The sequence below is a fragment of the Aptenodytes patagonicus genome, chromosome 2, assembly GCF_965638725.1.
Source record: "Aptenodytes patagonicus chromosome 2, bAptPat1.pri.cur, whole genome shotgun sequence".
NCBI classification, from domain to species: Eukaryota; Metazoa; Chordata; class Aves; order Sphenisciformes; family Spheniscidae; genus Aptenodytes; species Aptenodytes patagonicus.
In genome coordinates this window covers 19584402-19656490 of record NC_134950.1, presented here as the reverse complement: position 1 = coordinate 19656490, position 72089 = coordinate 19584402, and the positions used below count along the sequence as shown (strand labels likewise).

The 72089-nt window shown below is 41.3% G+C and overlaps 1 protein-coding gene across 2 annotated transcripts; it reads right to left on the bottom strand.

The window, feature by feature from the left end:
• Positions 1 to 13687: 13687 nt before the first annotated feature.
• Positions 13688 to 24710, bottom strand: KCNV1 (potassium voltage-gated channel modifier subfamily V member 1). 2 transcript variants are annotated; one of them, XM_076329215.1, is made up of 4 exons: positions 24652 to 24710; positions 23474 to 24178; positions 21184 to 21710; positions 13688 to 15603 (listed from the first exon to the last, which is right to left on the bottom strand). In XM_076329215.1, the coding sequence occupies exons 2-4, from the start codon at positions 23953 to 23955 to the stop codon at positions 15092 to 15094; spliced, it is 1521 nt and encodes a 506-aa protein (XP_076185330.1). In that variant the 5' UTR covers positions 23956 to 24178; positions 24652 to 24710; the 3' UTR covers positions 13688 to 15091. The 2 variants fall into 2 exon arrangements, with proteins under 2 accessions (XP_076185330.1, XP_076185331.1); XM_076329216.1 differs by lacking the exon at positions 24652 to 24710 and adding an exon at positions 24538 to 24598.
• Between the last annotated feature and the right edge of the window lie 47379 nt (positions 24711 to 72089).

The window sequence follows — 72089 nt, the reverse complement described above, 5'->3', positions numbered from 1 at the left end:
CAAGTACTTGAGAGAAATGTCTCTATTTTTCTTTCCACCTGCTTTGTATAGTCCTATTTAGAAAGCAATGTCATTTATCCCACCAGCTGCAGAGAGTCAGATTTACTACCTGAATTCGGGTTTATAAGGGAATAAGTAGGTCTCAAATCAATGTCTGACTCAGGACCAGAATTCTAGGTATAGCCATACGCACATGAGAATATTCAGTGTGTAAACAACTGCTATGCCATAGACATGTCCTGAACATTACTTATAAGATTTAATTCACTTTAAGTCAATTGAAAAACTCCATTAAGGAAGATGAAATAGATCCTTAGTAGCATGGCATAAAATGTGTAGGATAGGTACATTTTCAGTACCAGCCACCCACTTTCAGTGGTCTATTTTTTTTTTTTTTTAATAAGAAGAGACTTATTAAAGTTGCTTGAAGTTTTATAATGAAAATTGCCAGTACAGTTATACAGTCCTAAGGGGGGAGTTGGAGGTTGTGCTTTCCTTCTTTCAATTTATTTAAGAGAAGAACCAAGATTTCTCACTGTTTTGAGAGTCCATCTCCTTGTTCAACCTTCAGTATAGTGAGAAAATTATCCTTTGATCCTTTAGTGTTCTGGTCATTACGGGCAGCTTAATTTCTGAACAAAAATCCATACATGCTTAAGCAATATTGCAAATTTGAAAAAGTGATGAGGAAAATGCAACTTACAAAATAAAACCAAATATCATTATATCACAATTATTGGAAAGTAATAGCTCTTAGTTATTACTGGGCAGGTCCAGAGCATGGGAGCTCAGTCTTCTACTCACAGCTTTTCCGTTTTTACACAAACCATGATTGCAAGTTTCAGTGCTTACAGACCCATTTATTCATCTCTTAGTATTATTATTCACCTTGTATCAGAGCAAGATGTTATCTTAAAGCAAATTAGTTTTATTTTTGCTTTTTAGCTTGAATAGATATTCTGTGAATTCAATTTAGTTGGTCTTCAATGTCAAACATTAATAAGCTGAAATGAAATAGACAACTAGTTTTCTTGAAGACTCTTCAGGCTACCTTACAGTGAAGTAAGGAATTATGTTTCTGATGTGCCATTCAAAAGCAGAACAGACTCTATGGAGACTACAGTTCTTCTTTCCTATATGAGAGAAGTCCCTTTTGAAGGCAAATCTAAAGCGCGTTTTAGACAACTGGCTTACAACACAAATACAAAACCTCAATAAAACAAAGAAAAGCAGGATGGAAAATATAGATATTTTGAAATCTCAAAAATTGTTTTTGAGTGATGAGGTGCAGCTAACTGGAAGGAGTGGAGACACTTCTCATTTCTTCTTTGTCCCTTTCAACACATATATATATACGCATATATAAGCTATTCGTCAGATATAAGCTATTCGTCAGATTCTTGGCTCTTACAATGAAGTGAGTAGTCCAGAGACTGTATCAAGTGTTTTTCACTGTGTGATGCTTCATTAAGCTCCTGAGGCAAGCAATTTCTGTGCTCTGTTGAAAGGGGCTTTCCTAAAAGAAAGCATTCCATCAATTAGGACAGGGGATACATTGGAAGGTTTGGGAGGAAACTGCTGACTGTTGGGGCCCCTGAAAGAAGCACTCCTCTTCACACAGTGCGGGTGCTGATGGATCGATTTCGGGATTGTGTAGATTCCCAGAGCAGAGTGCTGGGACCTGTGTGTCAAGATCAGTATCCCCCTTAAATTTTAAACTTCAAGGTTTCACAACCTTTAGTTTTGTTCTGCATTGAAACATGAAAGAACTGGCTGAAAACCAGGGAGAGACACTCATCTACCCCCGACTATGATTTCCCTAGGACTTTGGTACCAAGAGTTGAAGTGCAGACTGCCAGACCAACGTCCTAGCTGTAAAGCTGCAGAGATCCTACCAGACAGGGGGGACTGAGCAGCATCACAGAGTGAAGGAGAAGTAATCCATAAGCTTTCTTGGTTTGCTAAGTTTGAAAGTGCTGGAGTCCTGATATAGGAAAAAACCCCACCTTTTTAGGTGGAACATCAGTGAAGGAGTCAAACAAGGGAAAAGGCTATGGTAATTGAGAGAGCCTGGTTTCTAAACTGACTGGCTTTAAGATAAGATCCTCCATGGAGTAGACTAATCAACTTACTGACTTAGAGGAGATGCCCCTAGCAAGGAATCATTTATTTAGTAAAGTCGCCATGGTATGGCATTTTGTGGAGAGTAATGACACACAATATCCTATATGAATGCTTCATACCGAGCACATAAAACCAAACAGCAGTTGACTGAAATGGTTAAAGTGTTCTGTGAAAAAAACCATTAAAAAATAAATCTGATCCATTGGAGCCTATTATAACACACATATCCTCACAGAACAGAACAGATTTGCACTCTCACTGCCATCTGGAATGGAATTATGATAGGAGTCGCTAAAAAAATACAAATTAACTATTTAATGCATTTCTATAGTGTAATCCTTCCTTTTTCTAGTCATGTCCCCTGTTCAGTTAAAAATGACAACTTAAAAGTCATTCTGTGAATGTTGCATTTGCTTACTGTTTGGATCAGAAAGACTAACAATATTTGTGGAACAGATACATGAAACATAAAAGATAATTTAGAAGGAGTCTTTCTCTGTCATTGAGTTGATGACCTTTAGTAAGATATAGCTGTAACAGATGCTGCTTAAACTTGCTAGATTATATATTCTTACAAGTAAAATGAACATCAGGTATGTATGATCAGTCTTTTACAGGTGTTTAAAATAACATGCTTAACATGCAAATCATGACAAAAAAAATCAGTTAAAATATAAGAATATCTTTTTTACTGCTGGAAGGGAGCCCACAGTAGATTCACGTGGTTGCTCAAATTAGTTATTACAATTAATGTTCTGTTTTAAAGCAGACCTGCATTTGATTTGCAATTAAAAAACTGAATTTTTCTCTTTCTCAACTATTTGTTATTCACAAGAAGTTGTGGAATAGTTTTGCATAAATAAGTTTTAGACTCAAGGCTGTTTGTGAAATGCTCACTTCCATGATTCAGTAATTGTGATTCATGTTTTGTAGCTGATCACTCAAAGCACATGGTATTGTTCCCCTTCTATGAGAGGAAGACATAAAATGGCAAATGTATAACTCACTTTCTGAATGGATGGAAGAAATAGAACTAAAATTTATGAAAACATCAACTTTCACAAACTTTTTAAAATTATCTGATGTGTGTTTATATAGTCACAGAAAACAAGCCAGACTGAAGAAATAAGATCATAAATATTTAATAATTAGTCCCCAAACAATCCAGAGGTGACATGTTTTGCTCTGGGTGGTCTCAAAGTTTGCAGTGTTGAATTCTTTTCATTCTTTAAGCCTTTCAGATTTTTATCTGGTTTATCCCATGAATGCCTCCATTTGGAGGACGTGAGCTACATGGAACCGGAGTTAACAAGATGTCCTGTAATGCATACAGAAGAATTATGCCCAGATTCATTCCACCAAAGCTTAGGCATTTCATTCTTGGATTTACTTGCACTAAGGGAGGGGAGCACTAAGAAAGCTGAAGTATTTTCGACTGATTCACTGAGCAAAAGAAGGAGAAAATAATTTTTATTATTATTTCCAATTCAATAATTCTTCCCAGAAAAGACCGTCACCCAAGTCGTGCATAGCTCTCCAGCTGCAGCCCAATTAGATTGATTCAAACCAGTCCTATCTGGATCCAGAGTGAAGAACTTTCCTGAAATCTGTGTGTTGAATTCTTAGACAATAAACTTGCTGGTGCCAAAAAGGGCTCAAGAGGAATGATTCATGTCTCCCAGATTTTGAGTTCTAAGATGTAAGTATCTAAACCGGAGCCAGTCACTCTAAAGGTCCCTTCAGCCAATGGAGAATAATAGACAATTCTATTTTAGACATCCGATTTTAGATGAAATGACTGCAAAGAGTCGTTAAGATGACCTGTTTCAGTGTAAGGTTTTCTACACTGTGCTTGTCTAGGGTTAGGTTAGATGACTCTCACTCCTGGTTGTAATATAGCTCATCCATACTGGGAGTTCTGCTGTGAGTTTTAAGGCAGCAGATTAGACCCTCAACTTTTTGAGGCTTTTTCATCAGTACTATGTAGCTGCCTCGGACATATCAATGCCCTGCAGGACACAATGCCAAAATAACTCTTTGTTCTAAGTCATTAAGCACAGATTGGGCGTATTATTCTGGATTTAGTAATCTTGCTCTACAAAGATCACCTCTTTAGATTTATTTAGTTTTTAGGGTGCAGGTGAGTTAAATATTTCTGTACAGCATTATATAACATGGGTTTTGCAGAATTCCCTAGATGCCTTTCATGAGGAACTCAAAAGACTGATCCCACTCTGTAGGTACCAGAATTAAGTGATAGTTTTGTCTTACTTCAGAAGGAACAGGACCCACGTGTGTTAATAAACGTGTTGTCATCATGCCGGCAGGTATGCATTGGTAACGCATGAGTAACATGTCACCTCATAACAATGAAATGTGAAGGAGAAGCAGCCCAGATGACCTGGTGGAGCACTGCAGCTTAACCTTCTTCTCAGATCTTATGTCAGACAAAGACTAATGCACTTATACTTCAGAGCAAAGCCCTTGAAATAGCATTTCCATCAGGAAGCCTGCAATGACAGGAAAGAAATACGGTCTGACAAGGGTTTTGTTTCTAATCGCTAAACCAAGTACTGATGTGTTATCCGTGACCACCAGTATTGTTTACAGGCTTGGTTGCTGTAGTGATAGCATCATATGAATACTGCAATTGAGACTGAATCCTTCCGGCAGCAGAATTGGTTTTCAAGTAGCTTTTAATTGCTTGTTTACAAAATCCTCTATACTTTTCTGAGCACACAGCCCAACAAAATAGGAATAGACCTATAGAAAGTCTCCAGCATTGCCTGTCTGTGTAGAGGAGAGGAACTGATTTCAAGTTACAGAATAAAAAAGAGAAGGAAAAAAAAAAGCCGGCTCAATCAGATGGTCACTGGCATGGCTGCTCCTTTCCTGTAGCCGCACAGGTGGAGCTGGAGAGTTGCCTCTCCACTGCTGGGCCCCGGAGCCGCCCTGAGATGCCATATGAGAGGGCCCCCTACAAGTCACAGACCTGCAGTTCCTCTTCATGAGCCAGAGTTTGGTGTGACTCCAGAAACCCCATAAAATAAGGATCAACCCATCAGCAATGATGATACCTTCTCCAGCATCCCAGCACTGACTCACTGTCTTCAGGTGTCGGTGTCAGCTCTGAAACCTCCCTGCAGCTACTGGAAGGGATATAATCCTTCCTGCTAGGCATCCTGCTAGTCAGTGCAATCCATTAATTTAGGCCACTTGCAGCAGTTAAGTACTGCTCCAAAGCCGTTTTGAGCACCAGTGCTGATCATTGCTAGCCTCCTCCTTGGAAGGACAGGAATCTGCCTGTCAATTTTTATATAGCTTGAATAAGCATGGGAGATGTATTTTGTATGCTACAATCCCTGCCCTTAGTTTGGTTGCTGGAGATGAGGAGTGGAACCAATGGAGAAAACTATTTGCCACTGTCTTATAGTTACCCTGTCCTTTCTGTCTGGATTGCATTGTTTTATGCTCAGGTCAGAAACAACCAGCTGGTTCACTAATATGATTATGTGTTTTCTTTTTCTCTCATCCCCTTATCATAATGCTGGGACTGTGCTGCAGATACTAACACTTCTCAGATGTCTGAAGCAAATGTACCATGTAGCCTTTGCCCTGATGTGAAATTTGTCCCAAGCGTGCAGCAAGAAACTTAAAATACTCTTTCTACAATGTCTCCAAGGTTTTTCAGGAGCCTTTCCCTGGAAAAGAGCCTGTTCTGTGTTTGCTGGGGTGGGAATGGGGGAGGTGAACCTGGCAGAGCATTAACCTGTTTCTGCAATGCTATGAGTGTTCAGCTGTTTTGCGTTTTAAACAAATGCTTCAGATCTTTTTATTCCAAAAAGGGAAAAAAAGATTTTTTAAAATGTGAAGGATTAATAACTATTCAGTTTCCAAAAGGAAAGTATACATCCAACTACAGTGCTTTTTCCCTCACTCAGGGACAGATCTTGTCCAGATCTATTACAAATTTTAAGTGTTTGAGTTTACAAAACTAACCTGGTAAGCCAGAATCCTACATGAGAAATTTCTAATCCTTGCCCAGAGTACAGGATGAGGTGCATTTCAAAACAGTAAGTAGTTTGCATGGGAGTTGCCATATGCTAGGTGGTTGGAAATATTTAGTATCTGAAACTGGATGTCATATTCTGGACTTGTCTTATCTGTTCTACAAGTTTCTGACTTTTCTGCCTTTCTTTGCCTAGGTTTAAACTGTAAATCAGTCTTTTAAGATTTTCTTTTTATTATTTTTACAATTAGCAAACTGTCATGTATTTTCAGCTTGCCTGCCTTACTTAGATTCCTAATTGTCTTTGCTAAAATCTTAATATAATCTTTAATTAGCAGATTATATTTTACCTTGCTAATTGCACACTTCTACGCAAGAAGGTTAGGTGAGGAAACAAAACTGTCTGGGAAAAAAAGCATATTGCGCTGGCTAGAATCGAATGTGCAAATAATGCTTTGTCACTCAACACATTCAATTTCTAGAATATTTGTTCCCTGGGTGAGTTCAGTGGCATTGAACACATCGTCCCAGGTGCAAGTGGCCTACTGGGGGCATTTCCACAGTTTTGGGAGGCTGGCTGGGAAAAATATGAGGAATAGGCAAGATGGAGAGGGAGCTGAGGATGTGCAGAACAGCTCCTTCTGCCTGCACACCTTGTGGGTCTGCACTTCACGGGGCTCATTTAATGACCACTTGGTTTTGCCTCACAGACTGGACTTGGGTTGCAGGGTGCCATGTAAAAAGCTGTGGCTTACTGCATCCCATATAGCATCTTCTGCTTCTGAAACAGGCACTTGTCTGACTTTCTGTCCTGTTACTGCATCTGTACTGTGTTCTTCTGCCTATTACTAGTGCCTGCACCACATACCACATCATTCTAGCATGAATCATCTAAAGGACCATGTCTTTCTGGCAAATGTAGCTCTGATCTGAGACTTACTTATGAAAAAATGCAGGCGAGAATAGCACACTTGGTCTTAAGAAACTGAAAAGATAATGTGAACAAAAGCATACCATGAATAAATGAAACTGTCTTGATCCACCAGCTGGAGATAGGTCTGCAGTTCGTGATGATGTGTGTGATAGGGAATGTAAACAATGATTATTGAAGTACTGAATTGTCATTGGAAAGTGACGTTCTTGATACAGAAAGATACTGCATAAATAACACCCGTCATTTTTGCACTGAATATTTTGCTTACTCTAGTGTTGAACTCTAAGAACATTAAATAATTGATAGCGAAATGCACTAGTTCTGAATCAGATTTAAATCCTGGTGATAGGTGAGGACAAGAGCTTTCCCTTTTAAATTTTTTTTTTTTTTTTGGCTTGTGTATTGTCACATCTGTTCTAACGAAGCCTCCTGCTGGACAGCTGACGGGAGCATTTGCAGCAAAATGCAGCCTCTGTATTATAATGATGGCCAGTGGCATTTTGTTAGCTCAGTCTGCCAGTATTCCCATTGTGATGTTTGGCACAAGCAAACTGGATTCATTTCCGTATGGAAGGAGGCAGTCTGCATAACAGAGGCCATAATTTGGATGTTGGTTTTGGTCACTTTTGTGGCCCAACCACATATCCAGCTTTCACACAACAAAGACTCTTATAGAGAGTGTTGGCTGGAAAGTGGGCCAAATTCATCCTGGTGTAATTCCATTACATCAGTAGATTTGTCATGGGGAACATGTCCCATTATTTCTACAACAAACCCATATGATGGCTTTTTGAACAAGCTTCACTCCTTTACACTATCAAATTGAATATAGGGTTTGGTTTGTCCTACACATTTGGATGGAAGGGTCTTTAGGACAGGGCTGTGTTTTGCTTTAGTGCAACACTTGCACAATGGGATCTTGCCTTTTGAGCATGTTTGCAGTACCAGTTATATTAACTCTCTAAACTCAGAAGACAGATATTTTCTCAGAATGTGTTCCTTCTTTATTTGCTACTGAAGTCTGGTTTCCTAGATATAAATAGATGTGTTACATGACAGGTCAGTTTTGACCAACTGTAAGCATATAGCTCCCAGTAATTTGGAAAACTGTGGTTCTGTTGGTTCCTAATCAATGCTGTCCTTGTAGCTGTGAGAGAAACACCACACTTGTTTCTTTTGACTTGGATTTTGTTTCTAATATAGGAAAACAGAACACAGGTTTGTGGGGTAGGTTTGTCTACATTTTGACACTGAAAGGCTGTGATTGGCAATTCTTCCATCTGTTATTCAGCAATTCCTGCCAGGAAGAGAAAATGGGAGGGTTAAATGAGGACTGGCAGCAGAAATAACAAATAGCAGGAACTGGAAATAGATTAAACCTGATCTTATTCCTTTAAGTTGAAGTTTACTTCTTGCAAAATTTTTTTTTGGTGTTGATCTGCAGAAGAACAATGCAAATATGAAGCCACATGCTTATGCGTGATTCAGGGCAGAGGTGTGTCTGATATACAGGGCTGATGGCTAGGGTGAGGTATGAATTATTAGTATGTGATCTAATTTGTGGTATGGACATATGATGCATGTCAGCTAATAAGCCAAAAAGAATTTCTTCCTCTGCACTGAACCATGTGTTCTTCATTTCTTATGAGAAGATATGAGGAGTAAAACACACAAGGTCGGTCACAAAAAGTCACTGGTAAATCTCAGCTGAAGAATGTCAGCTTCTTATTTTAAATTAAAATTAATTTAAATTTAAATTAATTTTCTCTTTCCTGTTCTACCTTCATTATTTTTCTTCTCATATACTCAGCATTAGTAATGGCTTAATCTGTCTGTTTAGGGTTTCAGTAGTAAAAGCTTTTATCACTGCAGCACCTAACACACATTGCAAAAGCTATGGAGGGATCCCACGGAGCCTGTAACTCTGGCAGTTTCTGATGTTGTGTTCTAAAGGCCAGAATGACATTGCTAGTTTAGGCCAAAAGGGCTATGAGTTTATGAATGTTGCTTCACTGGACAGCAGCTCTTAAGCAGAGACATGTTCATCTTGGAATATTTTTCCATAATTCAACATGGTTGGATTGCATAATATATTTCATACCTCAGGCTGAGAGTTGCAATTCAGAAATCTGTAATACAGGGCCAGCTGTAAAGAGTGACATCATTAGTTATCTTTTAACTATTTTCAAGCCAATTGCCTTTTTCAGTTGTGTTGAAAAAATGTGTTTAGGGCAAGTCAATTCACTATGCTTGTTTTTTATGGCAATTGCAAGAGGCCATTCTGAATTCTCTTCCAAGTTCTCCTGAGAAACTGGTTCATGCATTAGGCAGTGAAGAGTCATGCACTTCAGCCATTTCCCAGGATCTCTCTCTGCTGCACAGAGTTGGAAATAGAACTGCCTTTCTGAGTTAAGCTGTTGGAAATGAAGCCTGTGTATCGGCTTACAGGACTATACAATAACACTACATGATATACAAGCACTTTTAGTTTTATTAAAAGCTGTACAAAATTAGGTATAATCAGAGAAAATCTTACATCTGCAGGAGTCTTGCTTTGCTTAATAAGGAAGATGATTTCATTTTGAGAAGCTGTTACAAAGGCATGGGATTTTTACATCATAATAGGCATTTTACATAATTTTAATTAGGTGAACACAACTGTAGGCTTTTTAAAAGACCCAACATAACTTCAGGCTATTCTGGGTTCCTCACTCTTTGGTATAAGTCCATTTCACAGGCAACTTCTTGGGGGTCTGAGAAAGACTGGGAGCAACTGATGTTTACATTGGCTGGTGTTGGACCTGCTTTTGTGACATTAGGTGGGATCCCTTCCTCATACTCACCCCAGCTAAAGGGGTTGCTGGTGTCTGCAGAGCAGAAACTAAGCATAAGTAAAATGATAATAGTGCCCCAAATACCTTTAAATAGGCTTTGTTGTTAGTCTAGATTTTTTTTTGTCTCACATAGAAATCCTATAATAGGGCAGTCTGCAAGACCCACCTGCACCAAAATTCCCTCCTGTTTTTCTGTGAGAAGGGGTGTGTATGCTCACCCTTTTCAAGCACGCCTGTGAGAGGCACGTGCAAAATGGGCTGTTCTCTCCCTCCTGCTGACAGTGCCATCCTCTAGCAGAAGCACCAATCCTATACATCGGGGTCAAGGTTTTGTCAGAAAAGATAATACTTCATATATCAAAACCAACCACAAAATTAATTATAACTGAATTCTTCAGCTTAGTCTTTCATTAAAATCCATTTTCTGAAAGAATGGCTTTAGTTACTGACTGCTTGTACTGGTTTCAGCTGGGATAGAGTTAGTTTTCTTCCTAGTAGCTGGTACAGTGCTGTGTTTTGGATTTAGTGTGAGAATAATGTGATAACACACCGATGTTTTAGTTGTTGCTAAGCAGTGCTTTTACTAAGTCAAGGACTTTTCAGTTTCCCATGTTCTGCCAGTGAGGAGGTGCACAAGAAGCTGGAAGGGAGCACAGCCAGGACAGCTGACCCCAACTGGCCAAAGGGATATTCCATACCATATGACGTCATTCTCAGTATAAAATCTGGGGGAGTTGGCCGGGGGCGGCGACCGCTGCTCGGGGACTGGCTGGGCGTTGATCAGTGGGTGGTGAGCAATTGCATCATGCATCACTTGTTTGAATAGTGTATTCTTCTATTATTATTATTGTTGTTATTATTATTACTATTACTATTTTACTTTGTTTTATTTCAATTATTAAACTGTTTTAATCTCAACCCATGAGTTTTCTCATTTTTACTTTTCTGATTCTCTCCTCCAGCCCACTGGGGTGGGGAGAGTGAGCGAGTGGCTGCATGGTGCTCAGTTGCCGGCTGAGGTTCTGCTCATCAGGTCAAGCTCACTATTTACACCAAACTTAAATGCCTCATCAAACTGTTACGAACAGCGAGTGCATAGCAGCTCTGTCTGGAGATGTATGTGTTTTCTAGTATTTGCGTTTAAATAAAAGGCAAAGCTGTAATAATTACAGGACTCATTAAAATTCTCAAAACCCCTAACTGACAAGAGGTTATAATTGAAAAATGCCTATCAGTCCTAGAGACATTATTGACTCCAGCCCTCCTCCTTGCTGAATGATGTTTTCAAGAGCCCAGAGCCCTGGAGACCCCTTGTCTGCAATCAGAGGTGTGACTACAGCCTGCACTGCTCTACCCTTTCTGCAGTAAGGCTATATGATAAGAGCACAGACAACTAAGTACTGGAGGTGTCAGCAACAGCTGCTCTAGTGCAGTTTAGATGGTGGGCATCTCAAGAGAACATGTTCAGGTAGAGCTGTGTGTATGCATGTATATACCTCAATGGAGGTTTGAGAGGACAATACTGTAGAAAATGAGAAAAGCATGTCACTCATTATCAAAATAATTATAACAAGATGAGAATACTTTGTTATGTCAGAAAGCAAAAATAAATGGGCATTACCTTGTAAAACACTTCATAACTTTCTCCTTTCCTTTTTGCTCCTTTTTGTGCTCAACCATATTTGCCACATGGCAATCCCACAAGCTCAGAGTTGGCCAGCAAAACTCCTGTCCTGGGGGAAAATTGCTCAACTTCCATAGTTTATATCAAATCAAGATTGAAGTGGTTTATTGACTTATTAACACCACATAATTAAAGTGATCGGTGAACTATGCATTCAGGATCCATGTCAGTACAATACAACAGGTAAATCACAGTATTAGACACTTGTAAAATATTAGCAAACACGAGTTTCTAAATACCTTTCTAAAACTTACCCCCAGAAGTGATAAATCCCCCCACAGCTACCAGCACACCCACCTGTCCTGGACACGGGGGTTCTCCAACATGCTGGTCTCTGCAACCTGGCACTCCAATATTTTGCTGTACTATCTCCAGTATGTCCCTGTCTTTCTTGTACTGGGGAGCCCAGCACTGGACATGGCACCCAGATGTGTCTCACCAGGGCTGAGCAGAAGAGCAGGACCACCTCCCTTGACCTGCTGGCAATGCTCTGCCTGATGTGCCCCAGGAGGCTGTTGTCTTTCTTCAAAGTGAGGAAGACAAAGAACAATTTTAGTGATGTTTAAAAAGTTCTGGTGGGGTTGGACCACACTGTCCCCAACTAAAAGCTGCCCCTAAACATCTACAAACAAATATACAAGATTTTTCAGATTGTTAGTCTGCACTGTAGTCTATGCCAGTGCATTTTCACTATTATTGTTTCCTGTACTAGGGAACCAAGGTTAATGCAGGCTTGCTGTAAGTGCTGCAGCTACACCCTTTGATACCAGTTTTTGAAAATACTTGGTGTTTTAAGCTAAAATGCTGATTTTTCAGCCGATGTTATTGACGTTCTAACACATGATCCTTTCTGCCAAGTCTGCTGTGGGATGGAAGTGGCAGAACAGATGTGAGGACAAGAGGTAGTTTCTTATCTTCAGTGTGGTATTCTAAAGATAGCACAGTAACACCCTTACTTTGGTGCCTTAGTGGTGACTGAGCTATTTTCTGCGGTAGTATGTACATGGCATAGCTTCATGTTTTAGAGTTGTGATGTCCTGTACCATTTGTTGCTCAGGCCAAATGCTCTGGTCCTTCCGTCTGTAAGAGCTGAAAGCAGAACTGGCCTTCATCTGCAAAATGATTTGCTAGTCTCAGCCCATAATGTGATAGATAACCTTGCTGCATAAACAACATGATTGACAAACACTTCTTGGGAGACTTTGAATTTAAAATCAAGAGGTCTGAAAATAGAAGCCGAAGCAGCTACTGGATAAAGGCTCAGCCACATTTCCCCATGGGCATTTCTAGGAAACTTTATCTCCAGAGCTGGTGAAAGGAGTGAATCAACTGATACATCCCAGAACATTTCTCTTGTTCTTTTGAGTCCTTCATAAAAAAACACAGGATGAAATAAAAGCAGCCTTTCCCTAAAGAGAATCAATCAGCTAACTGCATTTCCTTTCTCAAACAGAGATCAGATGCTGTACAAGAAAGCACAAAAGACATTACAAAATAGGCTTCCCACAATGAAAGCTTCTTCCTAATTCTCTATAATTAGAATGACTTTTGAATGAGAAACAGCCTGTACAATTTGTGCAGCCTGAGAGACATCCTGATCCGAGGAGCTATGAAATAATAACCTAGAGTGGGCTGCATCCAACCTTCCCCTGCAGAATTAATTTTGTCTCCTGGACATCAACGGGAGTTTTGTGATGGATTCATAGAGTATTTGGGCAGAGGGGAACACTGTGATGACACACTTTGCTCTCTGTGTGACAGACCACGAGGCTGACCTACAAATTTTCACACCTAGACAATTTCTGGTAGAGCCATACACACTCTTTTGGTCTCCAGTGCTTTTCCTTGGCTTCCTTCTGACCCTGGTGACAGCTGCATGTGCTGCATTGGTCCCAAATCCAAATGCTGACTGATGCCAGATGACAAATCAGAAGTTGTTCCATGCTGAAATGCTACTCAGTTTGCATCAAGGTTGGCACCTTTGAAAATTTTGCTTGCTGTATTATGTTTACACCACCACTTGTAGGGAATTGGAGGAAAACACACTGTTGTTTCAAAACAAGTATTATTCAATGTTTATTAAAAGCAGGTTATTTCACCCATTCATATATCCTCAAAGGTAGTTTAAGCCTTCTAGATACATAAATACCTCATGCAATTAAATAATCCACAGTTAATAGATGTTTCTTTTTAGTATGTTGAATTAATGTCAAATGTAAATAATGATTGTACTCATATTGCCCAAAAGAAATGAGAAATGACAGAGGTTTGTGATGTTTTTATTTAACCTACTAGTTGAGTTATATGCATACTGTGGCAATGTCATAGTCTAGGACAGTGAAATTATACTAAAGAAAAGCTTTGTTCACTAAGAATGATATTGGGCCACTGGAGAGGTAAGTGGTGGGAAACTTGACCGAAAATACCTTTGATTATTTTAATTTTATATTTTGATTACTGCATTAGACTAAGCATCCGGTCCAACAAGTGCTCATTTTTCCTTTGGAAGAAAAGATTTTGATGAAGGATTTTTCTAATAATGGGTCAGTGAAGTTTATTAATTTTTTTAAAAATCTGGCCCACTTGGAATACCTACTGATTTTAATGGGAGATTGACAAATGAGTAGCTTGTTATCTTTTACCATTTCTGTTTCTTCTGATATCCACCAGTGACTTTACTTGAGCACAAAAACTGCTTAGCTACATAAATGTTATGGAATCAAAACACACAGAGAAGGTATAGTTCCAACTAAGTTTGTAAATGACTTCTATGCTGCAAAGGCTGTATTAGCTCCTGCAACTTCCAGAGCAACTGCAGAGGATGCTCTACATTATGGCACCGGTTTCATGACTATTTTATACTTTGCTGCAGATCTTGCATCTGCTTAATACTTTCACCTATCTCCTGATACCCACCACGTATCTGGTAGCCCTTTGCTTCTCTTCAAATGACGAAATTCCTCCTCCCAGGGTCTAGTAACCTCTTTTACATGCAAATGGAGTAGAAGATGGGAATAAGAAAGGGGGTCAAGATGAAGCTCAGTATAGGAATGCCATCATAAATTTATTGAACATTTCACTCCCTTAGACTTCCCTTTTCAGATTTTCTTCATGTCTTTAACTTTTGTTCTTCCAATGCAAATACAAATCTTACAGTTCTTTAAAATTCAAAACACCATGGCGATTTTGGCTAAGACTTTATTACTATACATTAGCAAGGACATAAGATTCATAGACAAGTGTTTGCATCACTGTTTTACTTTGATGGACCCATTATTTCCCCTTGCACCCACCACGATCCAGTTCTGGAAGCAGGTTTCAGAGCCCCTTGAGAGATTCCATATTATGAATCCTGCCTTCTCTATACAGTGGTTATCTCAGTCTGTCCAAGTAAAACTCCAGCTGGGAAAGCAAATACACTATGTGGTGAATAATAAAAAAAGAGATGCTTAATACCACATTTTTGAAGTAGTCTATTTGCTACACAAGACTAAATAACTTAAAAGTCAAAACCAAAAATCATCTGCTCCACTGCTCCTTGTACTTGCTCTCTCTCTGCTTTTTAACCGTAACATGTCCATGACACTGCGTGCATACATGTCTCGCAAATTAACATTGATATTAGAGTCGCTGGATGAGTTCTTCATGAGTTTCTTTAAAGCTTCACGCTGCCGAAGAGCAGCCTCTTTTATCTTCAGTGTAAAGTAACAGGCAGAAAAACGGTCATTTATTATAGCTATTGGCAAAGCCAAAACCAGTATTCCTGATAGTATACACATAAAGGCCACTACCTTACCAATGGTAGTGTCTGGTCTAATGTCACCATAACCAACAGTTGTCATGGAAGTTGTTGCCCACCACCAAGCACCAGGTACGCTTGAGAAAGTTGTGCCTGGCACGCCTTGCTCAACAAAGTACTCCACAGTGGAAAATATAGAGATTCCTACAGAGAGGAAAAGCAGCAGAAGGCCAACCTCCTCATAGCACTGTGCGATAGTCATCCCAAGAGACCGCAAGCCTGAAAGACAAGAAATGCTGTCAGTAGGCCGATTCATGTAGCTGCCATCATAACTTTGCAAAACATCTCTTATTTGAAAGCTGACTGCCTTACGTTTTTCTTTGACTGCTAGCGAACATGCCTTAAGAAAAAGGGGTGCTGCTCTCAACGCTACTGGGAAAACATGATTTAAAGAAATAGATTAAAATGTTAGACTGAACCACTGACATCGTCTCTGTTTCCCTAATACAGAGCACAGAAATTCGCCTCATTACTTATCGTTTGAACTACGTACGCATATGATTTAGAAAAACTAACCAATCTTGATTTAGTAGTTGGCTATAACAGAAGATCTAGCACAATTTTTAATATTATCTAAATAACCATTAAAAAAACACACTAAAACCACCTGCTCCCTACTTTCAGTCTGAATGTGCCAAGCTCCTATTTTCCAGCCACTGTCATATTTGTCTCTTGGACCAAGCAAGCCTTAGTTACCAAATTTATGTTCCCAGGTGGAACACTTCTATCTAAAGCAGTGTTTGCAAAATAGCTTATTGGAGCTCTGCCTCTGCTTGCAGACTTCATATGCTCATTAAGGTAACAAACAATTCGATTTGCTTTTCCTTCCTCAATCTCAAACTAAAAGATGTTAAAATTTCTTCTCGCTTTTGGCTCTTTCTTTTCCCCTTAAGGTCTAATGGGTTTTAAAGTTTTTGTTTATGTACAGCAAACAGTGGAAGTACACACTAGAGTTTGTAGGGAGTGTTTCCTTTTTCAATGTTTTCTTCTACGAACTCCAGTTAAGGACTTGCCCATATCCAGGTTTTATATTAATAGAACTATGATCTGTTGGTTAGAACGTTTATTACAATGATATAGTTTAAATCTGCAACACAAGGGGAATATGATGTATCAGTGTAATCTTTTCTTTGTTAATATGACTGCCTCCACATTTTGAAAATGCACTAAGATATGCAGTGTAAAAGTTGTGTGAGACAGTTGCAAAGATCCAGATCAAGCTCTCATCTTCCAAGGAAGTTACTATCATCAATTGCCCCGTAAAACCTCCTACTGAACAAGGTAGAAGAATAAGTCCTTTCAGGTGACCTAGGAAGAAGGTACTCCAATTTAAAATTACCTCTGTAGCACTTCTTTTCAAAGCATAAATGAGTACTGTAAAAGCCAGGGTCTGCCCCTTATGATGGATCCTGAGAATACTATAGCTAAAAAACAGTGCAACTCTTGCATAAACCAGGTCAAAATAAGGAGGAACAGGGCAGTGACTGCTAACTCTTCGTATCACATTATGACACCTTCGGTAAAATATTTTTCCTATGGTTAATTATTCTGACTGTTAAGGAGTCTGATTTTTTTTTTAGTATTTTTAGTTCTATTATCCTCATCTGAAACAAAGGTACTGAAAAACTGCAGAAGGTGCAGAAGAGTGTAACAGAAATGATTCAGTGTCTGGAAAAACAGAGCTCAAGCCGTCTCAGTTATCAAAAAGAAAAACAGGTATCGAAGAGTTATGTTGGTTATCATAAAGGAGAATAATAACTAAAGAACCCTTTACTTCGTTAAAGTCGAAGAAAAAAAACAAAAAAACAAACCAAAACACCCCCCACCCCACCCCCCCCAAACTACAACCATGCCTGGACCTTGAAATGAAAAAAAAAAATTTCAAATTAATTTGGTGAGGGTACATAATCACTAGAATGAATTATCAGTGAAACAATGGTTCTCCATCTCTTCATGTCTTCAGATGAAGTCCGAAGACATTTTTAGATGAATCTATGAATCAGACAACTTACTGGACTCCACAGTTCATTCCTAAGGGGGAATCGGTATATTCAAAATAATATATTCTGCTATATTATGTTGTAACTTTTAAAAATGTCTCTGAGCTCTAGAACACAGCCAAGCTAGGGCTGTCCCAGCAGAGACTCCTCAGCAAGTCTTATGACCTCCTATGAGAACTCCTTGCCAGGAGCTCTAACAGCTTGGTCACTTGTGCTCAAGGTGCTAAGGTGCTGCAGCAGAGCTGGCGTGGGGCAGGTGAGCAGCCCCAGCCCTGGGGCCAGCAGGATGAAGGGGAGGCATTTCTGCCATGCAGGTCAAGTTACATCTCTCTATTGCCCAAAGGGACTTGGCCATACAAGCTGATGTTTGGGAGCTTCAGTTTACACACAGCATTTAAATCATCCTAAATTTTTGGCACTAAAAGTGCTGAAGTGCTTCTTCATGTATCAAGAGACATCTCATCCTGACATACGCTACAGCCTTCTCTCAAACATATGCCTATTGCCATCAGAAGCAAGATGCTCACATCCTACTTCTCCTCAAGGAGTCAATCTGTAAGTGCTTCCCAGAGGACCAGCAAGGCTTCACACAAAATGTGGCCCCAGGAGGAAGCCAACAGCTGAGGAGCATCAGAGAATGTGAAAAATGCAGGTTCAGTTCTCACCTATTCTTGCAGCCACTCAAATCCATAATATTGGTATCTCAGAAGAGTGGTCTCACCTTCTAGCTATACATTTTCTGGGTAGAGGTACTACTGATTTCTCAGTTGCTCCTTGATGAAGTATAGCACTTTGCATAAGTAATTACACACTCACTCCAATCTAGCTCCAGTGTTTCTAGGCATCACATCCGTCCTATTAGCTGGGTTCAGCTTTCAAAGGAGCAGAAATGATTCTTCCATTTCTTTTTCTGTCCCTTCCCCACAAAAAGGGTTAATCTGTCATTTCTTTAAAAATAAAGTGAAAAAAAAAGAATTGATGTTATGTTTTTTCCTAACTCATTTCTGCCCTTGACAGCAGAGCCGGGCTGCTGTTGGGATCCCAGCTTTGCTATGGGTCCGCACAATGCTACAGAGATGCTCTCCTCGTGATTGTGATCACCCCTCCTTGGTGAAAGAGGAGTTGCTGTCTGCAGCCATGAATTTTCTCATCTCTTCTGATCTCGCACTCCTCTTGCCGCACAAAGCAGGTGAGGAGCGCATGAAGCTTTGTTTGGTCTGAGAGTGCAGAAGTCAGAGGGAAGCTTCACTGGGAGGTATCTTTAAGCTGCCAGATCCAGGGCAAGAAAGCGGAATTGTTGTGAGTGCCATCCCTAAACACTGAGATTTTTCAGGACTGCCTAGGTACGTGCAAGGAGGATGGTCTTTGTGTATGGTACTTATGGGGTTCATCTTGTATTAGCAGCTGTAGTTAAGGATGTGTTTAGAAGCATGTTAACAAAACTCTCTTCTGCTACATACCTCTAGCGGTCAGAAATACGGCTTCAGATCTGTGAGTGTATGTTTCTATTTTGATTTAATAGGGCTATGTTTTGTCTTAGTAGCAGCATCTCCTCTGACAGAAGATCAAAACAGTGACTTTCTACATTTAAATTATACAGATTTAATTTAATGTTCTGGGCCTAAGTGGGCAGCAACTCTGAACTACCAAAGAAGCAAACACAGTGATGGTAATGCTGCTCTGGATGGTTTAAGTAGATATGTATGTTGCTTCTTGTATTTTGAAACTGGTACTTTTGTTCTAGTAGAAAGATGATAGCTCACTTCCAGATTAGGAGACTAGATTTTGATATAATTAATTCACTTCTACCTAACACGGAATTACTAAACTCTATATCACAATATTGACTGCCATTAAAACTGTGGTAATATTTTAATGAATTTAAGAATAAATAGACACAAAAGTTTAGACCATCCCTGAAAGTTAATATACCTGAAGTTAACAGTTATTATACAACTGTCTGAAACATCTGGTTTGAAGTTGGTAGAAAGAGCCTTAGAACTGAATTTCATGGATTCATTCTGTAACAGTAAAATGTGATAAACGGGAAACTTTATAACTAGAATCAACATACTTTTGGATCACTATTTTGTTATTCAGCACAAAAGTGCATTGATGACTTCAAATCTTTTTCTTATTTTCAAAATACAATTAGAGAGGAATGAATTCACATTACAGCTACCATCAAAAGTGGGTAGCAGCCTTTCTTGCAAAAAATCCCCACCAAACCCTGCAAAAATTATAATGAAGCAAAACAAACTCATTGACAGTCTGAATCATTATAAGCTCCTTTCAACTGCTTTCTAAGGGACAGTTATGCATCAGTATATGCATAATCTAGGGTAGGCAAGTAAGATTAAGATACTTCTCAAACCACTATGATTATGCTCAGTAGCATTAAAGCTACTTCCTGCCATTGGCAGGCAGGTTCACTGCCCTTCAGTCAGAACAAAAATAAGGAGACACATTCTGCTGCTGCGAGCACACTATAATGCCTGCTGGAGTAGGGCCAGTTCACAAAGAGGGTGGAGATGGCTCTCTAAAAAAGAGAAGCATCAACCTGTTCCTGTTCCATGGCAGGAAATCCTGGAAAGGGTACGTTGAGTGCCATATAAGAAGGACCATCATCATCTTCAGAACAGGCTAATATTGCAGGACAGAGACCATGATTTACTATTAGGATCTGAGTTCTCAAAGCTTCAAGTGTTGGCTGAACATTTCTCCTGTCAAATTCAGTGCCATATTCAGCACTGATTTAAGTGGGAACATAATTAAATCACATTGAAAATGCCAAGCACTGGACAACATCATGGCATGGCGAGGCGAGAGTACAGCTTTTACTCTTTCATATATCCAGGCATGTACATGTCATGAAGTAGTAATAAAAATGGGGTAAACACAAGGGGAAACGCAACAACTTCCAATCATGTCCAGCTTCCTCTGATAAATTCCCACTGGAAAACATTACCTTTTATGCCTTCCCTTCACTACTCAGAAAAAGTGGAGAAAAATGTTCTCAGAAATGCATTTCACCTTCCACCCTACCCTTGCTTGCTGTTCATCCATCTGTCTGATGACCTGTCAGAAGTGCTTAGACACCAAGAGCCCCACACCGATGGGTGAATGCTGACTGAACCTGACACTGCTGCTCTGAGCTGCACCTAGGTCCATTCAGTAAACAGCCTCCAGCTGTGCTCCGCATATCACATAGATATCAGCATGTTCAACAGGGCCAGAGAGCCCCTCAACCCACTGCCTAGTACGATTCATATTTAACGGTTTTCTTGAAACATTCTCTATCGTGGTTGTTTTCAGGATCTACGATGTAGTCAAAATCATGATATATTTCTTTGCATATGGTTCTTAACAAAACAAATTGTGACAGGTAATTATAAGCTGTCATCAATGGGCTTTTGAAAATACAAAAAGCGTGGGTCAATGATCTCTGCTTCTTCTCTTGCTTCATCCCCAACCAAATCAACTCAAATATATGTTTGTAAATTTATGACATTGTGAATGACTGGTGGATGATTTACAGTATGCAGCTTTGGGGCCTGTTTTTGTAAACATTCTGTGCAAACAATATACACTGGCTTTATGAAGAACCAAAATTTCTTGGAGAAGGTCCCTGCCACTCAATTATCAATGTCCAAAAGTAAGATTTTCACAAGCCATTACTGCTAACATTAGATTGGGTAGAAAGGTTACGCAGGAATGTACACAAAATGGAGGACTGTGCCCATCAACAACTGTTGTAGGCAGCAAAACCGAGAAGTACTGCTGCCATGGCCGAAAGTACCTGTTGAATGCCTTCCCAGCTTCAGCATCCGCAGGGCTCTGAGCAGTCTCAGCACTTGGACAATGCGCCCCACATTCTCCAGTTCTTGGGAGCTCTCCCCACCACACAGGCTCTCCACCAGCAGGGTGATGTAGAAAGGTAAAATAGCAAGGAGGTCTATGATGTTTGCCACACTCCTTAGGAAGCGACACCGATCCCGTGCACACAGGAACCTCAGAACAAACTCCACAGTGAACCACGCAATGCACAGGTACTCTAGGGCATCCAGTAGCGGTGGTGCCAGCCAGCTCAGCTCTACCGAAATCAAAGCCATGTTGGCAATGGACACAACAACAAAAGCCATGGATAGAGTGCCGAAAGTCCTGGCTGCTGCAGAGGAGCCAGGCTTTTCCAAAACTTCCCAAAGTTTCTGTCTGATGCTGGGACAGAGACTACCAGAAAAGTCCTCTTCCTCATCTTGGGCATCCAGTTCTTCTGCATCTTTCTTGATGTCTAAGGCTTCACTCAGCTCCTTCCTCCTGAAATACCTGCCCAGAACCCCCCCCAAAGAGATTTTAATACCAATAAGCATGTTTTTCTTACCCTCTACCATGTGAGGCATAAGGATACACATTAAAGCATACCTTACGTGAGCTCAGAAAACGCTGATGTCAAGCATATGGTTGATAATTTTATTAATTGAGCAGCATGTTTCCATTGACCTGATATTTCTATTCCCTCATTTCACATCACTGAGTTTGTATGTGCAGAGTAATTTTATTCTGATATCATGTTATTTATATGGATCATGTTGACTACAGTAGGATCTGCTGCATGACTAACATGCATTCTTGTAAGCAATCTTCACACAACCAGACCCTCTGATTCTAAATTGTCCTCAATTTTATTAATTATATTGCATTTTTATTGCATTGGTGTGTATCTGCAATACTACAAAGGAAGGCATAATAAAAGCCATGCAGTTCCTGGATGAAGTTCTGATCAATACACACTAAGATGACAAATTATCTTACTTTCTTTAAATATATGGGTTCTCACGCAACAAAGTGCACAAGCATCTGTGCCAAGACAGATTGTAAATGCATAGTTGAGTGTTTTGTTAGAGCAAGAGTATATTTACAGAACAATTTCATGAAACAAAACCATTCCTAAAGTACACAAAAAAATCCTTTTCTTTCATATCTGTATTCCTTGACTGTTGCAAATCTCAAGCCTTAGACAAAGGGGCTATGCAATTTTGCCTTCATGTGATGCACAGTTACTCCTGCATATGCCAAAGAGGCCTGCAGCTGCTTGTACCACCAAAGAAGTAGGAACTTTCCCTTACAGCTACCAGGGAAGGAAGAAATGGATGAAAACTAGGATCCAACTCTCTCAGCTGCAGAACTGGACCATGCTAGGGTAGGATAACTCTAGTATCATTTTGGGGTGGGGTTGCTTCTTTGTTTCTTTCTAATAATTTTGCTTTAGATAAATAGCAGTTATACTCTTTAGAGAATTAATTTCTTCAATACTGACAAACAAACCAGTGGCAAAAAAATAAAATTAACTGCAAATAGAATTAACAGAAATGTCCTGGAGGTGGTTCAGTCGAAACCCACCTCGTTCCTAAGCTGCCTGTTACAATTTGTCTCCAGTGAGCCATGTTCCCGCTGTTGCTGCCACGTCTCTATAAGCTGCTATATCCATGTGCAATGCTTCCCATCACGGCTCCTCCTGGAGCCATGCCACCCACACTCAGCCTGGCAAGTGACCACCCCCCCTTCTGCCTCTCCAGCTTGGATCTGGAAATCCTCCAGAATGAAAAGTATGGGGTGGGGAGGCTCCAAACCCTCCTGGCGCCATGCCTGACTCCACATCCAATCTCTCTAACTAGGATAACCCCAAACTGGATGATTGAAAGGACATCTCTCCTTTCACAACCTTTTTCATCTCCGGCGTTGTCCCTTTTAAGCATTTTGAGCTTCCAGGGCCAGTCCGAAGCTGGTACAGGATAACCCAGATCCTGCCCCTGTTAGGGTCTCACTGTCTTGACCCCACTGCCAACCTACTCCTCAGCAAAGGTCAACAGTGATCTCACTCAACACATCTGCTCCCATTTCCTACACCCATCCACCTCTAGAGTAGGATTCAGGGATGAACTCATCCAGCTTTGAGCACACTTTTCCCAATGCTCTGCTACCTCACCTACCCCCACTGCTGGATCTCTCACATGAGCGTCCCTGCACGCAAGTCAATGCTGAGCTCACCCAGCCCAGAATCCTGCATGCCACATCTTCCCACAACTCACCGGTCTCTGCAGCAGGAATCGATGCTGAGCTCATCCAAACCCCAGTACTGGATCTCTTGCAGGAAGGAGAGTGCACAAAGCTGCTCCATCACATGCAGCCTCCCTGTCTGGTAGTAATTCAGGATGTAGTGAAACGCCTGTGAGCTCCGGTCAAAGAAATATTCATTCTCCATGAGGTTGGCATCATCGCAAAGCTCAAGGAGGCCAGAAGCCACATCCCGGGCAGCAGAGACCACCACAGCCAGTTTGCCAAGACGGGTGTCAGGGTAGCAAGACAAAGTTTGCTGGGACATCACAAAGCGGCTGCCTCCTACATTGATAGTAAAACAGTCCAAGGAGGGAGTGACCTTCTGGAGCAGGGGCCCCTGCTCTTCCTCACTGGAGAATACACTGGAGTCCAGGGAGCCCAGGGATGTGCTACTCCCAGGTTCCTCCAAGGATGCTTGGGAAGAAAGAGACATGCAGCAGGGAGGCGACATCATCCTGTAGCTGCCAGCAGCAGCCCACACTCTCCTGGATCGAAAACACAACAGAGCCGCAGAGAAGACTGCCCCGCCGGGGGGGTGGCCGGGCCAGACTAGAAATGTATCACTTTGCTTTGGCTACCGTCCCAGGGACACCTCACCGTCCCCACTTCCTCCGAGCGATGCCTCCATCCGAGACGGAGGTCCGGCAGGGTGTTGAACAGCCCAACGCTGCCTACACCTGTGAAGATACAGAAGGAACAACGGTACCTGAGACGACTTCACCTCTTGCTGTCTGGGCCGGCAGCCGTCGGGAAGCACCCGGCACCATCTGCCCGCGACGGCCCCTCCGCTTCAGCGTTCATCTCCAACCGCTGGGTCGAGGGTGGAGGAAATCAGCGAGAACACAACACGGAACACTGGCTTCAGCGGGTCTCCGGGCAGCCAGGGGCCGCCCCGACAGCATCCCGAGTGGCCGCGCCCCTGCCCGGCCGCGCCCCGCGTCCGCCGCGGCCCCGCAGCTCCGTCCTCGGCCCCGGGGCACCCTCCCCTGCTCGCCCCGCGGCAGCCCCGCGACCGCACTTCGCCCGGAGCCGCTACCGAAGTTGCCCTCCTCGCCCCCCGCCGCCGCTGGGGCAGCCGCCGCGGACCGGGCGTCTCGGCGCGGCTGCCTCCCCCTCGGCCAGCCCGGCCGCCGCCGCCGCCCCGCCTTACCTGCCCGCCGCCCGGCTGTGCCGCCCGCGGCTGGGCGCCGGCTGCCGCCGCCCCCTCGCAGGCAGCCTCTGCCCGCTCCCCCGGCTCCAAACTTCTGGGCAGCGCCGGCGCGCCTCCATGGCGGGTCATGTGCTGCGGGGGCAGGCGGGAGCGGGGGCGCCGCGCGGACGCGGGGCGGGCCGGGCCGGGCCGGGCCACCGCCCCCCCCGCCGCGGGGCCGAGCCGCCACCGCCCCCGGCCCGCCCCGCCCCGGCCCGGGCCGGGCCCCGCTGGACCCCGGCGGCGGCGGGCGCGATGCCTGGGGCAGGAGTGCGGGGCGGCTCGGGGCGGAGCCCGCTGCCCGCCGGCCGGCCGCACCTGCACGCTCCGGGGGCTTCCTCCAGGGACAAACCAGACCTGCAAACTTCTTTGGAGAAGCAAGTTCACAGAGCGATTTTGAAGCCACCCCCCCTTTAATGTACGTAAACCCAAACATGTTTCCACATTGATAACGTATCCCCAGTTATGCTACTCCCACGACCACAAGTCTGAAGTCACTCAAGTAAAACAGTCATTGTAAAGGCCAGTCGATGTGCGTGAAAGAGCCTATTTTAACTTAGCTGCAGTCAGCCTGTTTTCTAACATACTCTGGAATATCTTTGGCACCGTCCTGTGCTGACTTTGTAGCTCCTCAGTAAAACACTGCAAGAGTTGGGTTCACCCTCCTTACTACTTTTCCTCTTCTCCTATGAAACAGTTATTTCTGACAAATTTAAAATACTTGCTTTCGCAAATTTGTGTTTTCTGCCGCCTCTTAACTGCTCGCCAGGGCGGGCGGCTGCGTTGTGGTGGAGTCTGTCAGGAGGGGAAATTCTGTAGCATGCAAGACGTGGCTTTGTGTGTCATGCCACCAGTGTTTTTTGTGTCGTTCCACTGGCTTTTGATCCCCCATCACTTGTTGCATACAACTGCCTCCAGTTACGTACTTTTCTCACATTGATTTCACAGAGGTCTCATAACAGTTCATCTTTTGGATACCGGTAATCTTCCATATTTTACGTGAAGATTAGCTGAACATTTACCTTATTGCAGTGTTGCAACACCTGCAGCAATCTCTCTGCTCCGCACTTGCTGGCATAGAAATCTGCTCTGGGTGACTGTTGGCAAAAGTGTTCACCAATCAGAGAGAATCCGGAGGAGAATAGCCAGAGTGGTGTTTGGAAGTCATGGCCCAAGAAGAAAAGGTAGGGTGGGATAGCTATGGTGGAGGGGAATGGGCATTATAACAGTCTTGATACGTAAAAGGCTGCTCGCAAAGATGAAGGGTGTACTCTGTTCTCCTTGGCCGCATTGGACAGGTGTAGAAGTAATGGGGTTGAATGACAGGAAGGACATATAGGGCAGCCATTAGGAAGGTTTTGATGAAGCAGTGGAGGAGGTCATCTGGGATGTTGGTCTCTGTCACTGGTCATCAAAGAACTGACTGGACAAGGATCTGTCAGGAGTAGCGGAGGTGTGGCGCTCCCTTTCCTGAGGCAGGCTGGAAGGGTTAGATGATCTCCTGAGACCCCTTCCAGCTCTATAATTCTGTATTTCAAGTGTGTCATAAAGAAAAGTAATTACTTATTTGCATAGACATTCTACTTTTTATTGTTTAAAACTATCAAATAGAAAAATAATTTCTGTGAATAATCACAAAAATGTGAATTCATTTTCCACCGAAACTATCAGCAACTGCTGTTACGAAGCCAACTTTCAGGTATAGCCCATTTTTAGTCCAGGATTGCCATTCAGGAGTGCAGTCCCTCTGATGGATAGCACTTAAGCCAGCACTTAATTAAAAGTAATAATTAAAAAGTTCATTAAGACCATCAGTAAGACCAATTCATTAAGACCATCAATGAGAAGTAAGTACCTCAGAACAACAAGATGCCTTACTGAACGTAATAGACCCATAATTGTTCAGTCATAAAACTACTCACTCAACCTCTTTGCAGACTCCTCTTTCCAGTAGTCATTCCTTCCGTCAGCTGGAAAGACTTTTTAGGCATATGTTCTCTGTTAGAAGGGAGATCTGAACACATTCCCCTCCCATTACCATGATTCAAAGGACAGGTACTTCCCCTGTTAGTCCAGATCCACTGGTGTTTCTAAGAACCTGACTAAAAGTTTTGATTTTGTCTAGCCAAAGACAGTATCTAATTCACAGCATCATTAAAACTGTAGATCACTTTTTCTGAAAATACTCTGATGTATCATTTTCAGCACATGTATAAGACTTTGAGAGGCCAGGTTCAGTTTTCTGTTTACCTGTGTCCTTTATGGAATTATGACTGTATACAGGTATATTTATGTCACTTCAAAGTTCATTTTTTGTCTGATTATCAAGTGTTCGAACTAGTGTTTTCTTCAAAGTGCTAGAGGAAAGCCATGTGTTAAGGTTACACGCTCCATGAGTTTTGTGCACTTAATATGCATTCTGCACACTCATTTCTCACTGCAGGAAAGCGACATCACCAACAAACTTCCACAGTGTCCATAACTTCCATAATGTCAATTCACATCACCACAGTTAGGCAGGAGATCTGCGCATGAGATAATATCTTACTTCTGAGTTCTGTCTCTCTGCTAGTTGTAAATTTAGATTTTCATTAAAAAAAGAACTTTTAGAAAACTGTTCAGAAAATTATTTTCAAATGTATCAATAAAATAAAGCTGGAACATTTCAAGGAAATGAGAAAAATGTTTTATGAGTAGAAAGGCTCAAAAATAGAGGATTTATTTTTCTACCACTACAGACACAAGAAACAGGGACTACTGGCACATTTTTCATTTTCTGGGGAACTCTTCAAGGATCAGCTATTCGTTGTTCCTGCTCATTTGTGCATGAGGAACCAAAGCAACAGCTTTCATAATTTTATCATTCCCTTGGCAAATCCGCTCAGGCAACCATATTCTTATGCCACCGGAGGAGTGGCAAAGACTAATATAACAGTACAAAGAGAGAGTCATTTGGTCTTACTCTGCCAGTGAAGTGCTGCTGCTGAAGTGAACCACAGACATTTCCAAGGCGGTTTGGCGCATGCAATTTGTAATGTTGGATAGAACCACATCTGCATGGTTCAGAGATGTGGTTCAGACCAAAGGGGTTATACAGTACTGCTTTGTCGTGTCAGGAATATCTGTAACAACTGAATGGTAGTGACATCTGTCTGAACTACTGTCTTTACCAATGCTCCAGCTGATATTTCCCTGGTATGATACCACTGACTGAAAAAACAGATTTCATTATTTCAAGAGAGTACAGAAAATCTTTTTGCTGGAATGCTGAAATATGAGTTGCAACCCAGTATGTCTGTTGTGGGAGTTGAAAAATTTGCTTCAGCAGAAAGCCAGCTGTTACAAAAACCTCTTTTATATTTTCCTGATCTTCTGTACTCCTCATGTTGAAAGCTATGATTTTATGGCAATTGTGTAGTCACTTTTTCTAGCTGGAATATTGTGATATACAGGAAAAAGCCAGGATGTGCAGGTCCCAAAATTTGTCCTTATCTTTTCAAATAGCCTTGATTCTCTTCTCACAGGAGTAGTGCTTCACAATCAACTGATTATGTTACTGGGATTTCTGACACATTATATTTCCAAATTTTTAAAGTGTTTTGATCTCACATATTAGTCTATTATTCTGTATTTGGAATGTAAAATTGGAGTGGCTCTCCCGGACCTTATGTGGTAGAATAGAGGGAAAAGGTTAGGAAAATAGTATGATAGGTAGGACATATCTAGGGAAAACTTTCTCCAGGAACATCTTCATAGTTTCCAGCAACACAGGGACTTGAGGAGCCAGAGGTTGCATGGAGCCTAACATGTTTAATAACCTTTCATGATGCTGAAAATTCATTTTTGAACTCATTTCTGTTTCGACGTCGATAACACTTTGTGCAAGGTTCTCCACAATTTAACTGTGCACTGGATGAAAGATACCATACAGTTCTGTTAAACCTTCTTTCATTCTGGTGCTGTGACTGCTGAATAATAGGGTCCTGCTCATGTTGCCAGCACCATTCATGATTTTGCTGACATCTGCCATACAGTAGTTTCTATGGAAGTGGCCAGTTTCAATAATATATCTTTAAGTTTTTTATATGCATCTAAGCTTTGAGAGTAATACATCGTATCAAGGGTTAAAATTAATGGATTTTGGCAGTTCCAGTATTTCCTCATTTGTCTGTTGCAAATTTTGGACTTGGTGCAAGCCATTGAGCCCTGAGCTCCATTGCATTCGACACCAGACATAATCTGTATCATAAACTCAATTCCCTTGACATAGATCAAGAGTCATTTCCTCAAAATGACAGTGGTACTGGCTAGATCCTCTGCTGAATCTTCCGCTTTGGTTAGTGTGAAGCAGAGCTCTTAGGGAGCAGTTGTGGTTCCTTTACAATCTAGTTATCTGAAGCCTGTCCTTCTTTCATACAGTCTGGGAGCTGCTGTAACCTCACCCTTGCAATAACAGGTGAGAAAAGATGAAACCTAGAAATTCTCTAGACCAGTCTCTGCTGTTTCCTTTGGCAAGTGAAATAAGAGCTTATTAGAACAGCTTTATTCCCTCCAGGGATATTCTGCTTTTCTTGTGGAAATGGTCCAGCCGAAACCAGCTAGATCTCACTTTGAGCTAGCTGCACAGAACAGACAGATCAGAAGACACACAGTTTGGTCCACACTGTGTGAAAACGGTTTGAGAGAGTATGGAATCAGGGCTATGTTAAGAAAGCTGTTTTCAGTATCTTTGAACACTACCCACTTTCAGACCCTATTTATTTTCTTGCCTTTTACAATGTGGTAGGAAGTAAAAAAAGAGTAGCTGGGGAGGTAGTTCTGTAGAGCAACCTACACATATGAGCAGTTTTATTTCCAAAGTAAGGGCTAACTTTACATCCACCAACTGCATAGGAAAGCAAGTTGCTGATATTTTCTGCTGAAATTGTATTGGAAATGGGCTTTAATATACAAAACTGAGTTTAGTAAACTGCGTGTAATGCTAGGCTGAATGGTACTTTCATTTTTACTAGATTGGTAAAGGGGATTATTAAGAATTTTCAAATTTTAATTTTAGCTGCATTTTGCCAAATGCCCCAAAGTTCTCAGAGATGAATAAAAGATATGCAATCAGACCTGACTGTTGACCTACCTAATGCATTTTTTAGGAGCTATTACTCCATTCTTCTATCACTGAACAGGTACAACCCAGCAATGCCAAGGAAGATTACATACAAGTATCAAGAGGAAGAGTACTGCTCTTTAAATAGGGACATGGTTTGTTACTCTGAAGGAAAGCTCCAATGACTAAGTATACAAAATAATGCCTTGTTCAAAAGAAATTTTAAAATAGATCAAAGAGAGTGCAGTCATTCAGCACAGGATGAGATTTAAATCTATCAATCTGAGATTTGAATCCATATTATCAGAGACAGAACCAGCTTCTCTACAGAAAAACCTTTACAGTCCTCACCAAAAGAGACTAAAGTTTTGGACATTAAATGCATGCAACAATCTACGTACTGTTCCTGCTGCTGTTCCTGCCCAGGATTACCTGTTTTATTCAGCAGCTAAGCTCACTGCTTGATCAGCCAACCAGTGAAGCTTTTGGTCTTCTCCTTAAGTAAACTTGAAATTACTTATCCTTCAGATGACATCTTCTAATTTGGCAAATGTCAGTTCCTTTCTGCTAGCAATTCAGGTAAAATTTGCAGCTTTTAAATCCATTTTGCATTCATTCTTTCCCGTGGTCTGTTCCAACGGCTACTTTTTACTGTTTGTGTTTCTTCACTAGTTTATCCTGTGCTAATTTACCACACAAACTTTTTCTTCCCTTCAAGACCACTCACACCTTATTACCTGAGTTATTTCTTTAGCTGTATCTAAACTGAGTTGCAAGTGCTTACCTTAGCACACTCTAGGCTGCTGGTCTCTAGTCAACAGTGCAAGAACCTGTCTGGACCATCTTCTGGGTCCCTCACAAATTTAAAACCAACATCAATGCTCACTGCTCTTCTCTATGAACTGTTGTGACATTCCCATATATAACTTGGCATCATTAATGTTAACAACACCTCCACACGTTTTCTCAAGAAGTACCATTTGTTTGTAAATTAAGGAAGTGTAGTGGGTCTGGCTGGGACGGAGTTAATTTTCTTCGTAGCAGCCCATATGGTTCTGTGTTTTAGATTTGTGACCAAAATGGTGTTGGTAACTCACCGATGTTTTAGCTAATGCTGGACAGTGCTTACACAGCATCAAGACCTTCTCTGTTTCCCACTCTGCCCCACCAAGGAGTAGGCTGGGGGTGGGCAAGAGGTTGGGAGGGGACACAGCTGGAACAGCTGACCCAAACTGAGATACTCCGTACCATATGACATTGTGCTCAGTGGTAAAACTGGGGGGGGAAGTCTTTTGAAAGTAGCCATTGCTCAGAGACTGGCTGGGCATCTGCCTACCGGTGAGAGGTGGTGAGTGATTGCTTTTGCATCACTTGTTTTTGGTTTTGTTTTTTCTTTTTTTCCCCTTCCCTTGTTAAATTGTCTTTATCTCAACCTGTAAGTTTTTCTTGCTTTTGCCCTTCCTATTCTCTCCCCCATCCTGCCATGGGGGAATGAGCAAGCATCTGGGTTGGGGCTTAGCTGCCAGTTGGGTCAACCCACCACAGGAAGGAACACTGAAGGCTGTATGATAACATGATGTGCTGCTGCAACATTGTACTTGGTTAGAAAACCAAGTATATGAAACAAGTAATACCCACTCTTCAGAACATAAAAAACTTGTACAGCTGTTACTATTTTTTTTACACAGCATTGACTTTCTGATGACTCTTCATTGTTCTCTATGATGTGAAAAAACACTTCTGTAAGCTGCATTTTGTGGAGAGACCTCTGTATGTGGGTGAATTCAGAGACACTCTGAGCAGAAAGGTCTTGCAAAGAATTATGCATATCTTTCACTTTATGAAATTTGTTGTCCAATTTCAAGATAATCTTCTATTTAGATAGTTGAATAGCTGGGAAGAGTTCAAGACAGAAATATCATATAGTCAGGGACTTTGTCTCTTCTAAGGGTGCAAACAAGACGGAGCCAGGCTCTTTCATAGAAACATAGAATCATAGAATGGTTTAGGCTGGAAGGAACATTTAAAGATCATCTAGCCCAACCCTCCTCCCATGGGCAGGGACACCTTCCACTAGACCAGGTTGCTCAAAGCCCCATCCAACCTGACCTTGAACACTTCCAGGGATGGGGCATCCACAACTTCTCCAGGCAACCCTTATCGTAAAGAATTTCTTCCTTGTATCTAAGCTAAATCTGTCCTCTTTTAGTTTAAAATTGTTACCCCTTGTCCTATCACTACAGGCCTTGGTAAAAGTTCTCTGTCTTTCTTTCTTATAAGCCTCCTTTCAGTATTGCAAGGTTGCAGTAAGGTCTCCCTGAAGACTTTTCTTCTCCAGGCTAAACAACCCCAACTCTCTCAGCCTTTCTTCGTAGGAGAGGTGTTCCAGCCCTCTAATCATTTTCATGGCCCTCCTCTGGACCCACTCGAGCAGGTCCATGTCTGCCTTGTGCTGGAGGCCCCATAGCTGGATGCAGTACTGCAGATGGGGTCTCACGAGAGCGGCGCAGAGGGGGAGAATCACCTCCCTTCAAATGCTGGCCACGCTTCTTTCTATGCAGCCCAGGATACGATTGACTTTCTGCGCTACAAGTGCACATTACCAGCTCTTACCTAATTTTTCATCCACCAATATCCCCAAGCCCTTCTCTGCAGGGCTGCTCTTAATCCATTCATCCCCCAGTCTGCATTGATACTGGGGATTGCCCTGATCCAGGTGCAGGAACTTACACTTGGCCTTGTTGAACTTCATGAGATTCACATGGGCCCAATTCTCAAGCCTGTCAAGATCCCTCTGGATGGCATCCCATCCCTCTAGTGTACTAACTGCACCACTCAGCTTGGTGTCATCTGCAAGCTTGCTGAGGGTCTACTCAATCCCACTGTCTATGTCTTTAATAAAGATATGGCGTGGTTTAACCCCAGCCAGCAACTAAGCACCACGCAGCCGCTTGCTCACTCCCCCTCAGTGGGATGGGGGAGAGAATCGGAAGAGTAAAAGTGAGAAAACTCGTGGGTTGAGATAAAGACAGTTTAACAGGTAAAGCAAAAGCCGCACATGCAAGCAAAGCAAACCAAGGAATTCATTCAGTTCTTCCCATCGGCAGGCAGGTGTTCAGCCATCTCCAGGAAAGCAGGGCTCCATCATGCGTAATGGTTACTTGGGAAGACAAAATGCCATCAGTCCAAATGTTCCTCCCCTTCCTTCTTCTTCCCTGTCCTGGTTTGGGCAGGGATAGAGTTAGTTTCCTTCCTAGTAGCTGGTACAGTGCTGTGTTTTGGATTTAGGATGAGAACAAAGTTGATAACGCACCGATGTTTTAGTTGTTGCTAGGTAATGCTTACACTAGCCAAGGACTTTTTGGTTTCCCATGCTCTGCCGACTGAGAAGGCTGGAGGTGCACAAGAAGCTGGGAGGGGGCACAGCCAAACTGGCCAAAGAAACATTCCATACCATGTGACGTCATGCTCAGTAGATAAACTGGGGGAAAGCTGGCCGGGGGGGGCCGCTGCTCGGGGACTGGCTGGGCATCGGTTGGCGGGTGGTGAGCAATTGTACTGTGCATCACTTGCTTTGTGTATTATTATTATATTATTATTATAATTATTATTTTATTTCAATTATTAAACTGTTTTTATCTCAACCCATGAGTTTTTCTCACTTGTGCTCTTCCAATTCTCTCCCCCATCCCACCCGGGGCGGGGGGGAACGAGTGAGCGAGCGGCTGCGTGGTGCTCAGTTGCTGACTGAGGTTAAACCACAACATTCCCTCAGCTTTATATGCTGAGCATGACATCATATGGTATGGAATATCCCTTTGGTCAGTTGGGGTCAGCTGTCCCAGCTGTGTCCCCTCCCAACTTCTTGTGCACCCCCAGCCTACTCACTGGTGGGGTGGTGTGAGAAGCAGAAAAGGCCTTGACTCTGTGTAAGCACTGCTCAGCAGTAACGAAAACATCCCTGTATTATCAACACTGTTTCTAGCACAAATCCAAAACATAACGCCATACTAGCTACTATGAAGAAAATTAACTCTACCCCAGCCAAAAACAGCACAAGATACTGAATAGTACCCATCCCAGTGGTGCCCAGTGACAGAAACAGAGGCAATGGGCACAAACTGAAACACAGCAGGTTCTGTCTGAACATCAGGAAATGCTTTTTTACTGTGAAGCTGACTGAGCATTGCAATAGGTTGCCTAGGGAGGTTGTGGAGTCTCCGTCCTTGGAGACATTAAAAAAACCCATCTAGACACGGTCCTGGGCAACTGGCCCTGTTTGAGCAGGGAGGTTGGAGCAGATATCCTCCAGAGTTCCCTTCCAATCTCAACCATTCTATGTGTAATTTTGAGTATAGTAAATAAATAACAGACACTAAAAATATTGTCAAAAATATAGAATCATAGAATCATAGAATCATTGAGGTTGGAAAAGACCTCTAAGATCATCGAGTCCAACTGTCGACCCAACACCACCATGCCCACTAAACCATGTCCCTAAGCGCCTCATCTACTCGCCTTTTAAATACCTCCAGGGATGGGGACTCCACCACTTCCCTGGGCAGCCTCTTCCAATGTTTCACCACTCTTTCAGTAAAGACATTTTTCCTTACATCCAATCTAAACCTCCCCTGCCGCAACTTGAGGCCATTTCCTCTCGTCCTATCGCTAGTTACTTGGGAGAAGAGACCGACACCCACCTCGCTACAACCTCCTTTCAGGGAGTTGTAGAGAGTGATGAGGTCTCCCCTCAGCCTCCTTTTCTCCAGGCTAAACAACCCCAGTTCCCTCAGCCGCTCCTCATAAGACTTGTTCTCCAGACCCCTCACCAGCCTCGTTGCCCTTCTCTGGACACGCTCCAGCACCTCAACATCCTTCTCGTAGTGAGGGGCCCAAAACAGAACACAGTATTCGAGGTGCGGCCTCACCAGTGCCGAGTACAGGGGCACGATCACTTCCCTACTCCTGCTGGCCACACTCTTTCTGATACAGGCCAGGATGCCATTGGCCTTCTTGGCCGCCTGGGCACACTGCTGGCTCATGTTCAGCCAGCTGTCGACCAACACCCCCAGGTCCTTATCCGCCAGGCAGCTTTCCAGCCACTCTTCCCCAAGCCTGTAGTGCTGCATGGGGTTGTTGTGGCCAAAGTGCAGGACCCAGCACTTGGCCTTGTTGAACCTCATACAGTTGGCCTGGGCCCATCGATCCAACCTGTCCAGGTCCCTCTGCAGAGCCTTCCTACCCTCGAGCAGATCAACGCTCCCGCCCAACTTGGTGTCATCTGCAAACTTACTGAGGGTGCACTCAATCCCCTCATCCAGATCATTGATAAAGATATTGAACAAGACCGGCCCCAAAAATGAGCCCTGGGGAACACCGCTCGTGACCGGCCGCCAACTGGATTTGACTCCATTCACCACAACTCTCGGGGCCCGGCCGTCCAGCCAGTTTTTGACCCAGCAAAGAGTACACCTGTCTAAGCCGTGAGCCGCCAGCTTCTCTGGGAGAATGCTGTGGGAGACGGTGTCAAAGGCCTTACTGAAGTCCAGGTAGACCACATCCACAGCCTTTCCCTCATCCACTAGGCGGGTCACCTGGTCATAGAAGGAGATCAGGTTGGTCAAGCAGGACCTGCCTCTCATGAATCCATGCTGGCTAGGCCTGATCCCCTCGTTGTCCCGCACATGCCTTGTGAGCGCCCTCAAGATGAACCGCTCCAGAATCTTCCCCGGCACCGAGGTCAGGCTGACAGGCCTGCAGTTCCCCGCATCCTCCTTCCGGCCCTTCTTGTAGATGGGTGTCACATTGGCAAGCCTCCAGTCATCCGGGACCTCCCCCGTTAACCAGGACTGCTGATAAATGATAAATGATAAATGATGGTTTACATCAAATGTTATGTTACAATACCATAGTAAAGTGTAGAACAGAACTTTTAATTTTTACATTAAATATGTGGTTGATCCTTCACTTTTAAGTGAAGAATCTTTGAGGATTCTCAAAAGTGAAGACTCTGAGGAATTTTTTATTAGTTATTTTCTCAATAGCACATCTTAGCAGGGATGGAAGACAATGCTTTTTTAAACTTTAAACGTCTCTCAGGCAATAAAGTCCATACCCTTCAAAGGAATTGTGAATATTCATTGTGTTATGCAACACAACATGATCTTCTGGTGGCATACTGGATAACAAGATGATCCTTTTTCTGTAAGGCTTAATTTTGCCTTTTTTTTTCCCACTCATAAGAGGATAGAAAGTATAATAGCCAACAGCAAGAATATCTTCTTTAAAAGTGTTATGATCAATTCCAGCCTATTAAAACTATTACTTATACATATGTCCTGGTTTCAGCTGGCATAGAGTTAATTTTCTTCCGAGTAGCTGGTACAGTGCTGTGCTTTGGATTTAGGATGAGAATAATGATGATAACACTCTGATGTTTTAGTTGTTGCTAAGCAGTGCTTACACTAGTCAAGGACTTCTCAGCTTCCCATGCTCTACCGACTGAGAAGGCTGGAGGTGCACAAGAAGCTGGGAGGGGGCACAGCCAGGACAGCTGACCCAAACTGGCCAAGGGGACATTCCATACCATGTGACGTCATGCTCAGTACATAAACTGGGGAAGGCTGGCCGGGGGGGCCGCTGCTCGGGGACTGGCTGGGCATCGGTCGGTGGGTGGTGAGCAATTGCATTGTGCATCACTTGCTTTGTATATTCTTCTTCTTCTTCTTCTTCTTCTTCTTCTTCTTCTTCTTCTTCTTCTTCTTCTTCTTCTTCTTCTTCTTCTGATTTTATTCTATTCCAATTATTAAACTGTTCTTATGTCAACCCATGAGTTTTCTCACTTTTACTCTTCCTATTGTCTCCCCCATCTCCACCGGGGGGGAGTGAGCGAGCAGCTCTGTGGTGCTTAGTTGCCGACTGAGGTTTAAATTATCAACATAAAATTGGTAGCAATCTCTGAGCAATAGTTAGTTTGGAAAATAATTATTTAAGGGAAAAATAATCATTATTTGTTAAGAATTTGTATAACACCAGCAAGGTATCAACATTGCAGTTACCTCTGGCAACTTTAAAATATTGACTCATTCATAAAACTTGTTTATTGTAATAACTTATATATCTGCACTAAAAGAAAAAAAATCCAATCCATCTGTATACTTAACAATTCCATCTACAACATTGAACAGGCATAATAGCTGAGCATCCTGTAACAAACAGGAGAACCAGAACAGGCATGTCTTCACACAGAAAAAAACATCATCATGGAAATAACTTTAGGTGATTTCATGCAGCGTAAAAGAGAAACGTGTTCAGGCAACTTCATCTCTGCTGCCATTCCCTGCTGACTTTAAGTGGGGTTTCTTTGCCCCACAATCCTACAGTTTACATTTTATGCATTGAATAATTTTCTTCAATTAATAATGAAAAAAAACCATACTTGGCATAGTGTGTAAGGTGACTGTTCACCGTCTTTTCATTCATTCAAAGTAGCTTAAGAGCCTTTAAATTTAGAAAGTTAATTTGAGTATATTGGCTAACCTCACATATATCCTGTAGTAAGAATAATTCATTTTGTAAGAGGAATTGTGGTTCTTAAGTGGCTATTATGTGTAAATTGACTTCCTGTCTATGTGACTAACAGCATAATCGACCAACTTTGTCTGCCTATGAAAAGCAGAGGTTTCTTTGCCCTGCCAGTCACCTTTAGCCTCTTCAGTCAAAGAAGAGAAATAGAAGCTTCAAAGAAGCAATTCATTATTCATTTTAAATACCTCTGCTTTAGGATGGGATGAATCACACCTTACACAGGTCCATTTGTCTCCCCTGATGGCAAGGAAAGGCCAGACAACAGCTGAGATAAGGTATCAACATTGTACATGTCTATGGTTTCCTAGATGAATCTGATTCTAGAGTTTTTTACTTTTTTGTATTTTTTATGGTTTTGTAAAAACAAAATAATTCTTTCCTACTTAAATCAATATAGTTATTAGTTCTTGCTTACCAACAAGCATTTATTACCAGTGTATCACACACTTATTTTGATAACTATGAAAATGCTTTGTATTTTTGAAATAACATAATTTGTTATGGATGTCACAAATAATTTTAGAAATGCAATATTTGGTTAATCCTCACAGCATCACTGTGAAATAGGTAAAAGTACCATTATGATTAAATGATGATAGTTAATTGCTGCCATGTGCAATTAAGCTGTATTACCACAGGACACTTTACGCTTCTGGGTGACTGAATATTTAGAGGGATCTGGGTCATATAGAACTGCATGATAAAGTGCTGAACTTCTTGGGGGAGACATTCATCACTGCTTCTGGGTACATAGAAAGGCAAGTGTGTTTGTTGACTTCTTAGCTCATGCACTGGAGTTTATTTGTGCTGGGCGAGGAGCCCTTGTCCTCTGGAGAGCTTTGGGAATGTAATTCTGAGAAAACTTCCATGGATAGAAACAGTCCTTGTTCCTCAATTTCAGCCTGTCACATTTGCATAAATAGTACTTCATTAACTAGCCATAATAAATTTTCCAAGGTTTTCAAATAGAATCATAGAATCATAGAATCATTGAGGTTGGAAAAGACCTCTAAGATCATCGAGTCCAACCATCGACCCAACACCACCAGACCCACTAAACCATGTCCCTAAGTGCCTCATCTACTCGTCTTTTAAATACCTCCAGGGAGGGGGACTCAACCACTTCCCTGGGCAGCCTGTTCCAATGTTTCACCACTCTTTCAGTAGACCGACAACATGACCTGAACATTCACTGGAGCGGTTCCCTTGTTTCATACACTATGAGATGCATACGTGACTGAGGATGTAGGGACTAATGATGTTTCATGAGGTTTTTTTTGTAAGAGAAGACTGGATTCTAAATAATCTGGTCACACCTTATTACATCTGAACAGTAATAAGCAATCATGATAATTTCTGTTCAATAGCTAAAAACCCCCTTCTTTATCGTAGGCTTTACTGTGAGGAATAAATCATCTCGCAGATGGTTCCCACACAGCATTAGTAACTTCGTCTTGATTTGGTTGAATGCATGTAGCAAGAGGAAATAATGGCATATAAGAAAATGTATGAAAGTAATCGCCTCAAACAACTACAAAACTAGATATATTGGTATAGATTCCCATCATACACAGTATTCGAATTACAGTTGCTTCGGTGTCAATATCTTTGGTATTCACTTATTAAAACTCTAGCAGGCAATGTTTTTATAGATGTCAGTAGGTATATGTTTATGAGTATGAGTCTCAGAAAAAAATCTGTTTAATGTCTCAAATTTTTGTAAATCCTTCATTGTTGTCAGACAGCATTTCCTAGGGGTGGTGATGGCTGTGCTGATCGATTTCACTTCTCTCTTCAGGCTGCATGAGACTTGGTATAGCTTCAATCAAACATGTAATGTTTGCAAATAAGAGAGAATTCATAATCTATCAGACTCCAGGAAGTCTCCTTAGGTAGTGCTAATAATGAATTCACAGATGATAGTCCTAAATGGCTAAATGCTCAGATTTGGAGTTCCACTGACAGTTTCCAAAGGAATTTTGCAACACTAATTCCTCACTTGATTTTGACTTTTAAGGTTCTAAGCCCGTGGAGTATTAGAGGATCTCTGGGGGGTGGGTGGGTGGGGCGAAGGTGGAAGGAAATCGGATTTCAAAAGACTTTGGACAGGGCCCAGACAATGGTTGTGTGAGTACATATTCCCGTCACTGCCATAGAGAGGAAGTCCCCTCTCCTTCCCTTGGTCCTTCTCTTCTGTGTCTTGAACTAAGGTTGGTATTTAGAGCACTGAAAAAGAAACCTTGTTCTCAGCTTGCCTGGGAGTAAATACAGTTGAATTCCCCTCTAGACACTACTGTAATACAAAGCATTAGTAATAATGTATATTATAGCAGTAATAACCTTAAATGTCAGTAACACCATAAATAACCATGAGTAACCATAGAAGACTACAGTCATGTTGACATCTGAAAGGGAATTAGAATCCAGAAAGAGAGGGTAATCTAATTGTAATATCCAAATCTGCTCTTCAGTAACCCTGTTTGTGCTGTACCAAGGTTTTGCCTAAATGGAAAGGTAGAAATCCTGAAAGACTCTTGACCATGTTGTTCCCTTCTCTTTCCTACACTACTGCTTTGTCTCCATAATTTCTTTCCTTTCCACTCTATTTTGATTTCCATTTGTCTTAAACATGCTGCTGCCTTTGATAGCTCTCAACTTCTGACTCAGTGGAAAAATTCCTGACAAAAGGACCTCCATCTAAGAATGCTGTAAAACTTCTCATCAAGAAAAAAATGCATGACTTTAACGTGCAAATAACCTCAGTAATTTCAGGGAGAAGCCTTAAACTCAGGCACATAGATACGGTTTTCTGTAACTGAACATATATAATAATCTGAATCAAAAAGATTGTGTGCTTGATGAATAATTGGTATGTGATTCTGTAAAATAATCCCTTTTGATTTGTCTTTGAAAGTATAATTAAATGTATGTGCCCTTATTAGTGTTTTACTTGATCATTTATAGTAGGAATAATTTTTGTTAATGAGTAAAAATGTTTTAAAAGTAAGCGGCAGAAATATTGAACAAAGGCTGCTGAGCTATGAAATCTCTGTGAATTCATAGTCACTGTGAGTGGTCCTTCTCTATACATTATTGTTGCTTGCCACAAAGCACAATCTCAGTGACCTCACCTAGATTTCATTTGCTTTAAATTCCACTCATTTGACTAACAAGTCTATGTTAGTCTAACTAACTAAAACACTTCATCAGTTTTCACTAGATTTCTGTGATTTGTGGAACAAATATTGTCTTAAGGAATTCTTTCAGGTTAAGTTTTTATTTTATTTTCACTTGAATCCCCTTCTGCATGAAACTAGCCGGTGGCTGCACCCTATGTCAGTTTTTGGGTCCCCTTCCCTATGTCAGCTTTTGTCTTCTTGCCTTGCCTTGCCTTGCCTTGCCTTGCCTTCCCTTCTCAAATTTTTGTCCTGAGATCATCAGGTTTAATAACCATACTGAACTGTATGAATCAACTCTTTCCTGCCCCTTTTTTGCTGCTATTTTAATGACTTCCAGAACCTTGGTGACTCAGGGCTCAGTTCATTCATCGGAGCTGACTCCTTCAGCAGCACAATACGACTGCCAGCCCCTTTAAGCTGTTCTGGGATAGAGTCTGCCTCTGTGTGAGGGAAACCTCTGCTGCTTATTTTCTTCACGACCATTCCCTTTTCATGGTTCCAACTGGAGGTATGTAGCTAAATCCAGGCTGGAGTCTCTAGATTGGACGTCATTAGCTAAATCTAAGAAAAGGCATTTTTCTGGAAAGTGGTTTATAGCAAATTTTGTCTCTGGCCTTTGCTTATGATGTTATATACGACTTTTAAAAAAGGGCCTCCCTCCCCATTTTCTAAATCAGCTTTCAAATTGTCCAGATGAGGGTTTACGGTCTGGATAGGTCGGAGAAGATTCATTCTCAAATTATTTTTCCCTGTTGTTTTCCTGCACTTGACACATCATATTCAGCTCAGCTGCTTCTTGCCATAATGTTACTTACCTGTGTGCATCTCATACAACCTTACAAGTACAAACGTGCTTCTACTTCTTGGCCTCCACTTGCTTCCTTGGGGAAGCATGGTTATTTTATAGGTTTTGCATCACATCTGCTAGTCCTAAGCAGATATCTCAGGTACCCTTAGGAATACCAAATGGCAGTAGACACCTGCACTTAAAAAAGTGAGTTAAGCCCAAAATATCCGTGTTAAAAGAACTCAAATACTTTAAATGAGTAAAGTTTCAAATATAGAAAGTCAAACCCCCAAAAAATCTCATCTAAGGCTAATTATTAATTTTACACTACCCAAAGATTTTCCTTGAAATGAAAGCATTACTTTTACTGAAGCAATCCCTTTCCAGCTATTTTCAGTCTTTCTCTTGGTTGTGAGGTATCAGCCCCACCTAGTGAATGATTAATGAATTCTGAAAATACAGCTCACCACAAGAGTTATAAGCAAATGCTCAATTTTTTCTGGCCTATCTTCTGTTTCTCCTCCTAAAGACCTCAGTGACTCTTGATTTCACTGAAGCGTTATGTAAAATATACTGGTGGAAGTGAAATCAGAAACAGGCTCAATGGCTTGCTCTCTCAAGTTACAGGATTAGTTATAACCCTCAACAGTTTTAGCACTGTGGTATGATTCAGAGTACAAGGAGCATCACAGCAGTACAAGTTTTGGAGCACAGAAGAGAGAAAGAATATTCCTGTGCTTTCCAAAGTTGTCAAAGAGAAAAATATGCTAACATGTTAAATACATCACCTGACTAGGTAGTTATGCAGTGCACTGAAATATAATTTGGAGACAAAGTACCATGAGCAAATTTAAAAGTACTGATTCTTGGTTGGAATAAATTGGAACAAGATGGAATAAATTAGAATAAGCTTCTTTGGCTTGAGGCATTATTTTTATGCATCTGGGAACATGGCTTGCTAATACTTGAAGGAAAGGTCTTGCTGATAGCAAATAATTGTTTCTGCTGTTCCACTGAAACAGTTTATATGCCCTTTGAAGAATTTAAAACAGCATGGGCTTGAATTTAATTTAGCTTAAATTTAAATTGAACAATTGATTTTTTTTTACTCCGATTTAATTTTGTATGGCAGCAGAATAGCTTAGAACATATCCTAAACATCAAAATCCTGAAACCACATGAAGTGACTTTTAAGGGACCTAGCTTTACAGACTTAAGTACTTAAGTTAGACGTCTTGTTTTCCTGGGTTTTCTATGTAGTCCTTTACTCCCTACTTCTGAGAGGAGGTTTGGTAGAAAACAAGTTTTGAAAGCACTAGAAAGAGAGTCGACCCTCACTGAAAGATAATGAAGAACAAGGGTCTGCAGCTGTGAGCTACAGATCTCAGCAGTGTAGGTGAGATTTGGCCTGCCCCTGGGAGATCCAGCGAGGACATATTCTGCTTGTGCACCACTTGTGCATCAACATGCGTATTGCTAACGGCATGTACACTCTGTATTTGCCCTCTTGCCACCAGGTAGAAAGAGGGGACCTAAGCGACAGGGCGGAATGGAAACAGGTCCCTGCTTGGGATGCCAGGTGAACCCCCGCCCGGCCTCCCTCACCTTCCCAGTTGCCCTTACGGAACAGATATGGGGCCCTGGAACTTGAGGGCGAGGCAAATGAGGATGTAGACGAAGGTCCATCCAGGGGGTTGCCTAGGGTGAGGCAGTCAGCCCCACGCAGTATGACTGCTGCTGCTAAGAAAAAAAGGAGGGTAATTGTCATAGGCGATTCCCTTCTGAGGGGAACAGAGGGCCCTGTATGCTGAACGGACCCATCCCACAGGGAAGTCTGCTGCCTCCCTGAGGCCCGGGTCAGAGACATCACTAGGAAGCTCCCTGGTCTGGTACGGTCTTCTGACTACTACCCACTGTTGGTTATACAGGCTGGCAGTGATGAGGTTGCAGAGAGAAGTCCTGCAGTGATCAAAAGGGACTTCAGGGCACTGGGGCGACTGGTTGAAGGATCAGGAGCACAGGTAGTGTTTTCTTCAATCCCTACAGTGGCAGGGAAGGATACTGAAAGGAGCAGGAAAACACACCTGATCAACGCGTGGCTCAGGGGCTGGTGCCATCGGAGGAATTTTGGCTTTTTTGATCATGGGGAGGTTTACACGGCACCAGGCCTGCTGGCGACAGGTAGAGTTCAGCTGTCTCACAAGGGGAAAAGGATCATCACTCATGAATTGGCAGCGCTCATTGAGAGGGCTTTAAACTAGGTTCGAAGGGGGAAGGGGATAAAACCAGGCTCACTAGAGATGAGCCTAGGGGTGGCATGCCAATGCCGGGGGCGAAATCGATAGCCCAGCTCAAGTGCATCTACACCAATGCACGCAGCATGGGCGGCAAGCAGGAGGAGCTGGAAGCCATTGTGCAGCGGGAGAGATACGACTTAGTCGCCATCACAGAAACATGGTGGGGTGACTCTCATGACTGGAGTGCTGCAATGGATGGCTATAGACTCTTCAGAAGGGACAGGCGAGGAAGGAGAGGCGGTGGGGTGGCCCTGTATGTTAGGGAGTGTTTTGATTGTCTAGAGCTCAACGATTGTGATGATGATACAGTTGAGTGTTTATGGGTAAGGATGAGGGGGAAGGCCAACGAGGCAGATATCCTGCTGGGAGTCTGTTATAGACCACCCAACCAGGATGAAGGGGCGGATGAAGCGTTCTATAAGCAGCTGGCAGAAGTCTCTCAATCGCTAGCCCTTGTTCTCATGGGGGACTTCAACTTCCCGGACATCTGCTGGAAATACAACACGGCAGAGAGGAAGCAGCCTAGGAGGTTCCTGGAGTGTGTGGAAGACAACTTCCTGACACAGCTGGTAAGCGAACCTACCAGGGGAGGTGCCTCTCTTGACCTGCTGTTTACAAACAGAGAAGGACTGGTGGGAGATGTGGTGGTCGGAGGCCGTCTTGGGCTTAGCGACTATGAAATGATAGAATTCTCGCTTCTTGGTGAAGTAAGGAGGGGGGGCAGCAAAACCGCAACCATGGGCTTCCGGAGGGTGGACTTTGGCCTGTTCAGGATGCTGGTTGAGAGAGTCCCTTGGGAGACGGTCCTGAAGGGCAAAGGGGTCCAGGAAGGCTGGACGTTATTCAAGAAGGAAGTCTTAAAGGCGCAGGAGCAGGCTGTCCCTGTACGCCGTAAGAAGAACGGGCGGGGAAGATGGCTGGCCTGGCTGAACGGGGAGCTCTTGCTGGGACTCAGAAAAAAAAGGAGAGTTTACCGCTTGTGGAAGAAGGGGCAGGCGACTCAAGAAGAGTACAGGGATCTCGTTAGGTCATGCAGAGAGGAAATGAGAAAGGCAAAAGCCCAGCTAGAACACAATCTGGCCGCTGTCGTTAAAGACAACAAAAAAAGTTTTTACAAATATATTAATGACAAGAAGAGAGCCAGGGAGAATCTCCATCCTTTATTGGATGCGGGGGGGAACATGGTCACTGAGGATGAGGAAAAGGCTGAGGTACTCAATGCCTTCTTTGCCTCAGTCTTTAACAGGCAGACCAGTTATCCTCAGGGTACTCGGCCCCCCGAGCTGGAAGACAGGGACAGCAAGCAGGATAAACTCCCCATAATCCAAGAGGAAGCAGTCAATGACCTGCTACGCCACCTGGACGCTCACAAGTCTATGGGGCCAGATGGGATCCACCCGAGAGTGCTGAGGGAGCTGGCGGAGGTGCTCACCAAGCCACTCTCCATCATTTATCAGCAGTCCTTGTTAATGGGGGATGTCCTGGGCAACTGAAGGCTTGCCAATGTGACGCCCATCCACAAGAAGGGCCGGAAGGAGGATGCGGGGAACTACAGGCCTGTCAGCCTGACCTCGGTGCCGGGGAAGATTCTGGAGCGGTTCATCTTGAGGGCACTCACAAGGCATGAGCGGGACAACCAGGGGATCAGGCCCAGCCAGCACAGATTCATGAGAAGCAGGTCCCGCTTGACCAACCTGATCTCCTTCTATGAGCAGGTGACCCGCCTAGTGGATGAGGGAAAGGCTGTGGATGTGGTCTACCTGGACTTCAGCAAGGCCTTTGACACCGTCTCCCACAGCATTCTCCTCGAGAAGCTGGCGGCTCACGGCCTAGACAGGTGTATTCTGCGCTAGGTAAAAAACTGGCTGGACGGCCGGGCCCAGAGAGTTGTGGTGAATGGAGCTAAATCCAGTTGGCGGCCGGTCACGAGCGGTGTTCCCCAGGGCTCATTTTTGGGGCCGGTCTTGTTTAATATCTTTATTGATGATCTGGATGAGGGGATCGAGTGCACCCTCAGTAAGTTTGCAGACGACACCAAGTTGGGCGGGAGTGTTGATCTGCTCGAGGGTAGGAAGGCTCTGCAGAGGGACCTGGACAGGTTGGATCGATGGGCCAATGCCAACTGTATGAGTTTCAACAAGGCCAAGTGCCGGGTCCTGCACTTTGGCCACAACAACCCCATGCAGCGCTACAGGCTTTGGGAAGAGTGGCTGGAAAGCTGCCTGTCGGTAAAAGGACCTGGGGGTGCTGGTCGACAGCCGGCTGAACATGAGCCGGCAGTGTGCCCAGGCGGCCAAGAAGGCCAATGGCATCCTGGCCTGTATCAGAACTAGTGTGGCCAGCAGGAGTAGGGAAGTGATTGTGCCCCTGTACTCGGCCCTGGTGAGGCCACACCTCGAATACTGTGTTCAGTTTTGGGCCCCTCACTACGAGAAGGATGTTGAGGTGCTGGAGCGTGTCCAGAGAAGGGCAATGAGGCTGGTGAGGGGTCTGGAGAACAAGTCTTGTGAGGAGCAGCTGAGGGAACTGGGGTTGTTTAGCCTGGAGAAAAGGAGGCTGAGGGGAGACCTCATCGCTCTCTACAACTCCCTGAAAGGAGGTTGTAGCGAGGTGGGTGTCGGTCTCTTCTCCCAAGTAACTAGCGATAGGACAAGAGGAAATGGCCTCAAGTTGCACCAGGGATTGGACGTGAGGAAAAATGTCTTTACTGAAAGAGTGGTGAAACATTGGAAGAGGCTGCCCAGGGAAGTGGTGGAGTCCCCATCCCTGGAGGTATTTAAAAGGCGAGTAGATGAGGCGCTTAGGGACATGTTTTACTGGGCCTGGTGGTGTTGGGTTGACGGTTGGACTCGATGATCTTAGAGGTCTTTTCCAGCCTTAATGATTCTATGATTCTATGATTCTATGATTCTATTTTACAAACAGGGAGAGTTTTGCCTGTACTGCTTTTCCACAGGCAGCATGTTCATATAGGATGCTGAACAGCCCAGAAATGGAGGCAATTGCTAAGAAATTCTGCGTCATGTCCTTGCACCCTCACAGCTGGCTTGAACAGCATCTCTCTAGATTTCTTATAGTAGACAGGGAGGAGGGATAACACATTACAGAGAGAGCCTAGGGAAATTAATCTAATTGAACCATTTGAAAAGGGCACCAAAGTTTACCTGCTGTTCTTATGAACAGCAGGCCACTAGTATCTGTTCATTTCATTTAGCAAATCTTGATTAGGCAAGACTTGGAATGACAGAATCACAGGATGACTGAGGTTGGAAGAGACCTCCGGAGGCCATCTCTTCCAAATACCCTGCTCAGCTTCAGTTTGCTGCACTTCATTCCATGTTCTGGATGCTAGCAGAACCATGATAATGAATACACAGATGTTGCTGAAGAGAGCTAGGCCTAGTTTGGAGACATCTAGCAAGAAGAAGATGGATTCCTGATGGGACAATGTCACCCGTTTTATTTAAATGAGAGTCCCTACCTTCCCCTCAGTGTCCTGCACTGGGGTGGAGTTGCCTTGGAGCAGAGTGGAGCTGTGCTCCCCTATTTTGGACTTCTAAGGCACATAGCATGTGCTGCTGCACAGGGGCCCTAATCTAGACTGGTGCTGGATCTGGCCTTATCTTTTGTAATGGATCCCTGCAATATAACTGTAAGATATTAAACGAAAAAGCCAAGTTAAGTCACAAACTTGGCTTTTCAGTTATAAACACAAATACATTTTTACATTACCAGCTTGAAATATTTCAGTAAGACTTTTTCAGTGTTTCAATAGTGAAATAATTTTGAATTTTATTTTTATTAATCTATATTTTCCAGTGCAGGACAAAGATAATGTTTGCATATCAAATCTTCCTCTGGGATGAGATGCCTTCTAACTCCATTTCTGGACAATCACCCATTTATTATGAATCTCTACTTCAAGTTCTACAATTCTCTTTAAAATCTCATATTATTTTCCTGTTTTCTGTAAAGTCTTGGCTCCAGAACTCCTGTGATGTTAGACAATAATCTCATTTTTATTGTAACACAAAGTAAAATAAAAGTCTTGGCTTTCGTGTTTGTTAAGAAAGTGTTGATCATTTGTTCATAATCCAGACCCAAAGAGAGAATTAAAGTAAACTATTTCATATTCAAAGACATGCTCCTTAAAAAATCTCATGGGATTTGAATGCCTTACGTTAGTAGTCTGGCCCACGTCTGGCCTCACTGGAGACAGGGTTGGGGGATGAGGTGTGGGGGAGGTGTCTGCCAGGCTTCTTTAGCTGCTCCCCTGTCACCAAACCAGGTGGCAGTCAATGCATTGCCTCAAAGAGGAGAAAGAGATGGCTTGCCCTAGGCTTTCTGCTTTGAAAATTTTCAAGGACCCTTTAAGATTTTACAAAATATCATAATATGTAGAGTCACAGCGGTGCCTTTTTGCTCAGTTTGGCTGGCACTCCTCAGCAGCCTGCTGGGGCCTGCTGTGGTGTTTGCATGGTGCCTCATGGTGGAGGAATTGGTGGAGTGGTGCCCTGTTCCATGGTGCCTCATGGTGGAGGATGTGGTGTTTGGTGCCCTGCTCCAGGGCCCTCATGGCAGAGGGCAGGCTGGAGTGGTGCTCTGCTCTGTGGTGATAGCACAAGGGAGAAGTCACAATCACAGTCAGATTTAAAAACACACACTGATGTAACATCCTCTGTTTCATGCTTTATGAATATTTGACCCAAAATGAAACTGAGCTTTTCTTAGTTCAGTCCAATAAAAAATAGACATCCTCCATTCCCATCCAGGGATCTCACATTTTTGATTTGGAAATACATTTTTGATATGAAAACCTTCCCTGGAGCCAGGAGGGCTCTGTGGAGGGAGAGCTCTCATTTCTGACAGACTGTTTTTGTCCTCACGATTATGGTCCAAGTCACCTACCCTGAGAAAGGAGAGAGTCTGTGTTTGAAGACCACCTTGTGATTAATGGAAATGGAAAGGTCTTGCATGGCAGAGAGGAACTGGCAGTTAAACAGACAGTTGCTCTTCTGATAGTTGGCTTAGGCTTGATAATCATGACCTGTAGTTAGTTATCCATTGCATGGCCCAGTGACTAGTAAAGTGTTCGTGCTTCAGAAATTTGGCCTCAGTGTGGGAATAAGGGGCTTGAAAAACACGTATCAGCCTACATTACAACTGTAAAGGGCAGAAGCACTGAAAAGTATCTCATAGATATCAAACAGGGAGCGTGTGTTTTGGAGCCTTTTCCAGAGGTGGTTATAGCTGACACTTCTACATACGAACTGTTATAGCTGTAGCTACCGGCGCTTCAGGATGGCCAGACTGCTCCTGCTCCTCATTCATGAAATATCTGATTATTTCCAGCCATTTGGTAAATCTTTCAGCAAGAAGCTGTTGCTTTTAAGATATAGTAAAAGCTGTTTTTCCTTTGTCATTACAGCTTTCATAGGTAGCACTGTATGTGAAAGGAGAGGAAGTTTCAGTTTTGTTGTCTTATTAGCTATGTGATGATGAGCAGTTTTAGAAGAAATAATTATGTATGCTTCAGCTTATTTCTACTGGGAATGTAGAACTGCCACGATAGCTGAACAGAGCAAAAGGAATCAGCGCAAGTGTATTGGCAAATGTAATAGTCCAAATCCAGGATTAGAACATTGCAAGACTCAAATGGTTAATCAGAGATGAAGAAGAATATTTAGCAAATAATATTAAAATATTCTGTGCAAATTTGCATGTCGCTCACTTTTCCATTCCATTATCTATGAATAAAACCTGATTAAATACGAACACGAGATGATTGTATGAGTTTTGACATGACAGTGCCACCTGCTGTTACATTATGCGGTTTGTATAGAATTTTCTGAGTAATTTAGAGGCTTACTCCCACTTCCAAAAGATAGACACACAGGAAAGCTTAGGAGCTGTGGTGCTGAGCTTATAGCCTCAGGTTCGTATTTGGTGCTATGTCAACATTATTTTTTCTAATATTTAGTTAATTTGGGAGAATGGAGTAACTTCATTGGGAGGGACTGAAACACACTGAAAGAATTCCTCTGAAAGATGACTGGTGAACATCCATATCTCTTAATTTGAAAGCACCACTCCACCAATTTCAAAGAAAAAAATTTCTTTACTGAAAGAGTGGTTAAACATTGGAAGAGGCTGCCCGGGGAAGTAGTTGAGTCACCATCCCTGGAGGTATTTAAAAGACGTGTAGATGAAGCACTTAGGGACATGGTTTGGTGGGCATGGTGGTGTTGGGTTGACGGTTGGACTCGATGATCTTAGAGGTCTTTTCCAACCTTAATGATTCTATGATTCTATGATTCTATGATTCATGTCCTGTTGAAGGTGGAGTCCACTGGCAGAATGTATGGAAGCTATACCATTTCCTGCTCATTAGATTCAGGACCTCGACTGGTGCATGTGCTTTCTGAGTACCCACAATACTCACAGAATGTCTGCAAAGTCTGCAGAAGCATGACTGTGGCTCACGGTGAGGCTAAGGAACCTTCATACCTTGGCTTGCTTAGTATAGTACCATAGGCAGTTCTGGACGCACCAAGAGCAGATCTGTTGGTACTCAGGGTGCCTTACAGGTTAAAACTTAGGCATCTGTAGACCTTAAGCATCTCTATGAATCAACACTCTTTGAATGGGAATTTTAAGAAGCTAGAGTTTGGATTAAAGCACCTACAGGAGCAGTTAAGCATCTCATTCTCCACTCTTCATTGTCGTTTTCAACCTTCTCTAATTCTGCTCTACCCATTACGAAGAGTGGGAGGGACCAAAACAGCACAAGATATTCACGTTGTGGATGCACCTTGTATTTATAATGATCTGTTCTATTTTATTTTCTATTTCTATGTTTACACTTTTTAACATTCTATATGGTTTTTGCCCTCTACTGAGCTCAGGTTTTCATAAGTGCTGCTAAAACAACAGGATCTTTTTCTTGAGTAGTGATAGGTAATTCAGAATCCTACAACAAAAATGTAAAGGTAAGATTGTTTTTCTCTATGTGCATTAGTTTATTTTATCTAGACTGATTTTCATGTGCTATTGCTTACTATCATGACGTCCTTCTGTTATTTCCCCAGCCCCACCCACTGGACTGTTACTGTTAGAGCTCTGAATAACTTAGTGGCATAAGAAAACTGTATCACTTATCTATTTGTTTCATTTTCCAGATCATTCTTGAGCATGTTGAATGGTACAAACCTTCACACAGATATCTGGGGGATCCTGTTGTTATCCTCCTTCCACTGAAAAAAAAGTAACTTATTCCTACTTTTGTCTTACTTTTGTTTTATAGCTTTAAAGCAGATCTTTATTCATGTGAGGGCTTTCCTTCTTACTTCATGACAGCTTATTTTCTGTAACTGGCTTTGGTGAACAACTGTGTTGAATGCTTTCTGGGAATCCTAGCAGATTATACAAAATAGAGTTTTCTCCAATTGATTTGTGAGGTATGGCTTCTCTTTACAAAGCTATGTCAAATCTTCCTCAAGATATTTTTATCCATGTATCAACTCTTTAATTCTACTGTTTATTACACTTTCTAAGAATTTTCCTTGTACAATTTCAGATTTACTTCTCTGGAGTTCCCAGAGCCCTTTTTAAAAATTGTCATCATGTTTACTACTTTCTACGCTTGATACTGAGACGGTTTTAAGCACGTGGTTACACGTGGCAGTGAATTGATTTTCTTCAGAACTTGAGGGGAATGGCCTTGCTTCTCTTCGGCTGTCTTCTCAGCCTACTGCTCCATCCCCATTTACAGTGTCTAAAAATGTAGTGTCAGAATTGTCTGTGATGTCTCATAATTATATATTTGAGCAATCCCACATATTCTCTCTCCTAGTTTTGCAACTTTTTAGACCTCTCTCAGCATGTCACAGCATGGCATCTGATGCAGTCTTGGTCAGGCAGTGATACTGTAGTGATATTATTACCTGTAATAGATATTCGGTGTTATGAGCTGATATGGCCAATTCATTTATCTTCTTTGACTCCAAGTGATCTTTTATAAACTACTGCTCAGTTACTAGTACAACAGTGTCTGTCTGTCCCATATAATTTATGTCCTGGAATGGCAACATCTCTGCAAAAATAGTATGTGCCAATAATGAGATTTTTGGAATCAGTGGGTTTTAGTGATAAGTATTCCTGAAAATGCAATTAAGCACTTATCTGCATTTTCAGACACCTATCTAGATGCATTTCAGATTATGAATGTAAGAAAGCCGTTTTCCTTCCTTACTAAATAAAATTTTGGTAGTCATAACCAAGTTTATTGTTATTAAAACCATAGTTATGGAGAATAACATATTTTCTTAATGCACAACCAGTCAAATAGCTCTACCGTTACTTAAGGGATTAATGATACACATTGAGGAAACTTCAGAGAGCCTCATGTGTTCAGTTTCCCTGAGATTTTTTCCTTAATTATGGACATCTCCAACCGCAAATCAGCTGATTTCCCTCCTTTTCACTGCCTGTGCTCTCAAACTAAGGCAAGTGTTGTCCTGTCTTCATATATCTACATTCCTTTGTTCCTAGGACTCTGTAGACAAACTCTTTTCTTCCCAGTTATTTGTTTATCAATATGTAAAATCTTCAGAATTCCTCATTCTTATTACTGGCATGCCTATGTCGCTGATGACGTTAAAAAAATCTCAGACTAATGGAGTTTATGCATACCTACCTTAGCCTTAGTCCTCACAGGTTTTGTACTACTGAAGTTTCATTAGCAGTATTTTAATTCTCCTTAGCAGCTATAGAGGGCTTTGGGTAAAATTCTCACACAAGAGTACACAGAGTACCCGAGTTTACATTTTAAAGTAACTCCATCTATACACATTCTGTTTACAGCATATAGCAATAGTTTCTATAAAATCATAACATGCAATAGGGTCTTGTTAGATTTTTCCTTCTAGGTTTCCACAACATTAAGTGCTAAGGACAGTTTTGAAAATGGAGTCGTTTATTCCCTTTGCTCATTTCTACTTGTGTCTTGTCTCCAGTTTAGCAGGTTGACCCTTAACTGAATCATTTCCCTGTGCGGACATAAATTGTAGTGAGAGCGCCAAATCATGAGAAAACCAAAGTGTGTGTCTAGACAACCCCTAGCTAATTACTTAGGGGGGAGGGGGACATTTTTGTTTTTCTTTAATCGTGTAATTAGTTGTTGATTTTTGCCAAACTTGCTCTGGAGAGAGATGAGATGACGAATAAATCACTGTTTGTTTGGCATGTTAGAGATGGGTAGATTTTTCTGATACTGTCCAAAGAAGATGAAAGTGATACCAAACAACAGTTCTCCTCAACCTAGTAATTAATTTGTAAATTAGTGTACTTTAGCCTTCAACCCCACAGAAGAAAAATGTTCTATGGTTTCTTACATTAAGACAAAGAGGAAATGTGATAACAAGGTAGGATGTCTGCATGCTGAACGCTGAATAGCTCGTTTGGCACACAAGGAGGTTTGGAAGAAAAGAGTAGATGTACAGTTGTGTAGCAATTTCTCCCTCGAAAAGGGGCAGATTCAAGGTTAGAAGTTCCCATTACCTTCAGTAAATTTTGGATCATACCTAGTGGAGCTGATTATTTCCCACAAACCGGAAACATTCTTCATCATCCCACAGCTTCCTCTGCAGAGATGAAGGGATGATTTGGGATTTCAGTAAAAAAAAAAAAAAGAGAATTAAACAGACTTTATATATTTAGAACACACGCAGCTACTGCCATTTGAAAAGTCTGTTCCACAAACTGTCTACAGCCCGTTTGTGAATCGGTGCACGGATACAATAGCTGCAACATTTATCACTGGCTTAGATGTGTGAACAAGCACTAGCCTGTTAGCTCAAGTGAGGTGAACACTCACAGGAGATAAATTGCCATTTTGTGACATATACCTGTGGTACAGCAAATAAAGAAGAGGAAATGGAGACACCAGACAAATGCAGCATAAGAGAGACAGCGCAGAACAGAAATTTCTGTAGAACAGTGGGTGGCACTGTGCACATGTGGTAAAAAAATTCAGCCTGCTGCCTAATATGCGCAGTGTTAGAAAAGGAAAATGAAGGTGACACTATATATAGTTCAACATTTTATCCATAAAGAACAGGACTTACTTACACACATTTAATACCAGGTCTTCATCTTAGGCAAATAATGATGATGGTGATGATGATGATTATACTTTACAGCTCCATTCAACCTGCTTTTGGGGGATACCAAAGCACCCTGCAAACGTTAACGAAATCAGCATAACATATTTCAGTAAGATAGGTAAACACGATTCCTTTCCTGAAAGGAGGAGATAGAGAATTATTTTTATTCCGGTCCCTTGAGGGCTGGGGGGAGCGCCCTGGCAGCATGCTCAGCCACTGTAACTCATTTTAGTGCTGGCCAGGGCGCTGGACCACACAGCTGCAGAGGGACCAGCCGGCTTCCAGAGGGCAGCTGAGAGGGGGAAAACAGGGTTACAGCACACAGTAACAAGCCTTGCCTTCTCTCTGCAATCCTCCAGTGCTCTCTGTGTTGCTGCAGGAAGCGTTGCGATTGCCTCTGCTCTTCTTAGACAGGAGTCTCATGTTTGGATGTCAAAGTGACAAAACACCCTCAGTAATTTTCTAGTGCAGACCAAGGTACAACATTATGAATATCTGTTTCAATAAATAATCTTCTTAAAAAACAGAACCTGTGTTCTGTTATGCAGTATAATGTGCAGAGATGTATACGGAGAAATGTTCTGTGGGAGATCTTCAAATAGTAGAAGGAAAAGCTGTATTTGCATAGATCTCTTCCTGATTCATATGTATGCATTATTTCTTGTGTAGACCTAATAGAAATTGCAGTTCCCATGTGAATATATTGAAAATTCTGGTGATATTCCTTTGCATGGGCACAATGAAGCTGACCTTTTTAACAACTGGTGAGAAATCCAGAATTAAATTACATTCAGTTATAAGAAATATTTTTTATTCTTTCTTTGCTAAAAATACATATGCATTACAAAAAGATTAATAATTCTAACTAATCTTAGTCAAATAATGAAAGAGTGAGCAACCTAAAAAACACATCTGTTCCTTAAACTGTGCCAGATATTTAATGCATGACATGCACAACAGATAAAAAAAAAAAAAAAGACAATTAACAATTCAAATGGGTTTCCAGACTACTACACAATGATCTGATGGAAGTACGTGTTCAGATCATGCATCTTTTTCTGCAGCTCTCTTCAGCAAAACCATATACCACTGAGAATGTAAAACATGGCCAGAGCTAATATGATAAAGATGAACAAATTAAATCTTTCAGAAAGTAAGGAACTGATTCTTCACAGCCAAGCATTGTTCCAAACAATTTTCCCGTTGGTGTAACTACATTAATGAGGTTGAAATTGGTGACCTAATAGAATGAAACTTAAGCAAGGTGTAATTTTCTCTTGTGTACAGGTGGAAATCTTGATATATGTCAGTGTAACATATTTACAATAAGCATTTGTGGTAGTATAACTGTTGACAGTGGTGGACTGCCCATGTTCTTAACAGACACCCAGAGACCTTGAGTTACAAGCAAGGAAATTGTGGAAACCCCCATTAGTGGAGCCACAGCCCAGAGGAGATGTTAAAGGAAGCCAAATCTAGTGGACTTTTAAGACTCAAGGGAGTTCTCCTGTCCCATGCAGATACACACATGCACACGCAGAGTGCACACACGTCTGGCTGCAGAGATCATCCCAGAAAGCAGTGCCGTTCCTGGCATCCACATAGACACCAACAGCACTCATGCAGACGTCACCACCACTGGCAGCAAGTGCTCTTCCTTCTCTCCAGCTCACCAGGGCAAGGGTTCCCCAGTGGGCACCCCCTGCCTGCCTCATCCCACACTCTCTTCGTCCACTGGCACATGCACATCCGTGGGTCCCTCAAACCCCAGAGCAGTCTGTCCTGATCACGTCTGCCCAGAGTCCCTGCCCAGGCCCTGGGCCCCGTTTGTCCAGCCTCCAGCCCTGACCCCGGCTCTGCCTGGCCTGGCTGGTCCAGGTTGAAGTTCGGTAGCCAGTCAACTCCCAGTCACAGAGCAGAGAGAAAACTGCACTGCAACAGCTCGTTTACATGTGAGCCACTGCTTTTATCCCACCTCCTCTCCAGTTTCCTACACTTCCTCCTCCTCCTCCAGTGAGCCTACAGGCACGACTTCTCAGTGTCCATGTAGTGCAATGGGGATGACTTCCAGCTAATTAAGATAATTGGCACATTTGGGATGATTACAATGTTGGAATAGGTGGTCACTTTGGCAGAACAGGATAAACAACACTGTAGAATAATATGGACTGTATTTTCACCATCCCCTACAGAAAAAATCATATTGCTGCTTTTGGTATTTTGGATGAATGTGTGTTAATCAAAACCGGATATGTACTGTCATGATGGCACACAGCATTGTGCTAAAATGGGAGAGGAAATGGGTTGATGCTTGAGGAATTCTGAAGGGGACTCTCTGATTAATTTAGGTGTTTTTTTCCTATCCATTTCTTTCTATCCATTGACTGTAGAGAAAACATGAATGTCTCCATAAAATGACACAGTCTACTTAAAATGTGTTTCTGTTACAACCATTGAGAATATAGGGAACTGATCCTGTATGTCAAATGCCTCCATCCATTTGGGATTCAGTATACTTAATTTTCTCCTGAGAATTGAAAAGGCATGATGATATGGCTTCCTGTTTTTTGCACAATAGTCTACAAACTAATGAAATTTTCCAGGTTCAGGTGGCTAGGCTGCCCAGCTCATCTTTTGTCCCCCTGAAAAGTAATAACTTACTAAATAAATCAGGACTGGACAATAATTAATGGTAGGCTCAAGTCAGCTTGCAGCTGACCTGTGTCTTTTGAGTGCTCCTCCGGTAAGAACTGACTAAATGACTTTCTTCTGAATGAATTTCCTAACCAGAAAATGATTACATGGAAGGGAAATTTCACCACCATGTCAAATGAAATTAGCAGTAGTCCTGATAAATCTAAACTTTTTTGTATTTCCAGGAATGTAAATGAAGTTTCTGTGCTTTTCGCCCCAAGCCTGGATTGTGATGAATGTTCTTATCTTACCAGAGAAGGTCTCTCTATGAAAGCTGGATGGTGTGTGGCGCACAGTCTCAAGAGATTTCCAAGCTAGTGGAAGGGGGTTTAGTAAGGTGGGTATGTAAAGAACAAATTGTCCTGGAAAGCAGGCAGACTAGTCTGCTGCTTCAAATAAGTGGATTTTAGATATATAAATCCAAACTTAAACAGGATGTAGGTTGATGAGATCTCATTTTTTATTAACTTCTCCTTAGGAAATTCAATTGTTGTTCCTTCACCAGTGACATTGACATTAATTTTATTTTGCTAGCTGCAGACTGTGACATATATTCCAAGAAGATTACTCTTTCCTGAAGTTTTTTGCCTACTTTCAGTTAAAATGGAATTTCATTTCTACCAAATAATTCATTATCCATGTCTCTGATGTGTCTGGGTTAGAAAATAACAAGTACCACATTCTAGGAAATCTACATTAAGAGGAAAGAAAAGGATTATCTTTCTTTGACTCCACCACTGCTTTTGTATTCTAAAAGCTTTCCGAAAGTTGCCAGAAGTTCTCTAAGATCATTGATTGAAGGGTGTTACAAAAACACATAAATACAGCGTAGTTACAGAATGTAGTCACCTGTCCTGCTTTCTCCCAGCTTCACAGAAAACTACTTTGTGATTGATTAAATATTTCAGTTTCGGTTTAGTATTTAATCTGTCTTAGCTGTCAGTAGTTTTGAGTGCAGTATAAATAAATTTTCTCACTTAATTTAACAAGTTTCTATGTAACAACTGAAATCACCTGAAAAGGAAAATTCTTTAGCCTGATTGAATGTGAGGATACAGTTAATCAGGAAGCAGTATGCATATGGTGCCTCTTAAGGGGCAAGGAAGAGCAGCGTTAGGTAAACAGATCTTAGCAAGGGACAATAACAATGAAACATCAGAGACCCATAGTAGGCTCCTTAAGCATCCAGACCCAGATACATTCCTCCCATTTAAAATCTAGGAAGAATTTCTCATCTGTCTTAAAAGTAGCCTTCAATTCAGATAGCCTCAGAGATACCTTATAAATATTCTAAATATGTTTTCATATGAAAGAGTACAAATAACTCACAATCTCTGGGAGGGGTTCTGCTCATGCAGCTGCAGCTGTTGGAGGTACCTAGTCTTAGCTGTTCCTGTTGACTGCCCTGGTAGTCAGTGGAGATCGATGGTAACCACCTAGCTTGAACAATCATCTTAAAACAAGATAATCTTCCAGAAGCATTTTCCTCCCTCTCCTGTCTAGAGGAAGTCTAAAGGACAGTCATAAATCAGGTGCTTTACTTTCCACAGCTAAGTGAGATGGGAAGGCTTAAGTGGTAAATGTTGATTTAGTTTAAAAGCTTTGGAAAATAATGGTCTTCAAACGTGCAGCATCAGACAGCTTTAGAAATGCTACAAGCACTATGTGTAATACATCTTTACTCTATTCTGCAGATTAGTTACGCTCCAGATTTCATTGTCTGGAGGCTTTTTGACCCAGAAGATGTGTGACTTCCTGATGCACTGTTTCAAATTAATACACCAGCAAATAATATGCCTTTGCACATGGAGAGCTCTACATACTTTGCCTTAGAATACATTAGTCTTATTTTGCTCTTGCTGTTCAAGGAAGCTTAGACTTGCAATCACTATAAGTGTTTTGCGTCATATAAATTCATGAAAAATGGGGCTTCAATATGACCTGGAATCATAGTTTCCATCTGCAAAACCAAAATTACTTATTCCTAGAGCATAGTTGTGTGTTTTGCTTGTGCTTAAAATCCAGCTATAAGAACTGCATGTTGTCCTTAAGCAATGCATCTCATTGCTTCTATCCTCTGTGCTAAAAAGCTTTTTCCAAATGCATAACTTAAACTCTCGTTATGATAATTAAATTAATTTTGTGTTTAGACATGTAGACACACTGCTTCCTTCCTCTTTCTGCTGTCTCCTACTTATCAAGAATATTATCAAATATGAGAGGAAATTACCTATCAAAATATATTATCTCAGTTATTATATCTACCCTATACTGAACATTTTCTTCAACGCCTTCTTCAGTTAGTTTCCATAGCTATATCATGGATACTGTTGTGAAACACAGGCATCTGTCAGGAAGATAAATTTTATTTTAGTAAGGAAAATTCTACTCGATGCTTTCCACGTGGGTCAGTGTGAAATTTCACTCAGAGAACAGTTAAATTAAATTATTTTAATTACAATGGCTACTTCAGTTTATTCTGGATGGTAACAGATGTCTAAGTGCACTCTAAAACAACAATCATTGATATATCCCCATAGCAAATTAATATACGTTCTTGAACATTAAATCTAAACTTGATTTCATGAACTCTTAACACCCTTCTTGTTCAAGAGCACGTATTTTTGACTAATACATTTTGTATGTGTAGTTTGCTAAATGGCAAACAGTGCTAGAATCCACGCATTGTCAAGGGTAGTTGAAGCAAACCTATCACCATCAAAAATGTGTATTTTGCTTCTATGTGTACTTACATGATCTTTTCAGTACAAAGAAGTGTGAAAACTATAGTCAGGAGATTTGAATACTGAGGCTTGATGCTTCCTGATCATGGACGACATTCTTTCAAATAAAGGCAATTGAATTCCTCAAGCAAAATTCTGGCTAGAATGAATTAATGACATTTCTGACATTGTCTTCAGTGTGCAGCATTTCAGCTCCTAACTGAAGGTATCCAGAAACAGTGACACTGAGCCAAGACATAATTTAGGAAGCCATTATTGTTGGATTCTAATATAGAGATTTGCACAATATATGCCAAGATGCTTAAGTTGCTTTGTACCACTGACATTCCATCAATCATGACATAGCTAAGCCTACAGCTTGTCGAGGTCACCAGCATGTGTGAGCTCCACTAACATCTGCATAACAGTGATTCCAGGCCCTTGCCTTTAAACAGACTCCAGAATATTTTTCAGTAAGTACTATCGTACAGTGATGCAATAGTGTCAATTATTACATCGAGGCTTTACTATACATTTTCTAAGTTTCTTGGAATAGAAGTTTGTTACATTATGTTAAGGGAAAATCCTGATAGAACTTACTGTAATTCACATTAGGACTGCATGAAACCACTATAGATGGTGGATTATAGTCTGTATCATTATCAAGAATTTGGACTGATCTCCTCTAATTGAAACTACATTTGTCTTTCAGCATTCAAGGAAAAAAAAACATCTGTGAGAATAACAAAAGGGGTAGTTTTTAGTAGCAATTGCTGCAGATATCAGTCAGTACCAGTAGAGTGTAATTACAATAATCAAACTAAAGAAAATCATTCATGCTGTTAGTAAAATAATATGCATTTTCTTATGTGAATAACTAAGGGAAAGGAATGTAACGGTACCGAACACTCCTAAGCACAGAAAATAGTATCCTGAAAGACTGTTCTAACTGAGAGTACATGCCTGTTTTAAGTGGCACCATACCATAGTGAAACATCTAATGTGTGGTTGTCTGAGTTCCTGTGGGCAGTTGGGATGCAATCAGTTGCAAACAGGTACCTGCTCACAAAGCAAACAAAGGCTACTTTAAGAGATTCAACTTTTGGAACCTGTCCTCAAATCTCTAAAAACTGCTGAGTAATATTTACATAAATACACTTATGTTGCCTTTGCCATAATTGGGATCATTTCTCCCTAACTAGAATCAAAGAGTTTAATCAACGGCAGAAGTGGTGGGTTTGCTTGGTGTATCGCTGCATGCAGGTAACTCAATAGGGTTTTGTATTTTCTCAGGCCTGTCTTTTTCTAAAATTGTTAGTTTGAAATCTGCAGTGTTAGTACTGAATATACTGTCAGGACTTGGCCCAAAAGCTGTCCTGTAAGCATGTTCCAGATATTTAACACTGCAAATGCTCGTTGATGAAATAAACTGCCATGCAGAAACTTACTGAAGTGCAAAGCTTTGATTCATGAGGCCAGGGACCAGGCACCCTCTTTCACATTTATTTGTAGCTAGCAGTGAAATGGCATCAAATATATGAGGTGAATTGTGGGGTGAGTATGTTATCATTAGCCAAAATGCATTAAGAACTTTAAAAAGAGAATGAAAAGTACTCCAACATAAAAGGTAAGTTTCCATGCTGCTGTGTGTTGCCATGGATCTTGATTCAAAGGCCCTCTAAGAAGCATGAAGTGAATTCAGTGAGCCCTTTCAGATCTGGCTTTAGGCAGCTACTGCCAGGGAAAAGTACAGGACTTGATCTTGAATGGATAAAGGCACTTTCCTGCGAAAAGAAAGAAATCTTGGAGGAAGAGGCACTCCCATGCTTAGCATTTGCTATTACTAGAGGAAAATTTGTGGTTGAGTGTGCTCCCTTGTTTTCTCCCATTCTTAGGCAAGTAGTTTTTCCAGCCCTCCCTAGGAAGCTTCAGCACCTCCTTCTGGATCTGGATTCCACTTCAGGATCCAAATCATTAATAGTCTACATCTTTGTTTTGTTAGTACCTTGATTTCCTGCCCTTTCTATTCTACAGACTTAAGGATAGATCTTTTAGCAATCATTTTAATAACCATCACTTTGCTAATGAAGGCTATGTTATGCCTTTGCTAAAGTAAAAAGATATTGTTTTCAGCTAGCTATGCTCCTTATTTTAGAGCTATTAGAGAATTTCAAGGAGCATTATTATTACTGAGAGAGTATTATTGATGTTATTCCCTGATGCATTGAACAGATATCAGTAAGACAAAAGTTTGTTTTTGTAAAGGTTGATAATATAGATTTATGTCAAAGTTCACGGCACAGCTACATGAGTCAAAGCATAGGCTTCTGCCTTTACTGTAAAATCAAGATTAATTTATATTTTAATTGTTCTGTCTTATAATTTTAAAAGTTTGGAATTTATTTAGTTAAACCTTGCTGTTCAGATGAGACTGTGCCAGGATTTTCCTAGCAGTATATAAATGGTGAGAATCACTAACCTTAGAGAATTAAAGAACAGAATTGTTTATACATCAGTAGCAACTTAGTCCTATTCCATTCAGGAATTAGTTTGTGTCTTTCTAGTCTAAGATTACAAATAATTTGAATTTATTTTAATGTACACCGGGAACTAGGAAGTTAAAAATATCTGTGATTTATGGAATTAATGTATCATTTGACATAATAATAATTACATGGCACAGTACCTCCACTACATGTAAACAGGGTACCAATAATACTGTAAAGTAAAATTCACAACTTAGAAAATGCCAAAGCACAATATCTATATACAGTTTCACAATGATGGGCTGTTTTCTTCCCTGAATTTAAGGCTAGAATTTTGTTACCAACTTACACTATAAAAAACTCTTGAACTTTAAATGAATCTCAAGTACTGCAGTATGTAGGTCAAGGGCAGTACAATTTGCTTTCATCATTGACTTTTCCCAAGAAAACAGGAAAAATAATAATAAAAAAAACCATTAAAAACCCTCAGACCTCTGGAGATAATATTAAGTCACGCAAATGCCTGTTTTTCTGAATGCTTAATTGATTATATTGATGCTTCTCTACACCGAGGAAAACTACCTGAAGCAATGAAATGTCTCTGCCGTTCCTATCAAAACACATGATTTGAAAACTGGAGCACATTCTTGAAGGAGTTTAGTGTAGCACAGTCTGAAAATGGTCTAAGCTCCTTTCCAGAGGCAAGAGCTTCTGAGGATGGATGGAGCAGTCTTTGCAGTGAACCCAGTGAAGACATTAGATGAGAGTCTAGCAGCAGGTTTTTTTCATTGTTGCTGGTTTTTTTGTAAGGACAAAGAAAAGCGGTGTATTACAAAGGTTTATAAAATGTAATGACAATGTATTAAATAACGAGTGCCATGCCATCTGTCTAATTTCAGTCAGTCACTAAGATAAAGCACAGATTTAAAAGATGAGAAGAGGCAAAAAAAGTTGTCTAGTAATATAGGCTTAGCCCAGAACAAAAGATGACAAAAGTGCATTTATATTGAAAAGCAGAATGATTAGAAGAAACTAATTTAAATTTAGGAAATGAACATTATTCCTTCTTAATGATCCCCCTTTCTTTTAGGTATTATAACATGATTTAAGTATAATCATCAGTTTTTGAGATTAAACAGCAATAAGGAAAAAATACCAATGAAAATAAACCCTTTATTTCAATATCTAGGTTTACTGTTTCAATTTTAACAGAGTTTTGGAAGATGATAATATTTTACCCTTAGTGCAACGATACTTTATGTCTTTTGTGTGTTCAGCTGCCTATTCATTAGTTGAAATGTTCACTTTTCCTGGCAACTAAGTGGATTGTGTACTGCAATTAAAAAGTTTTTGATGGAAACATGTTTTTGCATGGTTTCCATTACACAGTCAATTTTCCATCCTGATATGATGCCCAGATTATAGTTTTTTACTAAACTCTCTCTGCATTACTGCCTGCCCTTTGACCATTTTTTTCACGTGGTTTGATAGCCCAATGAACATGTTTTTTGCCCCATTGCTAATAAAATACCTGTGTTGACAGTGCAGGGTCTTACAATTTGTCTGGGTTTGTTGTGGCCTCAGATGATTTTACCCTGTTTCAGTAATTGTCTAGTGGTCAAGTGTTTATTGCCTAACCTGTTTGAGCTTAACCTCTGGAAATATCACGTATGGTACAGGCCTGACAAACATACGTAGCCAATGTGTAACAAGCAACAACCTTTATGCCATTTGGGGCTGAAGGAGGTTATCGTGCAATTTTCAAAGTAGCTAGCAAAGAGTAAGAAGGAAGCAGGCTGTGATAAGAAAACATAAAGATAGCTTTCCAAGTGGACCCTCAGACTCCCATGAACATCATTGTCCTCCCAACAAAGGACTCAAGATGCTGCTGAAACACCACACCCCTCAAATTCCCCCCCATCTCTCTCCCAGTCTGCTTGAGGAAGGCTGAAACTGCCAGTGTTAGGTTCCAAGAAGCACTGGAAGGGTAAACATAACACCAGACAAAATGGGTGGCTAATAGGAAGATTTTTTTTTGGTACAAAAATCTGCAGTGCATTAGATGGTTGGGAATAGTCAGCAGAGATTTACTATTTGTAAATAAGGCCTGACTGACCTGACTGCTTTCTGTGACAAAATGCCTGGATTTTCAGATTACAGGACAGCAGTGGATGTGATTTTCTTTGATTTTATCAAGGCTTTCAACATTGTCTCCCACAATACTCTCATATCCAAGTTGGGATGTTACAGTCTGGATGGGTGGACAACTAAATTGTAAAAAAAACAGGTTGGGTGGTTGGGCTCAGAGAGTTAGCAGGCTGGACTCTACCTGATAAAGAACTGACAAGTGGGGTACCATAGGCGTCTGTCTGGGACACACCCCATTTAATATGTACCAATGACTGGGAGGAGATGATGCAATGTGCCCTCATCAAGTCTGCAGATGATACCAAACTGGGAGGATCAACCAATACGCTCAATGTCTGGGTTACCATCCAGAGGGACCTAGACAGGCTGGAGGATAGGACCAACAAGGAACATTTTGAAAGTCAGCAAGGACGAATGCAAAGTCCTACACCTGGGAAAGAAAGAAGAGCCCCTGGCAACAGGAAAGGCTGGGGACTGGAGGGAGCAGTTCTGCAGAAAAAGAGCTGGGGCACAGCAAGCTGAACAGGAACCAGTCTGCAACAAAGAAAGTCAATGGCATCCTGGGCTGTATTCCCTTCTAGTCAGCGCTGTCTAGACCACATCTAGAGTACTGCATCCAGGACTGGGTACCTCCAATACAAAAAAGATACTGATAAACTGGAGCAAGTTTAACAGAGGGCCACCAAGCCGGTCAGGGCTGGAGCATTTGCCATATGAGGAGTCACTGAGGGAAGTGGGCTTCTTCGGTGAGGGAAGTGGCTACAGGGGACCTAAAACCAGCTGGTCAGTACTTACAAGGAGGCCATGAAGAAAATGGAGTCACGCTTTTCACAGCATTGCCTGGTTGGAGGAAGAGACACAGTGGGCATGTATTGACGCAGGAGAGGCTCCAGCTGGGAATGAGAAGCTATTTCCCCATGAGAACAGTCAATCAGTGGAACAGGTTGCCAGAGAGGTAGTGCAGTCTCCATCCTTGGAGATTTTCAAGACCTGACTGGATAAAGCCCTGAGGAACCTGGACTGATCTTATTGCTCACCCTGCTTGCAGGGAGTTGGATGAGAGACCCTGAGTTTCCTTCCACCCGGAGTTATCTATAATTAGCAGCAATGCACAATTTACTGTTATTTGTTGAAGAGTTATTTTCTCCTTTGATAGCTTTGCATCATGTCAAAGGGACCAGTTTTGCCACTCTTAATAATTAAGAAACTTGCAGAGTACCTTTCTGAAATCTATAAAACAGCTCATGGATAAAACTGATCAAACTAATGAAACATAACATTCTTAGGAGTTTTTAATGATGACCATTTTATCAAAATATTTAATTCTGTATTTCTAGTTTGATTTCTTTTCATGCTGAAAGTCTCAGGATAGACATATAGTTAATTATTAGGTGATTTCAGTATCTTAATTAACTATTATATTTAATTGTGCTTACATAAAGCTCAATAAATGACTCAAGACAAACAAACCTTCTCTAATAGATAAGTGGACGTTGACATAATTGTGCGTTAATAATGTTGTTAATTATATTTTGCACAGCAGTAACATCCCTAGACACCAGTCAGGATAAGGGCTTATATTGTGCTAGGCAGCAAACAAACAGAATGCTTCTTATCCTGCACTTGTTTGGCATTGTGGGAGATGTAGTTTCACTGAAGGACAATGCTGGAGATTTAAAACATGGATTCTTATGTGCTTAGTCTTCAACTCCCATAAGGGGTTGTCAAAAATACCAAAAGATGGTTTAATGGTTTAAAAGGGAATTGACATCTGAAAAAAATGTCATGCCATTTCAGTGGAGGAAGGTGGTTTGGTATGGATTGGTTGGTTTGTTGGTTTTTTTCCTTTTTCCAGTGAGAACTGAAAAATTTCAACAAAATGGGAAATTACTTAAAGCAGGAAATTTACTACAGAAAAAAATAGTTTTGAAAAGAGTTTTTCACTTTTGCCTTATAACTAAATTCTGGAAGGTGGAATGGGAGAGGTGAGGTGTAACACCTGTACTAATCCTCAGCGTGAAGCTCCTGATGTTAGTGTGCACAAGAACAGAGAAACACTGAAAAATAAAAAGAAAAATGTTATTGCAACTTAAGTGTAATCTACAAAATCATGTGTAACTGTCATCTTCCCTTTCTGCATGGAACTAAGGGGCAGATCCTATCTATGCTGAATACAATTTAATCTGCTAGCAGTGGATAAAAATACACAATACAATTGTGTTTTGTGCAGACTTAGAAAACTCCATGGGAATGCAGCAGGTGTCATACACATAATAACAGATGTGCACTTAGTTGAAAGTAAATACTGTCTTTTCCAAACATCAAATTGTTTCTAGAGGCCAGAAGTCAGCCAGATGAGCCCTAAGAGTGTCCATTCTTCTTACCTTCTGTATGTTTCACAGCCATCCTTCTCCTGTTCATTATAGTTTTCACCCCCCTCTAAATATTTGGAAAAGGTGGCAAAGACAAATGAAAAACATGCTATATTCAGCAAGCATTGTAAAGCACTCCATGAGGTGTAAAGCTGTAAAGCTGTACTAACACAGAGTGAAAAAGATGAGTTTTCTTATACGGAGATGGAAGAAAAAATTATTGCCTGTAATTAGTTTTGAGGCTGTACTTTGACAGGCACATAAATCAGCATATTCACTGGAAACAGATGTCTATTCTTACCTCCTTTAGGCCCCCAACCTTTTATTCTCACTCTCTCACAACATATTTAATACTAATACAATGTTATACTTGGTTATTTTTCAAAAGGGCCAGTGCTTGAGCTGATTTACGGCATGCTTTCATAAATGCTTATGCTGGCCTAGTGTGAGGAGGAGGGAGACCAGAACAGGATGATGAAGACAAGGTGAAGACAGAGCCTCTTTTTACCAGGCACAGTAGAAAAATAAATACACATCAAAACTACAGACCGGCAGTGAAAACTTGGAAGTATGTCACAATTCAGGACCAAATAGTATGCAGATCATAGCAAAGAGCTGAAGTATGGTTTTATTTCCTTAGAGGAGTTTGTTGAAGTGTTGCTGCAGTTATTTTGTATATTGTGATACTGGCCTCCAGAACTACTGCTCCTTCCCATTCCTTCCTTACAGCTGTGTCCAGTACCATACCATGGGGCACTGTGGTGAGAAACAGATATGAATTACAGTCATCTGACAGCAAAAGAAAAATGGCTCTGTTTTATTTTTTATAGCCAAATCAGTTCCTCGCTGTATGCTGCAAAGTGGACCCACAAAGGGCTGTGTTGGCATAACCGAGGGTCCTGTATTGGGCCACAGAATGGGCAAGCACAATTTGATAGGCCTAAAACCCAGCTCTTCAAAAGTAGGTTGACTACAAAAATTTATTTACTCCCAGTATGTGAATCTCTTGCTTTCTTATCAGGTGAAAGGGACTGGGAATGAATGTATGAAAAGAAGCTGGATTTATGGAAGGTGTTACAAGAAGCAAGAAAATATGCTTAGATGGCAGGGCTTGTATGGTGTTTTAATAGATTTACAATGCCAGCCTTGTAAATTGAAATCTCCTCCATTAGATTTTATATTAGGCTTAAAAAGAAAGAGAAATGTATTCATAACAGTCTTAATAACAATCTGAAAAAGTGTATTTCATTGCAAGTAACTCTTATATTGAAATCAATGCTAAAATAATGGAAAAATGTGTGGTTTATTTCATTTTTATCTGCTAAATTTAAGGATTAATTTAAATTACTCTTGCATGAAAATGTGGAAACTATAAAAATATTGCTATTCAATAATTTATTGTAAGGCTCTGCTATCTTAAAGTCTCCCAGATACTGTCTAGATAAATATTCCACTTGTGTGTGGAGTATTGATCTTGGAGAAGTCGATGTGTTTTCATCAACAGAAGATCCACAGCTAGTCTAGTGGCTTCTTGCAAAACAAAAGTAATTTGAGTGGAAGATTGTAATTAATATGTACTGCTCAATTTTACTCACTTAAAGACAGAATTCTTGGTCTTTGTTTTCTGTAGGATGCAAATGTGTAATCAATTTCTCTATTTCTTTGTCTGGGTCATCCATGTAACTCTAAGAAAACTAAACAACTTCTATAGATATATAGTGTGGCCACATCACACATTAAACAAACTTTGCTGCCTTTTTTACTATATTACCCTAAGTGTGAGCTCTATGGTAACAAACAGATTCTAACGACACTAAGGTAGCTTTATGCCTACAATGAAAAAAACAGTATTTTATATTACCAAGACAGTTTTTTAAACCTCATGAATACATTGCAAGTTATTTTGCATGTCCAGGCTAATCTTTTGCCACAATATCTGAGTAATGTGGGCCCCAGCCTGATGAGTGGTTAGCTAACCTAATGATTCTCTATAAATTTATATATATAATTTTAAGTATGCATAAATGGTGTATATATATATACACCACATTAGTGTAGGTGGTGGCAGTTAGCATGTACTCTGTGTTCACCAAGGGCTCAGAGCTGAATAGCTTGTGCACTGTAAATTTGCTTGTTAGTTCAGTGGTTCTTTTCCTTTCCTATATTTAATTTTGTGACTCCCCCATCCCCTTACCCCCAGCTCTGACAGCACCTAACATGGTCCCAACCTCTGCTCAGTCCTCTGGGGTCAGGAGTGAGGATGTGGTAACAGACAGACATCCCCATCCTGTGGGGAAAGGAGTGGGAGAGAGATGAGTTGATTGATCGTCACTGCCACTGCTGCAGCACTGCCTTGCAGCTGTAAACTCTGTCAGCCAGCTGTCCTGAACAGAGCTGCCCTTTCTTTCCCTCTCAGCACTGGGTTGCAACATCTCCCCTCTTGCTTTGCTTTTCTCCACCTCTTCTTATGCAGCCCAGGCTCTGAGAAGCACCCTTGTCTTCATAGCCTTCTGGCAGGCTACCAGGAACAGAGCACATCTGGCATCACCATCATCCCACTCCCCAAAGAAAAACTCTTCTCTTTTTGCCCATAATATATCCTTGGGAGAAAGGCGTTCTCCAGCAGGAAGATATCTGGCTGCACATTAACCTCCCCAAAAGATGAGCTTCTAAACTCACTTAAGAACTGATAATAGCTGTAGGAAGCATTTTCCCCTGATGTTTGAAATGTTATGTGAGCTAAGGGGATCCACACAGTAAGTGATGTAGCTCTCTAGCCCATTCTCCAAATACCCTACAGAGGCTGTGTAGGTGGTACTGAGTACCACAGCAGTGGGTGTGGATGACACGACTAACCAGGAATGTCTGGCATTCAACAGTGTATTGGGGAACATACTTGAACCACAATCATCCCTAGGAGTTTATCATAGTTATTTTCCCACAGCACTGGAATTAGTCAGAATAAACCATAAGTGAATGCATTAAAATATAACTATGAAGTTTCCTAGCTCATTTATTCAGATTTTCTCATGAATTTGTGGATTTTTAAAGCCAGAAGACATGATTAATTCACTTGATCCCTTATATGTCACCCACCATAGAAATTTCTTCTGTTACTCTTTTGCTGAGACCAATAGCATGTTGCTGGCTGAAGAATAGCTTCTGGAAAGGATCTTGTCATCAGTTTCCAGGAACAAAAAATGGAGAATCGAACCACTTCCCTTACCTGTAAAGGTAGGAGAAAATTTTAATCTGAATTTCTTGGGCTTTAGTCAGCAAGCCCTTTTCTGCTGGATCAAAATTCATTTCAAATGTAGTATGTAATTTCTAAGAAACTGCTTACTTGCTGAAATCAAACAGAATAATCAGATCAAGCTACATGGTTGTTTAATTGTAATGCATTTTCTCTTTTCTATGGCTTCCTTTTATACCTTTCTCATTTTTCCACTTTTATTAAAAATATGGTGAACAGAACTGTAATACTAGCTTTTTCAGTGATTGCCACTTTTTCTGAAGATGAAACATTATGTCCCTTCCTTTTTCAATTATTATCCTGTGCTTATATTCAAAGATTCCATTATTTTTTTGGCTTCTGCAAGGCACTGGATCATACTAGTTCACTTAGTCACTGCAATGTATGCATCATCTCGAAGTTAGTAACCTTTTTAATATCTACTTTTTAGTCATTCCTTGTATAATCTCGAGCTTTGTTGCATTAAGGCAACTTAACTGGGCCTAACCTACAAAGAGATTCAGATCACTCTGTGTAACTGCTCTGTCATCATTATTTGCCACTCTTAATTCCTCAGGCATATTCATACCTCGTTATGGAATATGTTGCAGAGATTTCCCAGCTATCCTCAAATGGCTTGCTTCAAAATCAGAAGCTAAACAGACATTCTCAGACTGACCATATGCCCAAGCTAATAATCTCTGCTGGGATGCAAGCATGACCTTGAAATTTGCTGGAATTAATGGAGAAATGGAAAGAAAAAAGATGAACAAGATGAACATTGAGAGAACAAGCTTTTTGTGCTTGTTTTTATAAGAACAGCACTAAAATCTTATGAATAGGTATAAAATCCTGTAGTTTTAAAGTCCATTTTATGTATTCATAAATGAAGTAGTAATTTTGCTGTAAAGGAACATTTACATTTTAACTGCCTCATAACAGCAAGATCTAGAACAGTTTCCCTGCACAAATACTGCTAAATATTTTTTCCCATCTCCTGAAATGGATCAAGATCATTATGCTTTTGCCATTTTTAAAAAAAAATTTTTTATTTAATAGGTAGGCTGTAACTTGGGGGAGATGAGAAGGAAATGATAAAGTCCTGTGAAAATAATAGATGGTTTTTATTCCTAGATACACTAAAAAGTTTTATAGTGTTTTAGAAAGGTGCAGAAAATTGGATCAGATGAACTGCTCCTTCTAGAGTGGATCCAGATTAGGAAATAATTGCCTCCAGCTTCTTGTTGCTTCCCCACAAGAAAGTATTGCTCACTGTGGTCTGCCATCAGGGCTTCTCCTTAATCTCATGTTTGGTGTCTCAGCCAGTTTATTAATTTGGACACAGAATCACTCTGAGAATGGCTGATTAACTTCTGATTTTGAAGCAAGTCATTCATTGCTTGCTGATGAATCTCTGCACCATATTCTGCTATCCAGCATAAATATACTTCAAGGTTGAACAGTGGCAGATGTTGATGAAGATGGAGGGGCCATATAAAGTGATGTACTTCTGGTTAGTTTATATGTCTGTTCTCAGTACAGTGTTTTGAGAGAACCAAGGTGCAGCTGCACACACAGACATGCAGTGGATTTCAGGAGATAGGGACATTGGATTGTGACAGAGAAACAGTAGTAAGCAGCTGGGGCAGAAATATCTTAACTGATATAATTTATTATCAGAACAGTATGTCCTTAAGCATTGTCTACATCAAGATCCATTTCTTTGTACACTCATGCTAGTGTAACTAAGCTAGCACACTGATAATCTGGTAGCAGTTATTTCAGTAAAAAAATTTTCTTATGCCAGTTTCAGAGATCAAGATGACTAATAACAGTAGAAGTACAGATATATTGATGCAATTATATATACATTAGGGCATTTATGGAGATAGTTAAGTTGTTTAAAATACAGTATCTCTAGCAAGTATAGCTATACTGGTAGAAATGCTGGTAAAATGTATAAATATATACCTAGGATAGCTAGGAAATTGAAATGCCGATGAAAGAACCCACTTGGTAAAATTCATCTGGGCAAAAAACCTGCAGAAGACTGTGCATCTCTGAAGCTCCAGTTAAACTTGTAAAACGAGGGTCTAATAGAAACTGCACAGTGAAAGTTTTGTGAGTTTCCTTTGAAATTCACTCATTTTAAACATAACAGGAAGAAACTATTTTATTCATATGCTTGTGGAGGACAAGAGTAAGGTTCTGCACTAATATAGAAATCAGCTGAGAGGATGGTACTTGATGGACTGCTTGTTTGCAGTACACTACCAGATGATGATGACTCAATTATTTCAAGCTGTTACCAAAACATCCAAATGTGAAGCAAGGACATATAAACCGAAGTAAAGCCTATATGAGAAAAACTTTCTAACAGTAAGTTTGGTGGAGCACTAAGATCTGAGGTATCTGCAATTGTCATACTGATGAGGTTGAAGAATACAGACAAACGTCTGTGCAGCATTACAGATGTACAGCTGCTTCTGCCTCAGAGCGGAGGGAAGGACCCGATGATTTGTGGAAGGGTCTTTCATTCCTGTTTTACTGAGGTCCCCACTATTCTATACAGTTATCATCTTTTGCTGCTTATGTCTTATATGTTCCTATTTGTCTGGATTTGTTTCATT

Bases quoted from the DNA above. Each gene is read 5' to 3' on its own strand.
- KCNV1 (XM_076329215.1), bottom strand. From the start codon at position 23,955: ATGATGTCGCCTCCCTGCTGCATGTCTCTTTCTTCCCAAGCATCCTTG. The intron at 21,711-23,473 runs GTGAGTTGTGGG...GGTTCTGGGCAG, and splicing joins GATTCCTGCTGCAGAGACCG to GTATTTCAGGAGGAAGGAGC. The intron at 15,604-21,183 runs GTACTTTCGGCC...CTTGTCTTTCAG, and splicing joins GCTGGGAAGGCATTCAACAG to GCTTGCGGTCTCTTGGGATG.